This window comes from Fundulus heteroclitus, chromosome 7, assembly GCF_011125445.2.
Source record: "Fundulus heteroclitus isolate FHET01 chromosome 7, MU-UCD_Fhet_4.1, whole genome shotgun sequence".
Classification (NCBI taxonomy): domain Eukaryota; kingdom Metazoa; phylum Chordata; class Actinopteri; order Cyprinodontiformes; family Fundulidae; genus Fundulus; species Fundulus heteroclitus.
This window is the reverse complement of record NC_046367.1, coordinates 20,581,199-20,649,886: the sequence shown is the minus strand read 5'-3', so window position 1 is coordinate 20,649,886 and position 68,688 is coordinate 20,581,199. Positions and strand designations below refer to the sequence as shown.

At 42.1% G+C, this 68,688-nt stretch overlaps 6 protein-coding genes across 13 annotated transcripts in view; 2 read left to right on the top strand and 4 right to left on the bottom strand.

Moving 5' to 3' along the window:
• The window catches only part of LOC105927559 (growth hormone-regulated TBC protein 1-A), a 5,270-nt gene extending 3,171 nt beyond the window's left edge, over nucleotides 1–2,099 (bottom strand). The window contains exons 1-3 of one of the 2 annotated variants that reach the window (XM_012864378.3): nucleotides 1,933–2,099; nucleotides 1,318–1,463; nucleotides 1–8 (exon numbers count right to left, since the gene is read on the bottom strand). The exon at nucleotides 1–8 is cut by the window's left edge and continues 151 nt beyond it. In XM_012864378.3, the coding sequence (XP_012719832.3) occupies nucleotides 1–8; nucleotides 1,318–1,463; nucleotides 1,933–1,994 (216 nt within the window). In that variant the 5' untranslated portion in view covers nucleotides 1,995–2,099. Of the gene's footprint in view, nucleotides 9–1,317; nucleotides 1,486–1,932 lie in introns of both variants that reach the window. The other variant, XM_021317439.2, reaches the window with a different exon arrangement.
• Nucleotides 2,100–8,444: 6,345 nt separating this feature from the next.
• dcun1d2a (DCN1, defective in cullin neddylation 1, domain containing 2a) lies at nucleotides 8,445–19,963 on the bottom strand. Of its 4 annotated transcripts, none has more exons than XM_012864398.3 (7): nucleotides 19,822–19,963; nucleotides 17,830–18,046; nucleotides 16,214–16,382; nucleotides 15,868–15,998; nucleotides 15,686–15,768; nucleotides 9,666–9,762; nucleotides 8,445–9,589 (listed from the first exon to the last, which is right to left on the bottom strand). In XM_012864398.3, the coding sequence occupies exons 1-7, from the start codon at nucleotides 19,822–19,824 to the stop codon at nucleotides 9,510–9,512; spliced, it is 780 nt and encodes a 259-aa protein (XP_012719852.1). In that variant the 5' UTR covers nucleotides 19,825–19,963; the 3' UTR covers nucleotides 8,445–9,509. The 4 variants fall into 4 exon arrangements, with proteins under 4 accessions (XP_012719852.1, XP_012719853.1, XP_021173032.1 ...); XM_012864399.3 differs by lacking the exon at nucleotides 19,822–19,963 and adding an exon at nucleotides 19,665–19,804; XM_021317357.2 differs by lacking the exon at nucleotides 19,822–19,963 and adding an exon at nucleotides 19,484–19,651.
• An 8,385-nt stretch (nucleotides 19,964–28,348) lies between these two features.
• tfdp1a (transcription factor Dp-1, a) lies at nucleotides 28,349–45,131 on the top strand. 2 transcript variants are annotated; one of them, XM_036139143.1, is made up of 13 exons: nucleotides 28,357–28,475; nucleotides 29,653–29,729; nucleotides 30,613–30,704; nucleotides 33,409–33,475; nucleotides 33,655–33,770; nucleotides 34,940–35,061; nucleotides 37,041–37,206; nucleotides 37,304–37,450; nucleotides 37,573–37,641; nucleotides 39,849–40,000; nucleotides 42,679–42,845; nucleotides 43,596–43,671; nucleotides 43,756–45,131. In XM_036139143.1, exons 3-13 carry the CDS (start codon nucleotides 30,693–30,695, stop codon nucleotides 43,892–43,894), a joined length of 1,233 nt encoding a protein of 410 aa, XP_035995036.1. In that variant the 5' UTR covers nucleotides 28,357–28,475; nucleotides 29,653–29,729; nucleotides 30,613–30,692; the 3' UTR covers nucleotides 43,895–45,131. The 2 variants fall into 2 exon arrangements, with proteins under 2 accessions (XP_012719869.1, XP_035995036.1); XM_012864415.3 differs by lacking the exon at nucleotides 29,653–29,729 and having other exon boundaries at nucleotides 28,349–28,475.
• Nucleotides 45,132–49,022: 3,891 nt separating this feature from the next.
• LOC105927605 (rhodopsin kinase GRK1) lies at nucleotides 49,023–54,191 on the top strand. The gene is made up of 7 exons (XM_036139142.1): nucleotides 49,023–49,914; nucleotides 51,280–51,407; nucleotides 52,040–52,197; nucleotides 52,288–52,371; nucleotides 52,737–52,861; nucleotides 52,973–53,174; nucleotides 53,796–54,191. The coding sequence occupies exons 1-7, from the start codon at nucleotides 49,216–49,218 to the stop codon at nucleotides 54,083–54,085; spliced, it is 1,686 nt and encodes a 561-aa protein (XP_035995035.1). The 5' UTR covers nucleotides 49,023–49,215; the 3' UTR covers nucleotides 54,086–54,191.
• An 841-nt stretch (nucleotides 54,192–55,032) lies between these two features.
• Nucleotides 55,033–58,774, bottom strand: zgc:172067 (S-adenosylmethionine-dependent methyltransferase domain-containing protein). 3 transcript variants are annotated; one of them, XM_036139141.1, is made up of 5 exons: nucleotides 58,500–58,774; nucleotides 57,857–57,989; nucleotides 57,434–57,588; nucleotides 56,962–57,079; nucleotides 55,033–55,684 (listed from the first exon to the last, which is right to left on the bottom strand). In XM_036139141.1, exons 2-5 carry the CDS (start codon nucleotides 57,972–57,974, stop codon nucleotides 55,293–55,295), a joined length of 783 nt encoding a protein of 260 aa, XP_035995034.1. In that variant the 5' UTR covers nucleotides 57,975–57,989; nucleotides 58,500–58,774; the 3' UTR covers nucleotides 55,033–55,292. The 3 variants fall into 3 exon arrangements, with proteins under 3 accessions (XP_035995034.1, XP_012719919.3, XP_035995033.1); XM_012864465.3 differs by having other exon boundaries at nucleotides 57,857–57,979; XM_036139140.1 differs by lacking the exon at nucleotides 58,500–58,774 and having other exon boundaries at nucleotides 57,857–58,109.
• A 3,778-nt stretch (nucleotides 58,775–62,552) lies between these two features.
• si:ch211-160b11.4 (C-type lectin domain-containing protein 161) overlaps nucleotides 62,553–68,688 on the bottom strand; it is a 6,933-nt gene continuing 797 nt past the window's right edge. Inside the window, exons 2-6 of the mRNA XM_012864233.3 lie at nucleotides 67,131–68,258; nucleotides 66,452–66,534; nucleotides 66,208–66,342; nucleotides 65,199–65,304; nucleotides 62,553–63,070 (exon numbers count right to left, since the gene is read on the bottom strand). Coding sequence (XP_012719687.2) covers nucleotides 63,000–63,070; nucleotides 65,199–65,304; nucleotides 66,208–66,342; nucleotides 66,452–66,534; nucleotides 67,131–68,258 — 1,523 coding nt within the window. The 3' untranslated portion in view covers nucleotides 62,553–62,999. The remainder of the gene's footprint in view (nucleotides 63,071–65,198; nucleotides 65,305–66,207; nucleotides 66,343–66,451; nucleotides 66,535–67,130; nucleotides 68,259–68,688) is intronic.

The window sequence follows — 68,688 nt, the reverse complement described above, 5'->3', positions numbered from 1 at the left end:
TCTTTTCACTTAAACCAAAAAACAAAAAAACTGCCTTTAAGGGTCACGGTGACTTGCAATGGCATTAGAAACCACAAACGCCAATGTGTGTTTTTGTTTGGATTGTGTTTGACAAGGCAGAAGCAAAGCGGTGCATAATTGTGAAGAGAAATAGAAAATGCTGATTGGACAGAGTGTGGCACGCATATGAGTGTTCAGCCTCCTTTGCTCTGGTACCCGAATTTAAACCCAGAGCAAGGAAGCGCTTTGAAAAGTCCTCTGAGCGGATAAGAGTCCATCAGTGAGTAATTTAAACTCAGCATAAATCTAGCTGTTCTGCTAAAGGCCCAGAACCAAACACGGAGAATCAGCATTTAGTTAATCTGGAACCAACTCCCAGAAAACTGTAAAAGATCAAGATTAAAAAACACATTTGTTTAGGATTGCCTTCGATTGCTCTAGTTAAACCGTTTTACTGAAACACCATTAGTCCAACTTTGTAGTCCAGCTGCTTTTAATATTTGCTTTTAGTTTCTATTCTCCCATGTTTTATCTTGTCTCAACATTTTATTCCAACTTCCTTATATCCTGTTTTATTTTCCTATGTTTTAATAATGTAAAGCACATTTGCGTTGTGTCTGTACTGAAATGTGCTATACAAATAAATTTGCCTCGCCTTGCCTCAGACGGTTGTTGGAGAACATTAGAGAACAAACAGCATCACGAAGACCGAGGAGCACAGCGGACACGTCGGGGAGAAAGCTGCAGTAAAGTTTAAAGCGGGGTAAGTTTATCATGCAATATTCTGAGATTTTAAACGTCTCCACAACTGTAGACCCCCAGCCGAGGTGGGAGGATCTGTAGACAGGACAACAAGCCATGTAGAGGCCATGGCAAACGTAGAGGACGCTCTGGTCGGAGGAGACCCAAGCGGTACTTTTTGAGATGCATTATATGCGTCAAAGAACACAGAATCCCTAATGTGAACCATGGCGGTGGCAGCATCACGCTGTGGAAAGCCAGTCAGATGTTAGCTTAAGCTGAATACCGGTGAGAGAGGTCAGGACAATGACCCTTTACATGCAGCCAGAGCCACAATGGGGTTAATTCATTCAAAGCGTGCTCCTGCGTCAAAGGCCAGCGTTACAAACGATCGAGTCAGGCGAGCTGGATATAAAAAGACATAACGCTCGCTGAAAACCGCCCCACGACTATCCAGCCCCCCCCCCCCCTCCCCCCTTCACAATTACGCACCGCTGGGCTTCGGCTGGCCCGTTAGATCCCGGGTAAAGGCAGCGGAGGATTAGCAGATTAGCGTCTGAACTTGCTCTCTCGCACCCGTCAGATTCTTCTCCACGTTGGGTTTGTCCTGCAGGAGCTTGGACCACCTGGTCGACCTCCTGTCGAGCACGGCCACGTACTCGTTCATCATCTCCTTGTAGGAGTCAAAGTCATGGCGCCGCTCGAAGCCGTAGGAGTCGATCCTGCATGGGGGAGAACACAGTCCTGCTCGGATAAATGCACAAAAAAAACTGACAGGGAAAGTTCAAAAAGAAAGGAACGAAAGCCAAACCCTTAACCCCCCCACCCGCCCCGCCACCCGTCACCCTCCTCCTGCTGTACAGCTGATTCACTGGCTGCCTCCAGCACGGGTTGGGTTGCTGCAGCTAGGTGATCAAATACCCCGGCTGGAAGAATAGTTAAGTGTTAAGTTACACGTGAGTGGAGTCGGAAGCAAAATCCAAGCTTCTGGAAAAAGGCGGCTGTGTTCTTCGTCTAAAACAACAGAGCCCGGCCTGCTTTTAGCAGAGGCCTGATGGATTTAAGCAGGGCGACAGCCACGGTGAGCCGAAGAGGAAGAGGCTGATGCAAATATAAGGTCACCCATGAGGAAGCGACAGGTGTCATGACTTAAAATGATCTTAAAATGAGAATATATGAGGGAAAACTTACTTGGTGCTTTCGTGGTGGGATGCCGGAGGCTGAGCTGCATCTCCGTTCGTGTCTCTGTCCATCGTCAGACCGCCGCCGCCGCTCCAGTCGTCCGAGCGCCCTGCGACCTGAAGGTGACTTACTTCATCCCCAACGCCCAGAGAGCAACAAAGCAGCCGGAGCGTTGGGGCGGCTCGCCTTACAGCGCGCTCTGAGGGGAGGGGCCACCGCACACAGGTAACATCCACAGGTGTGTGCTTTATTTGCACACAAAACAAACGCAGGAAGAGAAGCTCCAAACGGCTGCGCTCACGTCGTCCCGCATCAAGAAGGACGAGTTTCATGAAATGTTGCTTTTATCTGACTGTGTTGCTTTGTACAATTTTACCCTCAGTTAATAAAACAATTTTCTTTTGTAGAAAAATGTACAATTATGACTCAACATATTTGGTATCACAGTATATTTATAAAGCTGACTTAGCATTTTTTTTTAATATAGCTGCAGCTAAAATTATTCAACCACCATTGCATTTCATGTCTATTGTCAAAATACTAATATGTTCAGGTGTTTGCAATAAATAAACTACACAAAAACAGTTTTAATTGGTTACATAATCAGAATCAGCTTTATTTCTCAGGTATGTGCAAACATACAAAGAATTTGACTGTACAATGCTCACAATGTGCTTTCTTATACAATAAACATTAAACAGTCTGCAGTATAAACACATATGAACACAATATAATAAAGCGGACATAAAACTAATATTACAAGGATTTTATCCAGATTCAGCACTGAATGCTACTGATAACGGCTACTGCAGACCCAAAATGACGCGGCACACGTCTGCATGTCCAGTCTGGTCTCAGGTGCATCTGAGGGACTCTATCACCTGCACCAGGTATGCTTGAGACGGTACACCTAAAATACCTGGACCGTCGACGGCAGTGCTTTATTACATGTTACAAACATGGATACGTCAAGAGAACTGTCCCAAAAGGTTCAGAGATCACTGCCTCGTACAACCATATAGAAAGGAAAAGATGCTAAAAGGCCCAAACGCTGTGGTGTTTGGAGAAGTAGGGATGCTAAATATAATCATCCTGCATACAATGAAGCACGGCGGTGACTCGGTAATGCTGTGGGGCTGCTTTACTTCCTCTGGCACGCAAAGATGAGGCTGACTCCATCCCACATCAGGGAAACTGCACAAGATGTTCGCAGCGTGCAAACCCAAGGATATCAAAGAAGTGAAGGCCTTTGCCCATGTGGAGTGACGTAAGATGAATCATGAACGCTGCCAGAAGCTGGTGTCTGGCTGTGAATCCCATTTGCAGCAGATCACAGCAACAAAAATATACTCTACCAGGCACCAATGAACTGGAGAAATTTGAGACTGCAATAATCATTGCACTTATCATTTTGTGTTTCATTTGGAGAAACCACTTGTAATATCAGTTGTGTTGAGTTATTTAAACAATTCTTCTTTGGTTTATTGCTAAGAGCTGCTAATTTGTACCTCTGCCAGTAAAACTCGTGCGGAGAACGGTTTGGACTGTTTTGACTGCCACTGTACACGGATTTAGGCAAAAACAATATAGAATAAACTCTTGCTTAACTTCGTACAAGTTTCCAAAGCCTGTTGAGCAGAAGATTATACCTTTATGCCCTCTGTAGGGTAGAACAAGTACGCGAAGCATGACTGGAAATTTTTCCAAATCACCAGATTAGTCTTTCTAGTACGTTAAAGTGCAGAAGCCAGCTGACTATTAGAGCGCAGCAACAGGTGGGGGAAGGAGCAGCGCTGCATTAGTCTTTGCCAGGGATCGGCTGCCTTATTTTCTGTTTCTAAATAATAATAAAGCAGAGCATCTGCAACCTTGTGAGATTAGGACAGTATCAAGACTGAAAAAAATTACCATCTTGTACTTTTTGTGTCATTTTGTTGTCTAAAAGCTCTGTGGATGTTGGATAAAAAAAAAAAACATTGAAAGAGCAGCTGGAGGTAACCTCTTCTAAGGCCTTTGCATTTAAAACACAGTTTTTGTATAATCTAATAGACTACCATCTAAAGGTTTGGACTCACCTCTGTCATTCAATGTTTTTTTTTCTTATTTTAGGGTTTTCTACATTGCAGATACATAGTGAAGATATCAAAATTATAACTCAAATGTATATATACTTATGTATAACAAAATTGTGAAATAACTCAAGACACATGTCTATTTTAGCTTTTTCTAAACACCCCCAGGTTGCAGACCTCAGCTATATATGTCCTGATGTCATAGGAATTTACTTCCTCATGTTATACCTATGGTGAAAGTGTCCATGCAGGTTTTTTGTTGTTGTTTTTACGTCTTTTTTTCTCCACCATCTGTTTTCAAGTAAAGCATCTTTGATGTTAAATGCCTCCATTAGTTTTCCTGATTGGCTTCTCTTTTATCTGCAGATACCTTTCTCACACATGGACCTAAAATAAAGGTGAACACATTTCTATTTTCCTCAGCTTGATTTCTTGATCAAACTTGTTTCCAAAAGAACGACTCATTTAAGATAAGCCGTGAGTTTGTCCATATTGTGTTCATACATGGCCATTTTATGAAACATCAAGCACTGTTGCTGACGATGTGCCCTCATTGCATGACGTTGTACTCCACATCAATTAATAGTATTCATAATAACATCAGTGGACAGTTTAGCCAGTAAGGCCGTTCATGCTGAGATCAGACATCAATCAGGTCTTTATTGAAGGACGAAGGCAGTAGATGTCATAAATGCTGATTATAGTGAATTTCTCTCTGAATATGTGGGTAAAATGGGATGTTCCAGACATTATGATCAAAAAGTTAATTAGAAAGGGAGGGAGGGGGACTTATAAAGAGGTGCAGGAAATGATGGGTTGTTCAGCCAAAGTAATTTAAAATGTTTTAGAATAGAAAGCAAAACCAGACAGAGGTGGAAGAAACACTACAGGATTCCCAAAGTAGCAAAACTCAGCCGGTTCAAAGAAGAGAGAAGAATTGTAACAATTAGAAGTTAAGCAATTGGCAAGAAGCCCTGCAAAGGAAACATCTACTGAAGACGTTACACTTTGACAATATACAGATCATCTGGCCTAAAGGGGTCCAACATGTGATGGACGGAGCAACATTGATATTCGGAGGTCTAGGGGACACAGTTTGTCAGAAGAACCCTCAACAGGGAATCCAAGCCCCAGCACTCTGTGAGGTACGGTGATCTTTCTTATTAAATGCCTTCTGGTCTTTTTTATTGCATAGCAGAGACCATGGATCAGTTTGAAGACATCAAAATTATCTGAGGAGGCCATGTAGCCTTTTACCAAGATGGAAATATTTTATAAACTGGTGCTTTAACAAGGTGACCTCTTGCACAGGTTTGTGTAGATGGAAATAACAGCTGTGACAAAGATTTTGAGCTTTACTTTTTAAACCCATGGCTGTAAAACACGTAAACTGTGTCTAAACCGGAACAAGAAAAGGGAATTAAATTTAGTGTGCTGGTATGTAAAGACAAGATACATCTCTTTTTTTTGTTCTTCCCCATCAGGTGGAAATTAAAATGCTCTGTACACAGTCCTTGAGCTCCCTCAAGTGGTCAAATGCATATTAGCTGATTTGATCCTGACAGTCGACTCTGCTCCAAGCAATTATAGGCGGAGTGAGGGAACTTTCATAGGTGCAGACGGAGAGTCTGCAGGAGCGTCGCTTATATGTGGAATTGTTTAACATGTCCACAAAAAGCCTGGGTTAGCCGGTGATCACATTACGTATGCAACAGTGTCAGAGATGTAGCAACATGATACTGAGACAATATTTACTTAAAGCAGCACCTCCTCATAAGCAACTGAAGGGCAAGAAGGCAGATATGAGAGTAGTGCGACCGGAGTTCTGTGTAGACAGTAATACCGTTTTGTTTTATGGGTTCAAAATGATTCGTGTAACTTTCTGCAATAACGACTTTGAACTAACTTTAAATGAGCAATAAGTAATATTGACACCTAGCGTTGCGAATCGGAACAACACATACACAACCCCTTCACGGAGAACAGCCACCTCTCAACGGTCTGTTGGTGGTGGTGAAACGCCACATCAATTTTTACTTACACAGGATCGGTATATGATGTTGAACCCTGTTCTATTTCTAGTTCGGTTCTCTTACTGGCCTCCATGTTTGCAGGCTTGAGCTCTTTTTTTGCTAAGATAAAATACCAAATGCTGAGCTCTGTTTTGGGAACCCTGAGAACTCTCATCTGATTGGCTCAGGAACCAGGAAGTAAACACGGGCTACACTCTGAACTGAAGTAGATCTGCACTCTACCTCTAAGGTTTGAATGTTTCTTCCATCCTGGGTGAGAAATGAGAATGATTTAGTTTAATTTTACAGCAAAGAGCTTACTTATAGCTTCTATAGCTTGAATAAACATAAAATAATAAAATATTGCTAAGATTATAATATAGTTTGCATCCAGTTGCTAATTAAAGAAAACTCGTATAATCAGATCTTGTGTTACTACTCAACAGTAGGAATAGTCATATGTAAAATGACCATAAATTTATTTGAGCGTTGTCTCTGATCAGTCTAAAAGACCAATATGAGTTAATTAACAAGTAATGAGTCAAAGAGAGGTGCTTCAGCAAAACAAGGTTAATGTCTGATATCTTAAATTAATTAGCAGAGGGCCTTTGTGTGTAGCAATGATGCTTTGTTTAAAACAAAAAACAACCTGACTCCAGAGAGATTAGTCTGAATCAATTAACCTGTTACATGAATTTACCCGAGCGCTTTCTTTTGGATATCATAGTTTCCCAATGCAGTGCCAATATACATTTTATTTGAGAATAAAATAACGCACCACCCAGCTCTTATAAGAAAAAGACACAAAGAGGACAAGCAGCAACTTCATCAAAACATCAAGAACAAAAAAATGAGCTCTAAGTTTAAGACACACGGTCGTCTTCCACCGCAGATCAGTGGCACAAGGTGTTCCGCGACGTAAGTTCAGCTCGTGAACAAGCTCTTCTGGCTCATGGCAAATCAAAAGAAAGAAAATTAAATACTTTTCACAACTGCGTCGCCATTATTCTGCTTTATACTTTGCTGCACAGCTGTATTCTGGGACATTTCCTTTATCAGTCTCCCCGAACAAATAAAGGTAAATACATCTAGGATTATGGGGGAAAAAAACTCATGCTTTATACTTCTCTCTCAGATGAGCGACATACGTATGCTACTAAAACGATGCATCAACAGCACAGCCTGATGTTCATTATCTGCAGCGACACTGCAACCGATTGGGTGAAACGGGTACAGAAGGGTCAGACATTTACTATTTAAGGCTTACTCTGTTTGTCCTGGAAACTTCTGGGGGGAAAAAAATAAAAAAAAAAGTCTTCTTGCTGCCAAAACACACACCCTTGTGCCATGCAATCCTAAAAGGTTAATCATTTCTTAAATGGAACGTTTAAAAATTACGTTCTAAGGTGAGATAGGGCCATCTAAGAGGTTTACCAGATTAAAAATAATTTTAAAAATACTCTTTTTCTAGACAGGTTTCTGTTTTGTTTTTGTTTTTTTTTCATTAACAGTGGAAAGATTCAACTACATTATATTTACAACTAGGCTGGGGCCGGTATGAGATTCTCGATGTTTTGTTGCATGGAAATGCCAGTTTCACGACATTATCACAGATTTAAAACTAAAATAGGATGATCTACTCACATTTATTTAAAAACAACTTGCCAACCACCTTGATGTTTGCCAATTGTAGTTTATAATAACATCTTTAATCCCGTAGAAGCGATGGCCGGGGCTAGGGCTGCGCGATTTTAGGAAAAGGTGCAATTCGCGATAATATTGGGAATTGTTATGATATAAAGCTTGCGCTAAATACAGAAAGAAATGTAAGTGTTAACGTCTTTCTGCTTCAGGACCGTAAACGTAGACCCCAGAAAATGAGTGGTCTATCCAGCCACTGAAACGAAACAAAAACATTCATCATTTCCGTCTCAAACGTGAGGTTTTAATGAAAAGGTCGCCTCTTTAACTTCTCTAACTTTTTATGTTGCACTAAACAACAAACGTGACCAAACACATTAGGGGCCCTGAGAGCCTGCATGCAGGGTGCTTAAATAATTAGCTATTGCACTCCAGGCGGTTCTTGGCGATATGCACATTGCGATTCATGATACTGCGATAAAGATACAATTGCAATATATATATATATATATATATATATATATATATATATATATATATATATATATATATATATATATATATATATATATATATATTGTGCAGCCCTAGCTGGGGCTCCTGTAGGAGCAATCAAAAATATGGGCAATCTAAAATATTTCCAAAAAGTCAATTTTGGTCATTTTCCTTACGTATGACAAAAACATAGCTGATTTTCATTGCAGCTTCCAGAGAAGCAGTGCCCAGCAATAGGTGGGGGAGGGTCTGAGCTGCGTTTTGTGTTCTATGTTTTAAAAAAAATTGGGAAACATTTATATTTTTTTTAATCAGTGGAATTAGTCTTTCTATGCAACTATTAGAAACATGTAGTAGCCTTTTTTCTATGCCAGCTGACCGGCAGCGCTCACTTGGGTACTCCGTCCAGCACCTTAAATGAGTTTAAACAATATAAACCGCAGGACGTAAAGTTTCAGTAGGTCTGAAACCGAAAGGTTTTTAAACCTCGGTGTGACCGGCCCCTGCCTATCCAGGACTTGAACCACTCGGACCGATGAACCAGCGTTAGTTAACGTCTAAATCAAAGCACTGACTTTACTTTAGTGAAACTTTATTTCTGAAACCAGGCGAGGTGACGTAAAATGATTTTTTTTTTTTTTAGAACATGCTTTCAATGAGCTCACAATTCCTTGACTGGACATCCACCGAACAATTAAACCAACAGCATTATTATCCACGATATCGAGGCATCCCCTGTTCAGAGATCTGAGCATTTTACTGTACATAAAACAATCATCTTTTGCATTTATAAACTGAACATAATTATATTATTCTTCGTATAGCTCTCTGTTATCTGTCCCGTTAGATACAGTATGTACAGTTAAAAACTGCAACAGTTCTGTCGGTGCTGGTGTAGCGAGCACTCTCGTCCCAACGCTGGAGCTAAGACATGGGATGTTTGCACAGTCGCGCAGAGCTTCACATACCAAAACAAAAGATGACTTGGAAGAATCTTAAAACACGCAGCCCTCTCCTGTCCTGTCCATTTAAAGGACGCACAGCGGCCTGAGCCTCGTCCCGGTGCTGCGTCCCCGTTGGCCCAGCGGTGAGGCTGTGGCGCTCCTCCCCGGAGCAGAGCGGCGGGCCCTCCAGGACGCTGAGAGGCTGGCAATGTCCGTACGAGGCCTCCGTCTCGAAGGAGACGCGAGGCGCGGCCAGTTGTTTCATCAACTCAGCTCCCTGAAAGACGGTTTCAAGTGCTTCCGTTTGCTCTCCGAAGTCTACAGTTTTTCCACTTTTTCTCTTTTTTGTACAAGTCTTAAAAAAAACTATGATGTCGCTGTAAAAGAAACAATGTTCTGGCTTTCCAGAGTCGGCGTGGGACTTAGAGAGTCTTGCGTTTGGATCCTGTAACAATCGGTCGGGCGAATTCCACAAAGTCATCTATAAGGACCGGCCACGCACCTGAGAGGAGCAAAGAGTAACACCGTTAGTGGAGCGGGGGCGGAGGAGAGGAGGAGTACCTCGGTGTTGGACTCACCTTCTTCGTCGTAGTTAGACATGTCATCTGCGATCATGTTACCAAAGTCCAACAATAAGTTCCACGTGTCCTTTGGGATGGATCGTTTATGGTGTTCCTGTAAGGGAGAAGAGCTGATGAAAATCCAGCTAACCGGGTCTGCTCGCGGCTCCGTTCCCCCCCCCCCCCGGTCTTTCTAACAAAGCCGTCTTCACATCGCTGCATCTCCGCCGGTCCGGCTGGTCGACTCGAATCCAGCCGGTTCTTAACCTGCTTTACCCCTCTGGTCCCGCGGGTGGGACGTTTAAAGCACGAGGAGATTATTTGGGAGCCTTTATTCCCATTACGTGACACTCAACATCTTTTTGATTTTGTGCACTTATTAAGCATTTGTGGAGCATTTACAGCAAAAGGTTTCCCATGAAGAAAGACGCGCCGCATAAAAACCAGTTAATTATAAAACAAACTTGTTTGCATGCTGGGATGAAACAGGGCTTGGCTTTTTGTCGGAATATTTCAAATAACGATATTCGTGAACAAAGACATATGGGTTCTGCTTTTTTTGTTGTTGTTTCTGCACGATTCAGTTTTACCATCAGAGTTTAAATTAAACATGACCTCAAGTTAAAACATCAGATTACTAGATTTTTAATTAGCTGTTACTTTAAAAATACTTGTAAACTTTTTTTTTTTTTTTTAAACCAGTGGGGGAATCAGGACCCTAATCAAGTATAATTTCCTGTCTAACACCGGCACATTAAGGCCGCCTCTGTCTGACATCCTGCTTCTAGTAAGTAAAGACAGCCATGTCTAATAGTCCACAGCTAATTATTGGGGTTTTAAAACACGCTCAAACATCTAAACAATAATTCTCCGGGAGTCTAAACATTCAAGTTGCTCTTCTTCCTCATCGGCCCGACCTTAAGGTTTTGACACATTTTTTGAAAGAAGAAAAAAAAGAATAAAGGAATTGTAATATGGATTTTTTTTTTATCTTTACATGTTCAGATCTAAAAGTTGTTGGGCCAACTTCCAAAGTGGGCGGAGAACAACAAAGATCTGATGAGGTGAAGACTCCGGCAGTAACCCAATCAGAAGGTTGTGGGTTCGATTCCAGCTTCATTCTGTCACATGTCTGTGGGCAAGATACTTAACCTCGAGTTGCCTACCGATCTGTGTATTAGTGCATTAAAAAGGGACGTATCCTGCTTTTCAGTTCTTCCTTTTCACATTTAAATCATCCAGATGTGGTCTGTATAAAGTGAAAATGCAAAGTTTGGGTCTGAATTCCTTGTTATTATTGCCCCACTGCACCTCTTTTATCCCCGTTCTGAGAGCAACAGATTTTGGTGCCGTCTCTTTAAATCTACGGGAGGCACTTCACACTTCTCCATCGTCCAGGTCGTTCCCCAATCGGCCATTTTTGTAGTATCCTGTGGGACGGTGTAATGAGTAGTGTGGGTTAATACACCCAACTGAACTTTTTTTTACTTATCCACTTGTAGCTTTGGCATCCTTGAGCTTGGACTAGAAAACTGTAGCAAAACAAAAATGAAACATAAAAATGGTAGATCTGCGAGTTTGGTAAGCCGGACGTCCATGACCTTGTTTATCAGCTTTGCAGCAAATACTGACATAATTGTTCAAAAAACATAATAGAGAATGGACTAAACTGAACGGCTTGTAAGAAAATGAGCCAAACCGAATATAAATGGTATCTACGGAGCACCTGGAGAGACAACATTTAACTTCTCTGTCCTCCTAGAGACTCCAAGTACACAACAAAATGGATTTAAAGGAGAAGCCCGGTCAACAAAGAAAAATTAGTGGATCATTAGCTATACCTAAAACTAATACATTCGAGGTGATTTAATGAATTTAGCATTAATCAATAAGAAAATAAAAGCATAAATTGTTGTCTCGATCACTGTGTATGGGTGCGGCCATTGTTGCCCATATTTGGGCAAAAATGGCCGCCTGACATCACATCCTGTGACGTAATGTTGCAGTAAGGCACTGCGCTCTACAAGCTAATTCAATAGGAGCTGTTGTACACAGCAGCGATCAACAATTATTTCGGATTTCCAAAGGATTTCACCGTTGAAATTCACGAGAGCTATTGTTGAAGCAACAATGTCCAAGTGCAAGCTGGATGTTCCAATACATCGAGTAAAAGTGAAAAAAACATTAGTTATTTCACCTTTGCGGCTCATCATCCACCACGGGCTGTTTTGCTGGATTACCAATGTGAAGAGGGAGGATTTGCCCTCGTGCTTCTGGCCAGAGAGAAAACACGTCGTCTGTAGCCAACATTTCAAAGAAGGATGTCTTCAAGACGACATGAGAGCGAGACTTTTTGGTAGGTTTTTCTTTTTTATAATGTAGAATTTGCCGTAACATTTGTTTACCCAATCAGAGCGGCGGAGGGATACGACACACTTGGAAAAAATGCTCACTGTTGTGAAGCCCACTTATTTTATACGACTTTGGTCTTATATTTTGTAAAGTCGCTTGTAAATTTCATGAGTTGTGGGTTGCAGTTTTTTTTGGGCTTGTTTCTGAAAGTGAAGTCAATTGTTTTGGCTCTAAACTAAGTGATATCCCTCCGTCTCATAACGCACTGCAGCTCGTCCTGACAGGAGCAGAGTAAACTCAGAAAGAGCCGATCTGGCCGTATTTTCTGCAGTTCACGGTTGCAATAGCTGCTGAAAGTAGATTAGGCGGTGCAGATCACCATTTTGAGCAGAGATTGGTTCTAAAGATGAGTTTTATACTCATCGTATAACATTGCAGAACCCAACTTATAACATGTCTCTAAAGTGTAAAATTAGTATTACTTTAAATTTAAATGCTTACATGTCTATATTTGTTTAAGAAGCAAAAAAAAAAAAAAATTTCAGCATGAAAACGGGTATTTATTTATAAGGGGACAGATAGAGCATTGGGATTTGCTCAACAGTCGATCCCGTAACCTGACGTCACAAACTGAGAGGTGACAGTACTGTTCTTCACCAAGATGGATGCCTCCATAAAAGGACATTCAAATGAAAATTACTCTTAATTAAAAAATCGTATCATTTATTAAAAAGTATGTAATAACTTTATATTTAAAGTACTTTCAGCAGTTTGAATTGATTTTGCGTAATATGTCCCCTTTAACGTGTGTGGATCAGTGAGTGCGAATGGGAGAATGTGGCTCCAGTACAGTGGTCTCAAACTCAAAAGCTCGAGGGCCGGTGTCCTGCAACTTTCCATTGTGTCCCTTGCCCTACACGCCCGAATCAAATGGCTAAACTGCCTCACCAGTGTGCAGTCCTGCTCTGCTACTGAGCTCGTGTTGGAGTCAGGTGAGTTGAAGCAGAGACGCATCTAAAAGTTGCAGGACACCAGCCGTTGAGGACTGGATTTTGAGACCAGTTAAAGCACATGGATTGGTCAGGATGACTAAAAAAACACTTCATAGATTCTGTGCGTTTACCATTTACGAGCCCAAAGGCACTGGTCTGCATAGGGCTGCACAATACATCCCAGATTTATTGGCATCACCACCGCGCGTAACAGGCACACCTGCCTGGACTGCAGTAGGTGAAAACTAATTATTTAGGTACAATTGATTCAGGTTCCACATGCTTTTAATGTCTTTGACGACGCTTGTTGTTTAACGTGGCATAAAATGTCTTGAAAGGTAAAGCAGCGGTAAGGTGGTCAAGTCATTAAGAAACCAGAAGTTGCCAAAAACAGCAGACATGGGTCAGAATCAATGCTTTCACTTCCTTGTCAGGAAGTAGACAATGATGACTACTCCTTACCTGGGATCCCTGTTTGCTTGACCACTTTACCACCTCGACGTCTCCTAAAACGTTTTACGTTGCAATAGATTGTACATAAATAATTTGCCAACATGTGCATATTATTGTGATAATTTAACAGTCATAATTATGATTTACGATCTATTGTGCAGCCCTAGATTTGAAAACCAATTAGTTTTAACCCCAAACCTTCGGGTTTCTGTTACAGAGCTAACGACGTAGAGGCATCGTCATAATCTGAGAGATTTGGAGAACCTTAGGAAGCAGAACGGGCAAATATCGTCAAACCAAGACTTGCAGATGGACTCCTACCAAAGTACATTAAACAAAATATTAGCTTTAAGCTTGGCTCTCTTATCCCATCAGGACACTGCACCATTTTGATTTTATTTCTCTCGTATATGTTTGTTTTTTTTCCAGCAGAATCGTGCATAAGAACGTAATATAAGGTTTGAAATGATATCTCACGGTCAATTTCTTTAAACTGCTGTGTATACACTTCTAAGAGCCACTGTGTATTATAGCCATGCAGAGTGTCAATCCAAGGCCCTTTAAACAATGAAGCCTTTAAAGCACTGCAACTAAAGCCGGGCGTACACTGTACGAGTTTTTCCCCTTTTCGGGCCGATTCTTCAGTCGTGCGAGCATTTTTTGAATCGGCCGAATTTCAGCTTGATCGTAGAGGGGGGGGAGGAGGGGGGAATGGCTTCTCACGACTACCTCCAGATCAGGAATCGGACGATCGTGAAAATCAAACATGTTTGAAATTCAGTCGGCTGTCGTGAGGTTTTCGTGAGCGCATCCTGCTGTTCAAGCAGAGCTACGAGGGGGCGCCCTCCCCTCCTCTCCGTCCCCACCAGCGGAGGGAGGGAAGCGGGCGTCCCTGAAGCGACCTCCGCCCGGCCCGCTCGCGGGGGCATTGGGGAGGGCGGCAACGCGCTGGCTGCCTCTTTCGGCACTCCTCCGCGGTCCGCCGCCTGTTTCAGCACTTCTGCGGGGTCCGCGCTGGCCGCCTGTTTCGGCACTCCTCCGCTCGCGGGGGGGGGCGGGCGACCTGCCGTGCTGCGCGGCCGCCGATGCCTCTCATCCCTCCTCTCTCCCCTCCTCTCTCCCCTCCTCTCTCCCCTCCGTTCCCCCGACGCCCGGTGCCTCCTGGGCTCGAACCCCTGCTCTGGGTCCCTGTCACCCACCGTCGCTCGCCTGCCTCTGCCACCACAGCGGGCGGTCCCAGAGGGGACACAACGTACAGTGTGAGCAGTACGGTCTCGTCCGAGCGTCGCGCCGCACAGATCGTGAGCGGTGAACTTTTAAACCCCGCGGTTCCCTCGCACAGTTTGAGATGTATATAAGTACCACGACTGAAAAACTCGTACAGTGTACGCCCGGCTTAAGCGGTTGCTTTTAGGTTTGATTTTTCCCACATACTGATAAATAAATGTGGTTCAGCTCTCAACTTTCACAGTAGAAATGATTATACCACATAATAATACGTAATAATTCTACCACTATTAACCAGGGTTTTGAACCAATTTTTCCCCCCAATCGGTTCGTTCCGAACAGAAACAGAATTATAACGTTTCCGGTTATGAGTTCCACCAATAAATTGACGTTCCCGAACTGGTTAGGACAAAAAAATACTGTTCCCGGAACGGTTAATTTCGTTCCTTTCGTTTGACAAATATCGCTATTGATATTGTGTTTGGAATGAGCGTTTTATTTAACGATGGATCGTAATTTACCTCTTATTTAAGATGTGTGGCTCTAGTGGAGACACCGCTCTCTCTCCATTCAGTCAGCGAATGTGTGATGTGATGTCACACAGGAAGTGAACCTCAGCCGTCATGGTAACGTGCGCAGGAAAATAATTATTTTTTTTTTTAGTTAATTAGGCAACGAAAACTTTGAGGAACGAAATAAAACCGGTATTAACCGGTTACCATTATTTTTAAATAAGTCTTCCAGTTCGAGAACATAAAAGATAATAACGTTTCTGGTTTCATTTCTGTTCCCTGTAAAATACAAAAAGTTTTCGTTTTCGTTCCTTGAACCGGTTCAAAGCCCTGCTATTAACGATAAAAAGCTGTGAATATTTCTGTTTTTACCCAAATGTAACCATCACCGCTTTTCAGTGGCATAACATAGACATAACATAGAGATTGCGTTGATCTTTAGATCAGCTTATTATAAGCTGGGAATAAGGGAATATGAATTAGCGGCACCATTAGGACTCACCAAAAGAAACCTATTCCAAAGATCGAGGAACTTAAATCGTCCGGACAGAACCAGGTTCCAGTAGGCTACGGCCATCTCCAGATCTGCACACAGAGAGGAAGAGGAGCAGCTCGTTTTCTTTAGTTTTTTTTACCCGCCCAGGAGGAAACATCGCCTGCTGGCACTCGTGTCAGTCCACCTACCGAGACCTTTCTGTCCGGGGTTTTTGGCAAAGTTAAAAGTGAACTGGTAGAAGTCTTTGAACTTCCCGCTGTCTTTCAACTCCTGCTCTAATCTGGGCAACAGGGCTTTCAGCTTTTCTGGGCTGTCGCACCTGAACAGAACAAACACACACAACAGTTCCAGTGACATCGACATGATTGGCCCTGAAAGGCAAGACGTAGCAACTTTCCCATCGAGTCGCTGCAGGAAAGACACAGAATACCCAGGCTGTGGGTGGATCTATATTTAACCAGCCCTCCCTCCCTCGGCGCTGCAGCCAGAGAAGCAGCCAGAGTTTAGAGCAGCCTAGCTGACGTCGACGCTCACCCCAGCTCGGTCATGCCGTCCAGGAACTCCTTCTTGGTGAACTCGCACTGAGTGGCGGCGTGAAACTTCCACGCCACCACCAGCACGGTGATGCTGGCCGGGTCCAGCGAGAGGTCGTCGCAGAACTGCTGGATCCCGTCGATGCCGATCTTATTCTCGTCCTGGGGATCTGTTGGGACAAACGCACACAGAATTTTGCACTAAGCCTTGCCTGGTTGGCGTTAAAAAAAACAGACCTCTTAGTCTAAACTCTGGAGAACCACCTTTAGCTGCAATAATAGCTGCAACTCTTTTGCTGTATACCTTCAACTAGTAAAAGGAGATTTCTTTCTTTCTTTTTTGCACATTCTTCTTTGCAAAATGTCTCAAGCTCAGTCAGATCAAAGGGACAGCGTCTGCGAGCATCAACGTTCAGGCCTCCCGACGGGCCTGCACTGCTAATAGGCCGATCTAACCCACGGATCTGCTTTGATCTGAATTAGAGCTGCACAGCGTATCACATTTCAACCTCGCTGTCCAATAATACACTCGGCCGGCCGGACGGGGCTTTCGCCGTCGTCTGTGCCTTCAAGCGACGCAGCCCTGGATGCGAAAGGCTGAGGCGTTATGGGGATGGAAAAGAGAAGTGATTGCAATGTTGATGCGTACTATTTGAAAGCCGTGTTTCCCTAATATGGCGAAGGCCGGTGAAGGTTCTCAGTCATCCAGGTCATGGTCATTCCAAAAAAAAAGGTTTTGCGCGTTCCTAAGAATCTCTTCTGCCCTGTGGCCCCTTAATGCTAGAATTCAGTCTTAAGCTGTTGTTTTTTACCTTTTTTTTTTGGAATGGCGAAGGCCCCATTCACTTCAGCCCTGGTGTGTTATGTTTAGGGGATGTTGTCCTCGAGTCTTTTTCAGACTCACCGTCTTTTTTTTTTTTTTTTTTTGTCCCACAAGGGTTTTCCTGCTTTTAGCAACTCTGAGCCACTTCCTTATCCTGCCATCAACATTAGTCGCTGTAAGGATGTTGTGTTCTGGGTGGTGTCCAGTAGCGTTTTTCCTCCTAAATTATACGATCGCATGCAGGCCAAACAAAAGTGGCCTCGTCATCTTTCACACGCTCGCTTTGTCTTACGGTAAACGGCGACTTTTGTGAGTTTTTTCCCCCGGCCCGACGTTCGCTCTGTCGACGGGCTCTCCCACCTGAGCCGCGGCTTTCTGCGGCTCATCCAGAGTCGTCGCGGGAAGCTCGGCACGCTTTATCCCATGGATGGCCGGTTGCCAACCTATCAAGCAGACATGCAGTTGCTGGGCTGGCTTTCATGACCAAACTTTAAACGCCGTTTGCTTCGTAGAGAAACCTCTAAGGCCGTCACGGAACCGCCGGATTTATGCAGAGATCAAAATAAACGACCGACTGGGCGACATCCGTATGTCTGCACCAAACCTTCGTTAAGAGTAAAGAAAGTTGATTACTAACAGGCGCCTCTCTTTTCTGAATTTATTTCTGACAATTACGCCTCCATCCTGAGTTGGCCCATCACATAAACTCCCACCGACGCTGGCGGTGACAGAAAAAGCTCAGTGGCTATAGACGGTTTTTGTAGGACTGCAGAGAGGGGGGCCACTCCGCTCACCTTTGTATCGGTTGTAGAGCTGCTCCAGCCTTTTCCGGTCCACCGAGGTTTTCATGGACTCCTTGCAGTAAAGCTCTGGGTTCTGAAAGTAGTTGTCCGTGGCGACCTCCAGCTTCCAGTCATTCTGCGTGAGGCAGTACACGGCCGTCTTCTCCCCGGCCTGCGTGAAGGACATGAACTGCCGTACCTTGTCCCTCTGCGAAGACTTCAGCTTATGCTGCGCGGGCACGGGACGAGGCGGGGCGGGGGGGCGGACGCCGGGGGCCATCGGACGGGGCAGGGCAGAAAACAGCGCACAGACACAGAGAGACACCAGAATGAAAACACACAGCGGGGCGTAAACGCCAACACACATCCGGCAACGCAGAAATCACCCGCCAACCCGCGCGGGGTTGTGCGAGGCGTCAACGGCTACCGAGGGCACACGCTGTACCCCCCACCCCCGAAGAGGCCCCCTCGGATAACACGACGTAACACGAGCGCGGACATCGAGGTGCGACGGGTCTGGAGTGTAACACAAGCACCGTGCCACAAATACCGAGAAATATAAAAATAAGTAATTCAATCAAAACAGGCCGAAGGTGGCGATTACAGGACGGGGCGAGACGTACAGGAGCGGGGGGTTGGGTGGAGTGGGGTGGGAGGACTTGTTGATCACTTACATAAAAGCGTTATAAAACTAGTTTATAGGCGACTATGAGGGTTGAAAGATGTTATGAAACCTTAAGTAAAGCCAGTCTAGTTTCCCCCAACACTACGGTGACGCTTAGCTCTGGTTTATAACTCTGAAGTTTTTCAGGACCCGTTTCCACAGCTTAAAGCCCCCCCCCCAACGTCCACGTCGTTTCAGCTGTATGGACCACAGAGTTTGAACAGCACTGCTCCTCCACCTGTCGCCCTGCCATGCTCGACAGCTGGCCCACAGAAGGCCTTCCTTACGGCTCGGCTGTCACCTCTCCGTAAGGAAAAGCCGGCCGTCGGGCAGCGTTTCAAATAAAAGTAGCCTTGACGTTTTTGTTTGTGTTCACATCTGGGTGCTGGGGGTATTTTTTTATTTTTTTATTTTTAACATCTCGTCTCAGTCCAGGTTCATGGATTCCACAGGAGGACGGACATTAAATCAGCTACGGTGCTGCTAAAGTGTTTTATCAGAGCAAAGGATCTTAGTTGGGCAGCTAAGATGTGCAGATTAGCTCATTTGTACACATTTCTGAACCCCGGGGGGCTGAATCTGTAGAAACATCCGTAGGGTGCATAAAAATCATACCATGCTTTCTTTTTCTTTTTCAAACATTTCTAACTTCACATCACAGACCAGACAACTGGCTGATGAATCAACAGATCCAGCTGACAGGAGGGGGGAGAGAGAAGAGAAACTCTCCTGCAGCTGCATCATCTGGACACTTCTCTGCAGAGCAGGATTTCCAGGAAGCGAAGGCTAAAGGTTGGGTTCAACAAGCTGCCAACAAAACGACCCGTCCTGACTGCCGGCGTTGATCCCGCCCGGGTTTAAGACGCGTGCCTTGAAGGCGAAGCCGGGGAACACCTGGGGGTTAGCTTTGTCTACATCCCCAGCTAATAACTTACAGCGGCTAACGCTAGCCGAGTTAGCCGGAACCTATTGACAACAACCGCGCAGGGGGGGATCTATTACCCGGAGGAAAGTGTCAGCGCTGCCAGCAGGGAGCCGAGATTTGACCCAAAACGACCCAGTCCGCGTCTGAGGTCCAGCGGTGGAGCTGCTCACAGCCGAAGTTACCAAGACTGCCAAAAAAAAGGGGGACGTGCGGCTAACGCTGCTGCTGCTGCTAGCTGCTCTCAAAATATCAACTGACCTTCCCTGAAACAGCAGCGAAAACTGTTCCCTGAGCGCCGCGAGCCTCACGAACCGCGACGCGTCGCGCGCCTCGACGCCAAGCCGCCGGCCGCCGCGGATCAGCCCTCGTGGCACGAAAGCCAGTGCCCGGCTTGGTGTTTATTTTGGTTACCTACCATTTTTACACCCGCTGTTTGACCAGTTTAGTAGCACGTCTGTCGCCCCATGTGCGCATGCGCGAAGGAAGTAGCCCGTGTCGGTGGCAGAGGTTTGCAGCTTTTGCAGCATCTGCTCGTGTGTCAGTGGGCTTGTTGGAAGGGAGGGACGGAACCTGCGTGGAAAATAAAGCTTCTTCTTCTTTTTCTTCTTCTTTTAGGGTCTATTGGTGGTTGGCAAGCTTGAAAGTGAAGCAGTTTTCATGGCTGTTTATAAAGGATACTCTATGGCTCCCAGTGGATTGTTAGGTTTACAGCTAGCTGTGACACACAACTTTAACACAAAGAAACTACACACTTATCCGGACATATTATTCGTTAAATGGTCAAATGCAAAAGATTAAAAGTTCAATTGCAAAAGTTTGGGGTCCATGCCAAACGCAGCAGTTGATCTTGCAAATGTGAACATGTGAAATGAAAAGGGAAAAAGTTTGCTTTTAATATTTTTTTGTTGTTGTTGTAATTCTCAGTTTCCATTGGTCCATCCATCCATCTATTGTCTGTAATCCGTGCAGGGACGATGGGGAATAGTGCCTATCTCCTGCAGTCATTGGACGAGAAGCAGGGTACATTGCCCCAGTCCATCATAGGACAATGGTTGGTTTTATTGCAAAGATTCAAGCGTCATTAAACTTTTTTTTTTTATCACAGAAGTACCCTGGGTTAAATCTTACCAGGGATGAACAGTTTGACACATTTTTTACCGCTTGCTCTACAAGGGCTCTGTGTTCGGACAGGTACTCTTTATCATTTTTGACCCTGCATTAGAGCTGGACAATATAGAAACAAAAATCATATTGATCGATATCGATAATTATCAACAAATTTAAAACATATGTTTTAAGTGCAGCCCTGGACATGTTTTTTAGATAAAGGACACACAAACACTGAATTCAAACTCAACCCTTTATTCAACCAACTTTTTACCAAAGCTGCAATTATTTAAAAAATGAAAAAGAACATGAACTCTCTGAACTCTTTGAAGGGGGCGGGGCGTTCCTGGGTCTGCGTTTGTGATTGGTTGGGGGAATGTAATATAAACCTACACGATAGGCTAGAATGCAAAATGAAGGAAAACTGTTCTATTTAACTTTTTATTGACCTTTTTTTTCTATCATCGATATACGTCTATCGACCGATATATATATTGTTATCCAATTATCGTCCAGCCCTACCCTGCATGACCTACTCTCGTAAGCCTTCATACTGGCACGTATGAGTGGGCTGCCCGGTGGAACAGATGTTTGCACTATTACGATATGGTTGAGTCTTATCCTCTGCTAATTTCCCTCATCATTAATGAACACTACAGCAGAAATCAACCTAATTTCTACTTCTTTATAAAATGAGCGTTTTGCTGATAGGTTCAGAGCTTCTTTGTGCATAGCACAAGACAACGTAGCCCCCATGAAAATGAAGATCATCCATCTGAGGTGATGGACTCCTCTGACCTTCACAGTAGAGCGCTGAGAAAACAAGAAAGATGCTTTTCAGATTCCCACTTGATTCATAAAAACTGTTAATTTGTGTTTAAGAACACTTTGCAAAGCTACATATTATTTGTATGGACATACTAAGACAAAGTCAGCGCTGATGAGCCATCCATTAGCTCAACTTTATGTAGAGTTGACTTGATCCTGGCTTTCTTCTAAACACAGTAACCGGGTCATCAGTAAGTGCGAGGTAACTTTAGATGAAAAAGTAAAACCTAACTTTTGTTTAGACTCTTCTCTGGTTGAGCTCTCAGAGTAATATGGAAATATTAGCTTTGTCTAAACTTCCAACTTGCTTGTACAGTGTGCATGTTATAAAGACACACATTTCATTGAGATTTTTGTTTGACAGACCAACATGAATTAGTACTTTTCTTTTTAATGAAAGGGTAATGATGGAATTGTTTTAATCATTTCTTAAAAATAAAATTCAGGAAAGGTAAGTGTGTGGATTCAGCCCCTTCACACCTTTACCTCCTAAATAATGCTGCATTGTAGTGGTAGTCGGGATTTCTGACCTAAGAGTCGGAAATTTCAACTGGAACGCCCTCAGATTTTGGAATCATGAGTCGGGTAGTTGGAGCAACACATCCATAACCAACTTCAGGATTCAAAATGGCTGCTACATTGAATAAAACTTCATACTCTAACTGTTTTTTTTAGCAGTTCCCTGTTATTTATGTAACATTTAGTCAGTTGTACACTTACTTCTTCTCGGTGTTCAGAAGATGTGACATTTTGCTACCGTTTATATGCACAATGTTGAGTAGAACAGTGTCACTGTCATTGTTTAAACAGTGGCCACAGCTAAATGAAGAATCGCCACCTATTGTTGTTTAATGTTTAAAAGCAGTTGAACAGTACAGCATGGCATTAAAAATAAGTAAATGATTTTACAATAAAATGTGACTTGAAAAAGCATGCTGCGACTGGTTGGCTGTTTTTGTACATTTGAAAATGGCGGCAAACTGGAGCGCAATAACTAAAAGATGACGTCGCTCCGATTTACCAGTTTCGAGTTCTGAGGAAAATGGAATGAAGAATAAAATCCAGCATAACCCGCCGTCTCCAGGAGTCACTCAGTAAGTAAACACAGTCCACTTGTGTAATTAATTATCTATGTAAATTCAGCTGTTCTGTTATTGCCTCAGAGGTTTGCTAGAGAACGTCAGTAAACAAACACAGCGGAAGAATAAGAATTTTCTTTACTGTCCGTCCAACAATGTGGAAATTAGGACGTGACAGTGGCAAAGACACACACAGTTACACAAAAAGTTTAGAAATGAAAAAACAAGCTAATCTCACTTTAAGTTAGTTCTAAAGCAACAGAGAATGAGTTTATCGGAAGGGCCAAAATAAAGGTAAGACAAATCATAGAGTAGGTATTGCACAATTATTGATGATACGGCATACTCGGGTACAAAAGTTGAAATATTCAAATTAAATTGGAAAAACGGTGTAGAAACACCAGCCTGTTTACAGCACGATATGAGATGATATGTAATTTGCAGCGTCTCGGAGTAGCTAAGGCGTGTGCCAATGTACCTTAGCATCTGAGAGACTATACGATACAATACAACTTTATTTATAAAGCTCTTTAAAAACTACACCGTTGATCAATGTGCTGTACATTGATACAAATTAATAAAACGCAGAAATATCCTTGCAAGCTCTAGCTAGCAGAATTACAATAAAAGGATGACCAATTAATGTCATAGTTTTAATTAATATAACAGTGTAAACGATTCATGATCAGATCAGAACCCATGGAACCACCCGCATGTCGTGAAAACTTATTAAACCTGTTGTGAGAGTGAGAGATTATAAAGTCTAACAGCTCCTGGGAGGAACGACCAGTGGAAGCGCTCCTTTGAGCATCTGGGGTGCAGCAATCTGTCGCTGAAAGGACTCTCCATCTCTGCAACAGCTCCATGCATGGGGTGGGTTGCATGGTCAGGGATAAAGTTGTGGGGACGTTTCAAGCAGAGTTAGGTTGTACAACAATATCCCAAAGCAAGCTTGGATTATCTCATGGAGTAGTGTTCAATTCATTATCTGATAATGGAAAGAGTACGGCTCAACCGCAAACCTACCAAGACACGTTCGAGCACATAACGTTACAGGTAGGGCCAGGGGAGCATAGAAGCTGCAGAGATCCACAGCTCAGGTGGGAGAATATTGATAGCACAACTATGAACGGTGTTCTCTACAAACCTGGCCTTGACAACAAGCAAGTACATTTTTTGAAAGAAAACTGAAACATACCACATTTACTGTTTGCGACAAGCCATGCGGGGACACAGAAAACATAACGAGGTGCTCTGCTCAAGAATCTTATTTCTGATACTGAATGATAGAGCAATCTCTTAAAAGATAATAAAAAATGTAAACTGTTCATGTAGGAAAACAAATATCTGTTTTGTTTACGTATTATTAAGTGGAAACTTCTTATTGACATTATAGCAATAAACACTTCTGTGGCTCATCTGAGATAACATACAGTTATAGAGTCATTTAAAGTAAAGCATATTTCTGTATATTTAAAGGGCCCACTCAAAGTCCATAACTAAAACAAGTGAAAATCTGGGGCAAGGACTGAAAATTCCAATCTGACAGAGCCTGGCTAGTTTTGGAGACAAGAATAGGCACATGCCGGTGTGCAAAGCTGTTAGAGGCATGCGCCAAACTCTTTGATGCAAAAATGCTGACTCATCGGGGCTGCTTACAGAGCAAACTTTTGAATTTTTCTCTTTTTTTGTTTTTCTTATACTGCAAAATTGCTACTGTGAAAACCACAAGTATGTAAACATTTATTTTGAACATCTCAAAAATACATTAAGATTAATGGTTTAAATAAAAAAATAAATAAAAGAGGTATGAATACATTAACAAGCCAGTATTTTACATGTAGAGATGAATGCTGGAGTTTATTCAGTTTTTCTTTAAGGTTTTGGTCATTTCTTTAACTGCATCTTAAATATCAGCTATCAACTATTAAGTCACCAACCAATTGGATGGGATATTCAGATGTAGCCGGAGGTTATTATGATTCATTCAGCACATATAAGACACCTGTGCAAAGTACTGTCGAAATTGAAACACATCCCCACCCTTCAACCATCACACATTGTTCTTGGAACTTCAGGGAACTAATAAAGGCCTCTTTATTAGTTCCCTGAAAACATGAATGTAAAAACTATACAGATCATACAAATTGAACACAGTTCATGTGTGTAAATATAATTTGAATTACAAGGCTGACTGGTTGGCTTACACAACATGTGATAAAAATATATTGTTTGATAAATTCTGATAGAGATGCACTGCACTAAAGAATGGCTTATAGTCATTTAAAAGCTGTGATATTTCTACTTTTTGAACCATAATTATTACTCTAATAATTTGACAGAAATGGAACAGAAAGAGTTCATGTGATAAAAAAAAAAAGATCTTGAAACCAAATAATAACCCATAGAAGCTTGTGCTTCTATGTGTTGCTTTTGGTTTCTTATGAATGCCTAAAATATATGTAAAAGGGGGTAAACATACAATTTCTTTTAGTGAAAAACAACTAAATAACTTTAAGTAAATTCTGAAATTTTGTAAATTTAGGGTTAACTGCGATATAATAACATTAATCTTGAGGAAAGAAAATTCACATTTAATTGTGTGGAACTCTAAAATTTACTCAACAATAACAAAGTTATTATGGGCAAAAAGTTACAGAGTAAAACTCAATTTTCGAGCTGTTCTACAATATCATATTGGGCAGAGCTGACAGAAGGCGCAGCTCGGTTTTATCTCTTGTAAAAATGAATCCACCCTTCGACAAGTGTTATTCACACACGACACAGTAGTGTCACCGATACTGTATCTGTGGACATCAGCTTCCTTTTTTGTCATCACTGTCATTTTACAGTGAAAGTAATGTAAAATAAAGAAATTACGTGGTGCAGTGGTGTTTTTGCAGCTCTTAAATGCTCTGTACAAACTTAGTAGCTTTTAAAGTTCACGTATTTACTCCTGAATTCTGATATATATTAAATAAATATATCGGGGGGAAATATATAAATATTTTCCCCCCGAGTATATTTTTTTCTCTCTCCAGCATGTTATTGATTTTGAGCTTATGAAACCAGAATTTACTTGCAGAACTCACAAACAACAACCCCCAAGGGTCCAAGTGCAGATCCCAAAAGACATGCTTCATTAAACAAAAACAAGTTACTTTGAAATGCTATAGGCCACACAAAAGCCACAAAGAAATTAGGTAATTCAAATAACGTACCAAAATATGAGATAACCCATGCGGTTGCAGTAACCAATGCAAAAATTATACTTGTTTTAAATAGTTTGTAAAAATATATTAGCGTATAATATAAGTTAAAAAGAACACCAATATCAGAAAAATAATAGTATATTACTTGTTTAATTTTAATAAGCAAAATATAGATTTTGACTAATCTAATGACAGCTAAAAAAAATGCAACACGAAAATACATTAAATAAAAAAAAACACTGTTTAACAACTAATGTTAAAAAAGTAAGCTATGTATATTGTTGAATGCTGGATCGGCGTCATTCATCTAATATCTGATCCAGCCAAATAGTCAATATGTATCGTATTGGTGGATCTCTCAAAGAAACTTTTAAAATTACAATCTTTAAACGGGTATTAAACATACGTTTCATTAAATTCACATTTCTATATTAAAAAAGTATTCTTTATTGATCTGATGCAATATTCTAATCTTAAATGTTCCATTAGCTGTAAGCGGATAATCATCACAATTAACAGAAAAAAGGCTTGAAAACATCAGTCTGTGTGCAGTCAACCTATATGTACTATGGCTGGATTATATTAAAAATGTAATTTTTAAATAAAGAACACTATGCTCTTCATTCAACCAACATTTTACCAAAACTAAGTCTTAAAAATAAAAAAAAGAACTCTTTGAAGCTTGTTGAAGGAGCTTTCCTGGGTCTGTGTTTGTGATTGGTTGGAAGGATGTAATGACTGTAGTATTACCCTACATGACAGACCAGAATGCAAAAGGTAGCAAAACTGTTCTTCTATTGAACTTTTTATTTAATTTTTTTTTCTATTGAGCCACACATGCATCAATCGATATGTATTGTTATTGAATTATTGTCCAGCCCTAATATATACTATGTTCCACTAAAGTAATGGAGTTACTGAAATAAATGGACTTTTCAATAATATTCTAATTTGGTGAATGGGTTCGTAGATCGCGGACATGCGGCTCCAGAACTACCTGTGGTTCTTTAGCCACTCAAGTGTGGCTCCACATAAATTTATCTAATAATGTCATAAAATGAGCTTTGATTTTATACATAGTACAAAGATAAATGGGATGAATTTATATACAACTTTTTTTAAGCCACAGCCACCCATAAATATGGATTGTGGACAGAAAGTCCATAGGAAAGACTAGTTTTCAGAGATCTTCCATTTGAATATCCATGATAGAATGACGCTAATGGTAAAAATGTCACCATACATATTAAGGGCATCAAGAGCCTAAATGCAGGGTGCTTAAATAATTAGCTAACACTTATTGCATGGCAGGCGATTCTTTGCGATATGCATATTGCGATCCATGATATTGCGATGACGATAAATATGTGATTTATTATGTGGCCCTTTTTCATAGGTACATGTACATGAATCTATGCAATTAAGTTAACCTTTGTGACTCTAAAAAGACATTCAATAGGAGCCAAACTGGAAATGGCGTATTGGATTAAACATGTTGCGAACTCCAGTTTTAGGAGATATTCCGTAACTTCATAGAAGACCCTAAAGAACTTTGAATGTAAGAATGATGACCTCCAAAGTAACAGCAGCCAAATGGACAGAAAGTTAATGGAGTTGTGTGGCTGTCAGCCAGGTCTGGACAGGTCTGCCTGTCCAAGCAAGTTTTGCACTAAAAGCAGATTACAAGATGCTGAAAGTCTCCAAAAACACTGAAATGCCCTAATGGGACCTACTGCATTTTCTTGCCAACGTCTCCACATCATTGCATTCTCTATTACTTCTACCATAAATCAGAGGGTGCTTGAGGAAAATGTGAGACTATCTGTAAACACATTAAAACTGAAGCAGAACTGCATCCTGTGACATGACAGTGACGCAAAGCATACCTTGTAAACCAACCAAAGACTGACTAAGAATTAAGGAATGTAAAGTCCGGGGCTGAGTCAAAGCCCGGATCTTGATCACATTAAGATACTGTGTGACTTGACACGGGCTGCTGAACATGCAAGAAACCCTGCAAACATGGGGAGTAGGGCAAACGTTCCACAGACCAATTGGATGTTTGTTCATATCTTCGGTTTGTATCTTTTTTTTTTTTTTGCTTTCTTTTTTTGCTTTTGTGCCATTAATTTCATTTCCTTTCCAGAAGGGGGAAAAATGGGTCAGTAATATGCCAACATTTTTTTCATAAAAGACTGGATTTTGTTTTGATGGGTTGTCCCATATTTATAACATAAGTGGAGGGGAGCAAAACATGAGAAATAAGTTTTGTTCCCTCTGCAGCATCTCTCAGTCTGCATGTTGTAACACGTCAAACTATAGCCTACTATGTAGCACCACTTGAATATATGCAGACAATCAAAACTGATTGTCTGCATACATAAAATCAGTCAATATATATATATATATATATATATATATATATATATATATATATATATATATATATATATATATATATATGTGTGTGTGTGTGTGTGTGTACTTGATAACTCGATTCAAGGGGACGCTTGCTTGCACCCAAAGCGAGCAGTGCATTCAGCTGAAGCTTTCCTTTAGCAGCAGAGTAGCATAACAGGCAAAGTGCGGGAAAATGTACACAGTAGTTCTCCTCCGGTGCTGTAGGGGGCGGTACAAGCACCTCTAACGCTGCCTGCACGCCACCAATCCCACGAGTTGCAGTGGTGGGCACGGACTCCTTTACTGTTTTGCTTTCGTCTCCTCCGCGCAGACCAATCAGAGCGCGCCGAGGAGAGACACCGCCAAGATCAGATTGTGAGAGGCGCTGCTGCGAGCTGGGCTAGTAGTAACGCAGAGCATTCGCTAACTTGGGAAGTGCACCGGTAAGATGCGTTTACTGACTTGTTGGTCGATCCTCTCCTGCTGCGGTTCAAAGCTGACGTGTTTACTCATTTGCCGCCTGAGTGTTTTGCATTCGCATGAAAACACGGGCTTGACGGAGCTAACGAGGTGAACTTTGAGCTAACTGTAGCGCAGATCCTGATGACAGCTGGGAGTTAGCTTGTCCGCTAGCAGCCGGGCTAACAAAGCAGCGGAAACTGCAGTTTCTCAACCGAGTTAGCTGCTAGCTAAACATAACCAGCTGGTAACTAGCAGATAACTAGTTGTTAATCGACTTTATGAGTTTCGGTTAATGTTTTCTTCTTTTAAAGAAGACGGTATTCGGCTTTTATAGCAACAATATTCACCAGCTACTTGTTTAACAGTAAAAAAAATATATGAAATGTGGGGCATTAGTGTTATATTCCCAAGGCTGTGAAAGGCTTATTTATAAACGTATACAAAGTTGAGACCTTCGCGTTATTTCTAGCTAATCGAATCACTACAAAGTCTGCAACATAATTTCTTAATTCAAAACCAAGAAGGTGTTTTTTGAATAAATTGTTTTTAAAAATGCTCTGCAAGGCCAGTCCAATATTATCGATCAGTTTTGTTGTTTTCGTGCGGCTGGGAGGTGACGCTCACGCGTTTAAAAACAGATTAAACTAAAAAATAAAACATGTAGTTAGAAATAATGTGCATTTCGCAAGTCTGTTGATCTGCAATAGCCGCTCGTTTCAGTTTTGATCCGTAATAGTTTTCGTTTTGCTTTAACCTCGATGAGTTTCCTTCAGACTGGGGCCGCTGAATGCAGCAGCACCTCCTGCCCCTCCTTATGAACTAGGATGGTTTACTCCTTTACTAACATAGCAGCAGTCCGGGGGCAAAAAAGATTAGCTCAGCCGAACACTGTTTTGTCCCTTAATGAGTAATAAAAACCGAGTCGTCGGAAGTTAGCACCGATCGCAAACTACCAGCTGCCATACTTGACCAACAGGCAAATCCTGGCATCACTTGCTGAATTAGCGCCCCCTCCTCCACTAACAAAAAAAACCCTGTAATGTACAAATAAACCCTTCGATTAAATACTTTAATAATAGTAAAACACATCCCCTTTGTGTATTTTTTATTTTTTTGTAATTAAGAGTATCGACATTGCCTAGTTTGTTTCCTGTTCAGATGGGATTTAGACCTCCTCTTCCTCCATTCTCAAAAAGCCCAACAACAAGCCGTCGAAGAGACAAGAGAGTGCACTCGTAAGTGCACAGATTTACCACTTTTAACCCAGTTTATCGTGTATGTGAGGGGGGGGGAAATGCCCATTTAGTATCCTTCCCCCATACAGGAGGGGTGGCAGCTCTTGCCCAGGCGAGGCTGCTGCGGGGGATCTCTGAATTTGTTGTGAATCGGCTGAAAGCGTGCAGGAGCTAGCTGGTAGCAGGCTAGCCCTGAACCTGACGCTCGCTGCTGCTGCTGCTCCTCCTGCTGCTTGCTGCTAGCTGGGGACGCTTTAGCTAGCTGCAGTCAACAAAAGATTTCTGCCTTGCTGTCAACATATGATTTGACGGCCGCTTGTTTCGCGTCCGTGGAGCAGCGCCGTCCGCAGCCACGCAGCCTTCCCCGGCGGAGCCGCGGCAAGTAGTTTGGCGCTGTTGCGGTAAAAAAAAGAAAAGAAAAAAGTTAGCGTGTTTTCGTGACCTGTAGCAGAAGTTGGACGATGCCTCTCCTCCGGACGTGCTCGGTACCTTGAAAGCAAAGGCCTTGCGCTCTCTTAGCGGTTAGTCAAAAGTTCAGAGCATCCAGCGACGGCCTAGTGGGGCTTTTCTGCATGCGAGACGCACCCGGAGGCGTCTCTCCGGGCTAAAAGTTAAACGGATCGATCACATCTTCCGTGTGTTTGGTCGGCTTTAAATTAGATGTTTGGGGGCTAACCATAGGGATGGAGTTAGCTTTCTATGGTGTGCTTCCCAGTCAGCAATTGAACTGGGCCTTAGTTCACAAATAAGTTCAGATGATCCCGTGGAAACATGCTAATGCTCATCTAGCGTGGGGAGGCTTTATTATCGCAGAAATGATAATCCTGAGTAAAACTAGAAATGTTCCAGTCATTGCATTAATTTTTTTTCTCTTTTCTTGCAGGGGGTCTGAATACTGAGTGACATAAAATATATATTTTTTTATTAATCCTGACACAGAGCTCCTTTCGGTCCTGTGGGATCATGGCTAAAGATGTAAGTGTTTATCATAAAGGTATATATGTATGTAATGCCGCCTTGTTGCATGAAGAGCCGCAGTTTTAAACCCACTCAAATTATGTTGCTTGTTTCAGTTTAATTTTCACAAAGGGGGGCCAATCCGGTCCAATATTGGCATCAGACCTGATTCTGATGTAATTCATTGGGTCCTCATTGGATATTAATTGCATTAGATACCAGGCTCAGGGTACCGATGTAGACCGGCATGGTCCTGTGCTGTTGTGGGTCACGCTTTGACTGATTTTGCTCTAAAAGTTGAAGCCTACAGACCAGAAGATTTCTCAAACTTAAATCATTAAATAAACGTAGTAATCTCATAAATTTCCAAGGATTTATCGATATATCGATGGAGATCTTTTGATGATGCCTAAAATGTAAACCTGTGCGGAGCTTCTTTTGGAAGACTCTCTTATTCATACTCAGAGCATCGCTTGTTTTATTTATGTGGTGCCAAATTATAATGCACGTACTCTCATTTCGTATCCAGGTTTAATTTGTAATCAGTTCAGACCAATCAAGGTCATTCCAATATAATCTATTCCAATGATCACATTCAGATCCAGTTACAGTCCAATTTGATCCTAATTATACGCGGCCAGTTGATCATATAATGGTATAAAGTTTTACTCTTTAAGGATTATTCAAATCGTTTAGTGATGCAGGGATCTTTTGCCTTGAGGCATCACTTCAGATGATGTCTTAATATATGTATTTTATGTTGGATTTGAAAACTACGTCTTTTATCAATGTTTTCTGTTAAACAACCCGTCACAGGTGGGGCTTCAAGCATGGCGCCCAGCGATCCTTTTCCTGCCCTTTCTGTACAGAAGTGTTGAAACCTTTGACTAACCGTCTCATCGTTGAGGACAAATAACCGGTTCTGTCTCAGCTGACTTTAGGATAAAGCTATTAAAAGGCGACAGTGTGATGCTGCTCTGTTGGCTAGAAGCAACTCTTCCAATTTTCATTCCTGTTAGGTGTCGGATTTTAAACAATATAGTTTTCTGAAAATAACACAGGCCCACCTAGAAATTGCTGTTAATTAAAACATTGTGCGGTGTGTTAGGAGGAGGAAAGATGCTTAACTTTTTATCCTTAGTGACGGACATTAAATCAGCCTAAACGTTTCCTCATGTAAGTTAGGATAAATGGAAATATTTCTATTTAATAAATGCCAGAATTTCGGCAATTCAAAAGTTTATTTGCACTAAAATGTCCAAGTCTTTAAATAATTCATAAACAAATAGATTAGGATGTGATCGGATTGCTGGGTTCAGATGGGTTAATCTACAACATTTGAGGAAACCCTTGACTCGCCTCCAAAGTCCGTTAAAGGCAACACTTCAACCTTATTGTTTTGTTGTGTGACATCATGGAAACTTCAAAAGAAACCAGAAGAGAGAATGGTGGACCTCCGCAGGTCTGCTTCATCTTAGGGTACGATAACTTCCAGATGCACGAAGGTGACCCGTTCATCTCTTCAGACTGTAAAAACACCAGGGGGTGTCCACACATCTTACCGTTCAGAAAGGAGATGGGTTCCTAGTCCCAGACCTGGATGTTTGGTGTGAAATGTTCTCATTAACTTCAGAACCAAAGCAAGAGAGCCTGTAAAGCTGCAGGGTGACACTGGGTGAGGAAGTGTCCTTATCCAGGCATGGGCTCAAAGGTCATTCGGGGACAAATGATTACCCTGAATCTGAAAGCAAAATAAAAGCCAGTTTCAAAATGCATGTTTGGACAAAGTTCAATTTTTGAGGACACATTTTGTGTTCCCATGAAGCAAAAATTGAATTTTTACCATAATTTGGATTTGAAATCTGAATTTTGTTCTCTCAGTTCAATGACAAGAAAGGCTTTCAGTTCAGAATCATCATCGTTTCATTTGGAGGAAACACAGGGCAGGTCGGCACGTCTGGGAACACCGTCCCACCTGCGAAGTACGAGTGTGGCAGCATCGTGCTATATGGAGGTTTTGCTGCAGGAGGAACTGGTGCGCTTTACAAAATAGACGCCGTCTTCAGGACAGAACGGCAAACCTTGAAGCAAGATCTCCAAGGCATCAGGCAGGGAAGCTGAAGCTTGGCCACATATGGGTCTGGAAAGTGGACGGTGGTCCTGAAAACTGGTTAGAAAGCGTCTTCAAGACAACCTCAATGTCGCAAAGCCCCGATCTCAGTCACGTAGGACATTTTTGGTCCAACAGTGTGTCAGGCGGCCCAAAAACCTGACTCAGTGACATCGGTTCTGTCAGCGGGAACGGTCCAGAATACCAGCAAAGTATGATGGATGATGAAAATGTTTGATACGATACTTAATGTAAAATTTCAAATTTGAAGAACAAGAAAGGAGAACCTCTTATTTGACTAAGAGAAACGACTTCATTTGTCCAAATTGACCTAAAATAGGAACGAAATATTTTGATTTTAATCTCAATGAGACGAAAGGTTGTCCCTTTTTATACAGCGTCTGTGTATAACTGTAGACACTAAGTTTGATCATTGGCACAGGTTTGTGGCTAAACAAATATCGAGGCCCACTTAAAGGAATCATGAGTTGGTTGTTAGTATAAATCTGATCTAAGGTTAGTCTCTGCAGGATTTACTTCACTGCTTCTCAGATGTTTTTTGTTTCCTCCCTAATGCTTGTTTTTTTTTTTTCCTGTGCTGTCTCTCAACAGGCTGGTCTGATTGAAACGAACGGAGAGCTGAAAGTTTTCATCGATCAGAATCTGAGCCCAAGCAAAGGTACACCCCCAAAGCGGCATATTTTTTTAAACCAGTCCGCCTAATCTGCTCCCATATCGTACGTGTGCGCAGACACGCGTGCGTTTCTGTCCCGGTGTATGGCCTGTTGTGTGGAAGCGAACAACAGGGGGCAATGGAGTCTCATCCAGGAGCCGTCCTCACTGCTCGTCTCGTTTCAGGTGTCCTGTCCTTGGTCACGGTCCAGCCTACAGCTGCTCCCAAACAGCTTTTACCCAAAACCCTCGGGCCATCTAACGTCAACGTTGCTGCACACATGCAACATGTGCCACACATGGTGAGTGCGGCTCTGTAGGCCACCGCGACGAAGGACTCACTACGGATTTTTATATATATAAAATTAGTTTTGCTTGCTGCTCCTCATTTAATGTTGTGTAAGCCCCCCTATTATCATTGTGAGGTGACCGGGCAGAGGGTAGCCTCAGGCCCTTGATCCTAAGCTCATCACTTCTATAGTCAGCAGGATTACACCCATCATCTCGTTATGCTGCAGCAATGTATACACAACGGAAATCAGCTTACATATCACCTTAGCGAAGGAAAGGAATAGATCACCTATCCTCTGGAGGCTTCTTCTTATTAATATTAGTAGGGAGGTTATGCACATAAAGGGGAAACAAAGTTTTCCTAAAAAGCAGAAATTGGATCGGTTTGATTCAGTGCGTCTACGATTAAAAAAACAAACAAAAGAAACGACAGACGTCTGCCCAGTAGAGTCCAGCGTCCGTCCTCCTAACCGCTGACCCCGAGGCGTAGCTTCTCCTCAGCCCGACACCAACCTGCAGCACGGTGATTCAGAGCGCATCGGCTCGTAATGATTCACCCGCCGTGCCATCACAGTTGAAGCTGCCGTGCCCAGCGACGTAGGCTGGGAAATATTACTGGCCTTATCCGCGCTTATGCTTCTAACGCCGACGTTAAGTAACCTTTAACAAAACGCTGCCATTGTTAAAACTTTCTTTCTCTGTTTATCAGTTAAATTTTATTTATAAAGCGCTAATTCATGAAGCATGTCATCTTGAGGAACTTTACAAAGTTAAATCAATCATATTATACAGATTGGTCAAAAGTTTCCTATATAAGGGAACCAGTTGATTGTTTCAAAATCCCGACAAGCAGCATTCACTCCTATTTATCTGAGCCTTCACAGGTTTTTTTTTTTTTGTCCTGTGTCGTTATCCTTTTTCTACTGCAATAATAACAAAAAGCGTATCTATACGAGTTCATGATGTGTTCGTGTAGCCCGAGGCCGTTTTTATCTTCAGATCCGGTTGATGTCAACTGTTTAGGAAAGCCTGATTTAACGATTTAAACTCGTTAGCGTTTTGTTTTCCTTTTTAAAGAATGTCCTCGTTTTGAAGAAGATTGATGAATCCTATGTTTACCGCCTCACCGCTGGCCGTTCTGATGCTCATCAGCACTTCCTCTGCCCTCTCTCCCACGCAGGTGATCGGAACGCCGCAGCGGCCGACGGTATCGAACACCATTTTGGTAAACAGCCCACACACGCCCAGCTCCCAGTTCCTCGCTCAGAGTCAGCCCGCCGATGCCTCGCCCTGGTCGTCGGGGTAAGTTCCCACAAGGTCCGGCTAAAAGCCCGGGGGGGGTGTTGTGAAGCTTGAATTTAGTTACTTCAATGCCTTCCCAAAGTATTCACACCCTTTCCATCATGTTACATTGATTGCATGGTGTTAAGAGTTTTCCCTACAGAGCAGCACTTTCTATTGTGTACCTGTGAAGTGGAGGGAAAAGCATGCATGGTTTTCAGAACGCATCCTGCATAAAATGGAACGTATTCGTGTCGAGCCCCTCCCCCGAGGTAATTCCTCGCTGCACCTTGTTTGCTGGAATAACGGCGTCACATCTTTTGGGCTGCGTCCGCACATGAAATTGTCGCTCATTCATCCTATCTCGGTAGCTCAAGCCTAGTCTGGTTGGATGGAGAGCCGCTCTAAACAGCCGTTTTCAAGCCTTGGTGCAGCTTCTTTGATTTGATTTGGATCTGGAAGCGTGCTTTGATGGGAATTATTTCATTTTAGCTCAGGCTGTTTTTAGCGCCATTACCCACTCTCCCGCAGGATTTTGGCAGCTTCTAAAAGCCTTTCTTATCATAATTACCCTCCATCTAGCTCCATCCCTTTCCAGTCAACGCTGTCCCTGTACAGTTTGTCCACATTCGTTTCTTGTTGCTTGGTGCCGCTCCTCCGTAAAGGCCGGTTTTGTGCCGCGCAGGACCGATGGGTGCCTCGTCGACAGGTTATCCCACCTGAGCGGGGGATCTTTGCAGCTCCTCTGGGGTAACCCTGGGTTTCGTTGCTGATTTTTCTCATTAGCTCAGGTGGAGAGCCAGTGTGTCGGTAAGTTTGCGGTTGTGGCGAACTCTTCCTGTTTTTGGGTCAGCGCGAGCTCCGGGAGACGTTCAGAGGTTGGGACGTTGATGCTTTCCCTCGCCAGGCTAGCGGAGGTCCGCCATTCTCTCTTCTGGAGATCCCGACTGGTTTCCTTTGAAGTTTCCATGATGTCGCACAACAAAGCAGTGTGGTTGAAGTGTTGCCTTTGATCAAAATGTTCCTAAAATGCTTTAAACGTCTCCATCAGTTTACCCCTGACCTGTCTACTGTGTTCCTCGGTCACTGTGCCGCCGGTTAGTTCACTTATCTGTGACCGGATTTATTCTGGACTCTTATTTACTATTTATTTATAGAAGAAAAACATAATTTTCATTCTACGCGGCATAGGGCTGAACAATTAATCGCATTTTCAATATAATCGCAATTTTAAAAAACGCAATTTCCAAATCACAGAGGTCTGCAATTTTTGGCTATTTAACAATTAGTGAGTCAGACACGTCCTTTAGGTGTCAGTAAAATGTTTAAAGTGGGTTTGCCTCCACATGGAAGGGAAGACAGTTGCAGCAGTGAGATAATCTAATTTTGTTACATGTTTTAGAGTTTATATAATCATACATAGCATTTATTTCTGGTCAATCAGTTTAATACATAGACTTGCTTGTTGGTTGCACTTTATGTTCAACAAGGATTGATGTCCTAATCAATTAAAAGCTGTTCTCTTGAACATTATTCTGATATATAAAAAAGTGTTCTTGTTTTTAATTAGTCCTTGTTTACAAACATCTTTATTTAGAGGCCATTTTTGTTGCTTGTGGTTAATGCAGAAAAAAGTCAAAATTGCAATTTTGGTTAAAATATATTGTAGGCACAACGCAATTATTTCTGCTCTGAGTTTAGATGCTGTGGGTCATTTAGCAGCTAATCCGCACGGCGAGGAAACAAATTGATTTGTTGTTTTATATATGTTTAAAAAGACATGATAAATTAACTGGGGGGGAAAAAATCGCGTTAAATCGCGATATTATGATAAAAAATCGCAATTAGATTATTTTCCAAAATCGTTCAGCCCTAATGCGGCAGTCTTTTTTTTTTTTTTTTTTTTTGGGAGTTTCTCAAAGCGTTTGGTCATTTTTTTCCCCTCACTGTGTGGCAATGTTTGAATCTGTGGTGACGCGGGGGATGGGTTCTGTCCACAGAAAGCGGGGCAAGAAAGGGGAAAAGAACGGAAAGGGCCTGAGGCATTTCTCCATGAAAGTGTGCGAGAAGGTGCAGAAGAAAGGAGTCACCACCTACAACGAAGTGGCGGATGAACTGGTGGCGGAGTTCAGCTCTGCGGACAACCACGTGTCCCCCAACGACTCGGTGAGTCCCGGCGCCGCGGCCGTTCTCTTCCCGGTGTGATGCAGGTGGGCAGTGTGTGTGCTAGACGAACAAGTTGTCATTTCTCTTTCATCCGCAGCACGTGTACGACCAGAAGAACATCCGGCGGCGCGTTTACGACGCGCTCAACGTGCTCATGGCCATGAACATAATCTCCAAAGAGAAGAAGGAAATCAAGTGGATCGGCTTGCCCACCAACTCGGCGCAGGAGTGCCAGAACCTAGAGGTGCGGCCGCAGGGGAGAGCCGACCCGCCTCAACGGGCGCCGCCGTCGTTTTTATTTATTTTATATTTTTTTTTGCCACAGTGGCGCGTGGTGACCGTTTTATTCTTTGGTTTGCTCTTCAGGTGGAGCGACAAAGACGACTGGAGAGAATTAAGCAGAAACAGTCGCAGCTTCAGGAGCTCATACTGCAGGTGAGTCGAGTGCTAGAGCCAAATCCTGGAGTGGGTCATGCAGATGAAACCTGTTTACTGCACTGCAAAAACGGAACTAAAAATGAGTAAAGTTTTCTTAAAATGAGTGTATCTGTCCTTGATTTGAGTGGGTAAATAAGTTTATCTGTCAATGGAATGTGATTTTTGCACTTAAAATAGGAACAACTCATCTCCATCATCTTATTTCAAGTGCAGCATGTCTAATTATCTTATTTTAGGGGTCAAAATACTCACTCCATTGGCAAAACATCTTATTTACCTGCTCAAATCAAGGACAGATACACTAATTTTAAGAAAACTACTTATTTTTAGGTCAGTTTTTGCAGTGTGATGCTACGGTGGAAAGCAATACATTTCCTCTATTTGTTTTAGACTCAGACTTAGACAACTGTTTTTGTCATCCTGCATGCACAGAGTGCGTAAAGATTGGAAAATCACGGTAAAATGCCGTAAATTACAGTGTCCATTTTGTGTCTTCAGAAATTCAGAGTCCAGCTTGCAGAAAGCTGGACTCTGAACTTCTGAAGACATCAAATGGACACTGTAATTTAATGAAATTAACTGCTCTTTACTTACTCTTAAATAAGCAGTGTAAATACAAAAAGCAGCACGGTTGCTGCCTAACCTGTTGAAGCACCACATCACATGACTGTAAGCTAAAAGATTTAAAGAAAGGCAACACATCTTGCCCCGATCTTAAGAAAAATAAGACGGATGAAACCTGGGATGGCTTGCGAAGCTCTAGGACAGGGGTGTCAAACATACGGCCCGCGGGCCGGATCCGGCCCGACGAACAATTTAGTCCGGCCCTGTGGCTAAATGCATTATCATTATTAAAAAAAATCCAGTGTCCTGTCTGGCAATGTGGCAATAAGAATTGTTGTCTTAATGCCAAAAAGATCTCATCAGATTTGACTTTCACAAGTGGAGCAGAACGGCTTTTGCCATAGTGCTCCGCTTGATTTATGAATGTGAATAGTTTTATTATGATTCATGCGGGGAATATCTGAAATGATATGGACACTACAATGGGAAAGTAGGAGAGGAAAGGAAGAACAAGAAGAAAAAAAACAAAAGGTGAAAGAAAGAGGAGATAAAAGGAAAAGAATGATAAAACAATTATTGAAAAAAACATGTACTTCGTTTAATTGAAAATATGCAGTTCCTATATTGTCCGCTGTGTTTTAATCAGCAGATTAAGCTTCAGGTGTGGAAAAATTTAAATCATTTCTTAATTTTTATCTGTTTGATGTATTTTGTCATGCAGGACAGTGTTTTTAAGTTCCCAAAAAAGTGAATAAATGTTTTTCAACATTGTACAATCACTGTGATCAGTTCTTATGCATAATGCAAAAGTAAATGAGTAAAAGTATTGTTGAAATTGCACATACTTTTCTTAAAAATGCTGAGGTTATTCATAATATATTGTGTAAAAGTGAAATTAATTTAATATAAAAACCAACAAGTCCACTTTTATTAGTTCTATTTAATCTTGCAATGAGTTTACTCGTGTGGCCCTCTTGAGATCAGATTAAGCTGTATGCGGCCCCTAAACAGAAATGAGTTTGACACCCGTGCTCTAGGACTCCAGTTGAATACAGTGAGATTCCTTATCCACAAATGGAGAAAACGTGGAACACCGAGGAACCCGCCCAGGAGTCCACTGACATTAGAGAGAGCCTTTATGACCGATCCAAGATGGCAGAACAAGAACTCGCAGCATCTAAAGCCTCATTTCATTACTTGGATGAGTTGCTATAAGGAGTGGATGATTAGTGGATACCAGAAAATCCTGATGGAGGAGGTCTGGTCATCAGCTCAGTTTTATTAAGGTTGGGGTGGTCTAGTCCAAGACTGGACTAAAACCCACTGAGATTTGTTACAGTAAACAAGCCAATCCTCTGTCTGCCTCCTCCAGACTCGTTACCAGAATCAGTCAGTTTCCAATCTCTCCAGAAGCGTTTAGTGAACTATCTGCAGAACAGAGAGGCTTATTTTGGGGAAAAGAGGAAATGGATTTCTGTAGTGTGTGACTAAAAGGTGGTACAAGCATGTTTTACAATGGTGTGAAATGAAACAAAGCTCTTCTACGCAGAGCTTTGTTTGCCTCCCTGATAAAAATCAAACCCCATAATAACGAGAAACACGGCGGGCGCTTAACGGTTGGTGTTTTTGTGTCTTTACAGCAAATAGCCTTTAAGAACCTCGTTAAGAGGAACAAAGAGACAGAGCAGCAAGCGAACAGACCCCCGCCTCCAAACTCCATCATCCACCTTCCGTTCATCATCGTCAACACCAGCAAGAAGACCGTCATCGACTGCAGCATCTCCAACGACAAGTACGTGACCTTCAGCTTCAGCTAGGAGAGAAAAACGTTGCAGTAAGGCGACTCTGGTGCGGGCCGCCCACGTTCACAGGCAGAGGGGGGGGGGGGGGGGTTTCAGCGAATCCTCTGGTTCGCTGAAACCGAAACAAGACTTTCTGGCCTTAATTTCAACCATCGTGTCTGGAAAAAGAGGGCCAGTGCACCTCACCTGGCTAACGCTATCCATGCTGTGTAAAGCATGGTGGTGGCAGCGGCACCTGCGGGGATGTTCCTCTGCAGCAGGGGCCGTGCATGAGTTTAGATGACAGCAGCCAAGTTTTTGGAAGTTCTTCCAAGAAACCAGCTAAATCCATTAGAACATGGCAGGAAAGATCTCATCAATATCCGGACCTAACCTGACCGTTTATGAGGAAAAATGCTAGAAAAAGACAGAACAGATCCAAGAGGAGCTGAGACTGTGATTGCTGCCAAAGGTGCTTAAATAAAGGATTAAGCCACGGGTGGGAAGATTTACCTAATTATGTTTACATTTTTACATTTTTTTTATAGATGTGCTGCAATAACACGAAAAAGAAGTTAAGGCAAGGTGCGGCGTAGCTTCTTCTGCACAGCTGGAGATGTAATTTTCACCGTTGTAGTTCCTATAACAAGTCAAAATATAAAACAACTATATCCAACTTTATATTTGAGGGGAATAAGTTCTTATTTATAGTTGTTGGATTGAGAAATAATTTATTTCAGCTGTAACCGAGCCTCAAGAAGCCTTTCTGTCCTGATTGATAACGACGTTGTGATGGATCAGAAAAGGCGTCGCCTTGTATGAGAGAAATGTTATCGTCTTAAAGGCATTTTATATCAGGCATTAATGTGCTTATTGCTAACAGCTGTTTCCTGATAATGCGCGTTTCATCACAGATGGAAATACATTTTAATATTTTGAGCTTCTTGTTATGACTCTCTATAATATTCAGCGTCTGTTATATAAGCTTCTTAATTTTGAGTCTCTGCTTTTGTGTTTTCTCTGACTTTAACACCTCGGCTACACTGAGTATTGGTCAGTCTTGTCAAACAGTAACAGCTTCTACTAAGGTCTCTAAAAAGTTATTTGTGACATCAGCTTCATTTGCTGGAGAAGATTCGTTACAGAAAGCAGAAGGTTGCTGAATTAAGGCGTTGCTCAGTTATTAGGGATTTTAGCCAGTGTTAAAAAAAACTGTTTTTTTTTTTTGTTCATGAGTTACAACTTTTTCCTGTTTTAATAATTCGTTTCATTAATTAAAATCCTTCTGAATTTGCTAATTGTTTTTACCCTCTTGTTTTTTGTGTTTAAATGTTAACTTTTAATAGAGATTCACTGAGAAAGTAGCTGTAATTGGGCAATTTTTTTTTTTTATTCTGAGTTGCCCCAATGGGCCGGAAACTAAAAGATCCATTCTTCCATCAGTGATTGCACCGTGTACAAGTGTTACCAGGCTTGTCAACACTCTTCAGTGTGGAAGTTGCTGCTGTAGGAGTTGGCTTATTTAAGCAATTTTTAAAGGAGCATAGCGCGTGTTCCAGAGTTTTTGCAGAAGTCTGCCCCCTCTGGCGACAGGTTGAAATGACATCCGGTGTTGTGCAGGACTAGAGGAAAAGCAGATGCCGCTGCGACTGCACAGGTCTTTCGTTTAGAGGCGTGATGTCATCTGTGGTAGTTCGCCCGTGTTCTCTGGCTAATGCGTGAGAACTAGTGTTGCACCGATACCAGTATGGGACAGGGCTCCGATCCAGCACTAAAATGGTGGTATCGGTATCGGCGAGTACCAACAAATAGGGCACCGATACCATTTTGATGTTTGTATGTCACTTGAACGCAGCCTTCTCTCTCCTGACTAGTATTATACATGTTATATAAGTTCATGAAAGTTGCACTATTTTGGCCTTTGAGAGCCAAAAGTTTATTCAACTATTGTCACCCATTCCAGGTAGGCAATAATAAGTTCTACTACCCTAAGTAGTATGCAGTTCTTCATATATACACACACATCAATATCAAACAGATGGTATCGGTATCGGCCAATACTGCACAGCCTGGTATCGATATCGGGGCCAAAAAATGGTGCATTGGTGCAACACTAATGAAAAAGATAACGAAATGTTACTACTACTAATGGGATTACACAATGAGCTAAGAACAGATTTCACTTGTGACTTCAAACTAACTTAAAAAAAAGTAAATGAATAAATTAAAGTGTCTCATCTTATGGTTACAAAAAAGTTTCCTCTTTATAATATCTTGACAATATATGTTCCTAAAGGTATATCCAGCATTGCATGCTTGTCATTTCATGGAACCCCAGTGAGTGCATTGGCCAAAAGAAATTTTGATTTATTTATCCCCCCCCAAAAAAAAAAAAATGAAATCTCCAAAAAGTTTTAAATGATATTAAATAGATTTTTCCACCCAGCCGTACTTTGAACCTTTGGCAGCTTAGGCACCAGCTGGATTTGTCGATGTTGGCAGCTCGTCTTTGGTGGAAAACTCACATTTGAAACAAGCTAAAAAAGCATCATATAGGCTGAGCTTCCATTTAATTTCAATTCCACCCCTTTGCTTTTTTTTTTTTTTTTTTTTACATCAGCGCCCTTTAACTCCAAAGTGGGAAAACTCAAGGTTTTACCACGTCTCCCGTTCTTCTCCTCCTCTCCAGGTTCGAGTATTTGTTCAACTTTGACAGCATGTTTGAGATCCACGACGACATCGAGGTGCTAAAACGGATGGGCATGGCCTGCGGTTTGGAGGTGGGGAAGTGTTCTCCCGAGAATCTGAAAATCGCACGGAGCCTGGTGCCAAAAGCCCTGGAACCCTACGTTATAGGTAACTCCATCATGATCCTTCTGAGAGGAACGTTTGTCGGACTTCTGCTAGGGCTGGGCAATATGAATTATAAAATAAATGTCCGATTTTATCATACCAAATCCGATTAATCAATTTTTTTTTATTTCCGCCTTTTTGTTTCATAAAAAGAAATTAAAGAAATTATTTTAAAACCTTGCTTTTATGTCAAGCATTTCGTCAGGGAGTTAACCTGAATTCAAAGTGCAACTAAAAACAAGCTGTGAAACAAGATGGCAGCCGCGCCATTATAAACAATGAAAATATAACAAAACATTTGCTGCTAGTGGTATTACACATTGAGCTAAGAACAGGCTTCACTGCACTTGTGAACTTCAAACTAAGTTAAAAAAGTAAATAAGTAAATGAAGTACCTCGTATTATGGTAAAAAAAAGTTTCCACTTAACAATATTTTGACAATACATTTGCCTAAACATATATTCAGCATCACATGCTGTTCTCTTCATGGAAACCCAATGAGTGTATTGGCAAAATAAAATCCAGATTTTCCAAAAATGAAACCTTAAAGAATTGTAAATTCGAATTAATCGATTAAATCGATTTATCGCCCAGCTCTAAGTTGTGCCACGTACAAATGTCAGAACCGCCGTTTAGAGGAAAATGAAACAAAAAGGATTTCTTTGGGGAAATGTTTTCTTTGACGGCAAGTTGTATAAAGAATCTTTCAGAAGTCGTCATTTATTTACTGTGTTCTTCTCATCATCTTAAAGAGATGGCAAAGGGCCCCATCAGTAACGTCTACATCACCGGAGGCTCTGCGGCCAACGGCGCCCGTTACACTGCAAGGTGAGAGGTGAAGCTGCTGAAGCAGGTAGCAGATCTTATGTGCGTGGACTTTTATATAAAACTGTCATCCTTGCCGCCTCGCAGTGACGGCTGCACCGACGGCACCATGGCGTCCAGCTCCAACGACTCTCACTACAGCGGGTCTCGCGTCGAGACCCCGGTTTCTTACATGGGCGACGACGACGATGAGGATGAGTACGAGGAGAACGACGACGAAGACTAACCCCCTCCCCGAGCTCGCCACTCCAACGAGCACAGTCCTTCAAACCACGGTCACCATGGGAACTGAATCTCCCTTTTTGTGTGTGCTTCTTGAACCCCCCCACCCTCCACCCCCTCCCTGTCCTATGCCTGTGTTTCTGTCTGGCTTTCTCAGGGCTGTAGATGAATTCTGAAGAAGCAGAGGCGGCGTTTGCATCCGTATCGCTCTGCGCCCGAATCACGCGCGACCGCACCACAGCTCTGGGGAGGTGCGATCCAAGGGAACTGTAGTTTTTTTTATTTTTTTTTTATTGTTTTTTTTTTTTTTTTGTTTGACTCGGCCACCTTAAGTCTTCGTACGTCTAATCCTCTTTTTCAATAAGCCATCCCAATACAAAAACACACTGCTGTTGGAGAATGTAAAATGTACCTGTTGAAATAGTTACTCCTTATTATTTTTTTGCTATTAACCTTTAGCAGACAGACATTATGATCAAAATGTTCCTAAGATGTCTGCGTTAACATGTTAACATGTGTTAGTACGCCAGCGCGGGTCTGGAGCGGCGTCCCAGGTCGGGACTCCGTCCGACCCGTCAGTACGGTGTATTTTTTATTTTATTTTTTTGTTTGTTTTTGGTTTTGTTTTGTGTTCTTCGCAATGATTTGAACTAGTTTCCCGTTGAGTTGGGTTGCCTTTCCTCCTGTTCAGTAGGCAGCTGCTTTCCGATCCTGTTTGCTAGTTTTCGTTTTGTATCTGTTTTTGTATTCTGGAGTTGAGGAACTTTTCACCAATGCCCTGTTGACGCCTCGGTAGTGTTTACAAACATGGCAGCAGCGAGGTAACGACGCATAACCCAGGCTCCTGATAGGTAAATAAGCTTCGTTTGTTAATTAAGTATATAAATCCTACGGAGGTTGTAGCTTATAGTATCCTTTTAGAGGCCAGTGGTTAAGATAGACCTTTCAAAAATGATTAATGTAACACGATGTGTGGTTGTATAGATCTTTGCGTATTCCCTTCAAAGATCTCCCTTTTAAAACTGAGCAACACGTGTACTGACTCTTCCAAATACCTTTTTCTGTAATCTAATATAAGTTTGCAAATTAAAATATAGATTGTTTTAATAAGTCTGCATCAACCGTCTTTGTTGGAAGCGGAGACGCTGAGGTTGAGTTGCTGGATCCTGCATCCCGGTTTCACATCTTAAAGGACTAAGCGACGTTTCTGAATAAATTTTCAACAAGTTGCACAATTTTAATCAACTCGTGTCAAGGACAGTTGTCATTTTAGAAATGTGGTTATTACATCGCTATTTACCCATTTCCACTTCATACCTGTACAGTTTTTTTTCTGTCTGTGCATTTAAACTACGGTGTTGGAGTTTTTTCTTTTTTTTTAGTCAAATGTTTTCATGGAACATGGAGGTAAAGTGTCATAAAATCCAAAGATCTGTCTAATTCAGTTAGTTTAATATTAACTTTACACTTTGCTACACACACAGCATTTATTTTGGTTTTAGCACTTGCTGAAGCCAATTGGCTCTTATGAGAAATTTACTCCTTAATGAGTCTTAATATTTAAGTAAGGTATGTGGTTAAAATTTTATTATAGCTCACTGAGTAAAATATAGGGAATTGCTTCGAGTTGTCAGGTGTCAAAGCAACTATAGTGGTGTGAAAAAGGGGTTGCCCCCCCTTCCTGTTTTATTTTTGGGGGGATTTTTCACATTGGTCTTGTTTCAGACAACACAAGTAAACACAAAATCCAGTTTTCAAATGAAGGTTTTTAAGAGGAAAACCCTCTTAAAACTAATATATGATAAACTAATATAATTAGTTTATCATATCTGGGATCATCATGTCTAGCCGCACCCAGCCCTGATTACTGCCACAACTGGTTTCAGTAACGACATCGCTTAAATCAGACCTGCCCGACAAGGTGAAGTGCACCAAAAGGTTCTCGATAACTAAACAGGGTTCCAAAGAAATTCAGGAACAAACGAGAAACAAAGTAATTGACGTTCATCCGTCTGTAAAAGGTTACAAAGCCATTTCTAAAGCTTTGGGACTCCAGAGAACCACAGTGAGACCTTACAGATTTCTTGAGTTTATACTTTTTTTTTTCATCACATTTGCAGGTTTCCTTTTAACAAAAAAAAAAAAATTCTAATGTCAATGGCCTGAATAAATACAAAGAGTTATTTCTGTTACTCTGGGGGAAAAATGACATTCAAACCCAGCTGGCCTGCATGTTTCTTAGAAATCTGAGCTCAAAATGACCTTGCCTACCGAAGCTTGATAACAGGAATATCTAGAATTGAGAAATCATTTAAGCGGAATCTGACATGAAGTAGTTGCTAAAATCGTATCATTACTGATTTTAAGAAAATGAATGCATCAATGGAAAGTTGTTGGAAAGGATTGCGAAGCGATTGCTAAAGTTTTGAGGCTACAGCAGTGAGAGCCGTGATCCATAATTGGAGAAAACATGAAACTGTTATGAAGCTTCCCAAGTATGACCAGCGTACTAAAGTTACTCCATGGGATTATCGCCGACTCGTCCAGGAGGCCACAAACAAACCCAGAATTAAACATCCCAAGCACTGCGGGTCCCAGTTGCTCAATGTTAAGGTTAGTGTTTCAGTCAACAAAGAGTGAGCAAACATCTCCCCAAATGGAGGTGCTATGGTCAGATGAGACTAAAACTGACCCTTTCTGCCACTGAGAAAAATGCATCTGGAGCAAACCCAGCACATCCCATAACACTGCCCACTGTGAAATATGGTCTCAGCATGGTTGTCTCAGCATCATGATGTGGGGATAGATTATAATCTAAAACTCCTCAGTGAAGAAAGGATGGGCTGATGAGGTCTGGTAACTTTTTTTGATCAGCCCTTGTGTTGCACAAATATCTTCTCACCTTTCCACAGAAGTCTGGGTGTTAATCAGAACGACCGGCAGTATAGACAGTTTCACATTTTGTCACATTACAGCCACAAACTTCCCCGAAGTTTGTAAGTATTTTTATTTTTATGTGCTTGACCTGCATCCCTGCAGAATAACATGTCAACCGCCATGTTATACTATATATACTGCTAAAAAAAATAAAGGGAACTAGATTTGAATGAATGAAATATTCTTATTAAATACTTTGTTATTTACATAGTTGAATGTGCTGACAACAAAATTGCACAAAAAATTATCAATGAAAATCAAATGTATTAATCCATGGATGTCTGGATTAGGAGCCACACTCAAAATCAAAGTGTATAAAATGCATTACAAGCAGATTCAACTTTGATGTAATGTCCTTAAAACAAGTCAAACTGAGTAGTATGTGTGGCCTCCATGTGCCTGAATGACCTTCCTACAACAGCTGGCCATGCTCCTGATGAGGTGGAGGATGGTCTCCTGAGGGATCTCCTCCCAGACCTGGACTAACACATCTGCCAACTTCTGGACAGTCTGTGGTGCAATGTGGCGTTGGTGGATGGAGCGAGAGATGATGTCCCAGATGTGCTCAATTGGATCGAGGCTTGGGGAATGGTTGGGCCAGTCCATAGCATCAATTCCTTCATCTTGCAGGAACTGCTGACACTCCAGCCACATGAGGTCTAGCATCGTCTAGCATTAGGAGGAACCAGCATACATCTCACAATGACTCTGAGGATCTCATCTCTGTACCTAATGGCAGTCAGATTACCTCTGGTGACCACATGGAGGGCTGTGCAGCCCCCCAAAGAAATGTCTCCCCCCCACACACACCATGACTGACCCACTGCCAAACCGGTCCTGATGGAGGATGTTGCAGGCAGCAGAACGTTCTCCACGGCGTCTCCAGACTCTGTCACATGTGTTCAGTGTGAACCTGCTTTCATCTGTGAAGAGCTCAGGGAGCCAGTGGTGAATTTGCCCATCTTGGTTTTCCCTGGCAAACGGCAAACGTCCTGCATGGTGTTGGGCTGTAAGCATGACCCCCACCTGTGGACGTAAGGCCCTCATACCTCCCTCATGGAGTCTGTTTCTGATCGTTTGAGCAGACACATGAACATCTGTGGCTGATGGAGGTCATTCTGCAGGGATCTGGCAGTGCTCCTGTTCCTCCTTGCTCAAAGGTGGAGGTAGTGGTCCTGCTGCAGGGTGGTTGCCCTCCTACAGCCTCCTCCACATCTCCAGATGTACTGGCCTGTCTCCTGGTAGCACCTCCGTGCTCTGGACACTACGCTGACAGACACAGCAAACCTTCTTGCCACAGCTTGCATTGATGTGCCATCCTGGATGAGCCGCACTACCTGAGCCACTTGTGTGGGTTGTAGACTCCGTCTCATGCTACCACTAGACTGAAAGCACCGCCAGCATTCAAAAGTGACCAAAACATCAGGCAGAAAGCAGAGGAACTGAGAAGTGGTCTGTGGTCACCACCTGCAGAACCACTGCTTTATGGGGCGGGCGGGGGGGGGGGGGGGGGGGGGGTCTTGTTTATTGCCTCTAGTTTCCACCTGTTGTCTATTCCATTTGCACAACAGCAGGAGAAATTGATTGTCAATCAGTGATGCTTCTTAAGTGAACAGCTTGATTTCACAGAAATGTGACTGACTTGGAGTTACATTGTGTTGTTTAAGTGTTCCCTTTTATTGTTCTGAGCAGTATATATATCAATACTAAGTAAATTACAGACAAATGGACTATATTTTTTAATTTACCAATTGGGCGAGGACAATCAGAGTGAAGGTGGGCTAAAAACGAATGCACACCACCTTTTAAAAACTGATTTGTAAAAACATCTGAAACCCATTTAACATTTTCCCACAGTGTCACCAAGTTATGGACTACATTCACTTGTTTTATGACACATAATCTCCATACACTTGCCCCTCTGGCAACCTTCTTTGAAACCCTAGGACAAACGCATGTGAGAAACTCATTTTATTGTATTAATAGTCAGGGCTCAGTTAGTTTTAGACATTTTCTCTGTCAAACCACAGCAACACAAGTCGTGTCTGCTGGTAAAGAGCCAGTTTACTCCTGCGCACGGTTGTGGAGTCGTACTGTTCCAGCAGGTGCTCGCACACTTTGTCTGGGGCATTGGGGTGTTAATGGATTACTGAAAGGTGTTGACTCAGGTGTGTGTGTTCCTGTGTGTGTGTGGTGCAGTCCTCAAAGTGTGCTGCAGTCCTCTTGAGTTGCATTCTCCCCCCCACATGCTCCCTCTATCACTCCTCTGCCTCCTGTCTCCTCGCTCCTTTTTCCCCCTTTCCCTCCTCGTTTCTGGAGAGTGATTAGCAGGTTCTCTGTTCGCCATGTCTCCCCTCGCCCTCGCCTAACGCCTTCCCTGCTCTCGACATGGATATCGGAGGACTGACCACCGTGGTGGCAAACTCCGCGTACATCAACGCACGCGGAAGCATCGATGGCTCCAACCCCGCGACCGCCCGGGACAAGAAGTACCACGCCCGCCTCAAGCTGCCCCACATCACCGTTTGCGAGGGCCTGAGGGACACCCTAGATTTGGCCTTCGACTCGGTCTGTGTTGAGCAGCCCATCGGCAAACGCCTCTTTAGGGAGTTCCTGGAAGCGAACAAAGAGTATCTCGGCGCTTCTCGCTTGTGGAAAGACATCGAGGACTACGACATGGCGGAGGACTCCGACAGGGCAAAGAAGGCCTCCAAGATCGTCCAGAGGTACATGGACCCGTCTGCCAAACACTTCTGCCCGTACCTTCCCGAGGAGATCATAGCCAAGGTGAAGGAGAACCTGGAGGCCGTAGGGGATGATTTGTTCGCCGAGTCGCTGGCCAAGACGCTGGAATACCTGCGAGAGGCCCCGTACACGTTCTTTCTGGAGAGCATGTACCTGAAGAGGTTCCTGCAGTGGAAGTGGCTGGAGATGCAGCCCATGGATGCGGACTGGTTCCTGGACTTCCGCGTGCTGGGGAAGGGAGGATTCGGGGAGGTGTCTGCCTGTCAGATGAAGGCCACCGGGAAACTTTACGCGTGTAAGAAACTCAACAAGAAGAGGCTGAAGAAGAGGAAAGGCTATGAGGTAAAAGCCCTAAACCCTTTTTTTTTTTTTAAAATCTCCTATAAGGCTATTGCTCGGGTGGCCCTGCGACGGCGTTGAAAAACAAACCAATGTCGATAGAGTTGGACTGGGGGGGGGGGGAAAGCACAATATACTTTTTGTTGATGGCAATCTATAATAATAGGTCTGCAAAAAAACCCACAAAAAAACAAGCTTCTAGCATCAGTAAAGAACCAGTTTAGTCTGATATTAAGACAAGATAATTTTGCGAAATCAATGTTGAAAACTGATGATCATGATGTTGATTTTGATAAAGTACAATTTTGCAAACAGACTATTTTCATTCCCATCGTCAGGTAGTCTGCACCTCTCTAAAGACATCGCTCAGCTTTGGTCATAAAGGAGACTGAATGTCCATCCAAGTCACAAAATATATAATATAAGCACAGTTTGAATGCATGGCAGCTGAAATGTTGCAGCCTGCGAGTTTTTTGCTTCTAAAAAGTCTCTAGTAGCTGATGGTACACTGCAAAAACAGATTTAAAAATAAGCAAAAATGTTCTTAAACATAGTGTTTTTGTCCTTGATTTGAGCAGGTAAACAAGATCATCTGCCAACGGAATGAGTATTTTGACCCCTAAATTAAGATAATTAGACATTTAGCACTTGAAATAAGATGATGGAGATGAATTGTTCCTATTTTAAGTGCAAAAATCTCATTCTGTTGGCAGATCATCTTATTTACCTGCTCAAAAATCAAGGACAGATACACAAATTTTGAGAAAATGTTACTTATTTTTAGTTCTGTTTTTGCAGTGTAGATACTAGTACTAGTAGATACTGTGCTGACGACATAGTGCGACGGGTTTACCAGTGCATATCAAACCTCAGACTTCTTTATTGAAATTAGATGTGAAAAAGGCGCTGCTTGTTGCCCACACTGCTGTATCCGTGCCAGTTTCAATGTGTAAAATGTTCAGTTGCTAAATCTAGCGCTGGTTTCCTTACTTTGTTCGACATTTTTTACCAGCTGTGTTAGTAAAAGTGCTCCGCGCCGGGCCAGGCTGCACCAGCGCTAATCATCTTTGTCCCTGCCTCTGTCTCGTTTGGCTTTAGCCTGCAGAATTAAACACTGAGACAGGGGATAGAGTGATTACTGGGGGCTTTACTGAAAAGCTCCTCTGAAGGGAACTCCTTGCACAGTTATATCTTGCCCTTGACTTGTCCGAGGTCATCTTGTGAAATGTACGTCCCCACTTCCTCCCAAAAAAATGACACGGACCCTCGCTCAGATGCACAAAGCTCTCTTGTAGCTTCTGTTTGGGACTTATGTCAGTTTTTTTTTTTTTTTTAAAAACCCTTCTCATTAATTTTTTTTCCCTGTAGGGGGCAATGGTGGAGAAGAGGATTCTGGAGAAGGTCCACAGTCGCTTCATTGTCTCGTTGGCTTACGCCTTCCAGACAAAGGAGGAGCTTTGTCTGGTCATGACCATCATGAATGGAGGAGACCTCAAGTAAATCCACATCACAAACCACAGAGAAACTGTTTTTTTTTTTTAATTCATCTTAGCGTTCATCTTATTCATTTTGAACATGAAGATAACTGATGTAGGAGACGTGGTTTAAAGTTCAGTGAGTTGAGACGTCTGATGGAGCTTCAGCAACTGCGCCAAAGTCTCTCATTTATCTTTAGGTTCTGCGAATGCGTTTAATTGGGATATTTTGCACATTGGCCCTTTGAGGCGGACATAACTTTGTCATTCAAATGGAGGGTCGTTCATGAACAGCAGAGTCGCTGAAGCCCAGAATCGGTTCATGCAAATATGACCGTGCAGGAATGCTTTATGAATGAGTCCATTTAAAGGGGAAAGCATAAGCTTGCTGAGGGCTCTCCTACAGCACTGACCTCTTATCGTCATTAAAAGTTGAAAACGAGTTCAAATTGAGTTTTTACAGAAAACGTGACTTTCTTGATGGTTTTCAGGTTTATTTCCTTGCTTAAAACCAGGCAACGTAAGCAAATTAAAACCCATGAAAACTAAGAATGAGAATTACAGTACCCGTGTCTCTCATCTGTGCACGTTACTACCGTTCGGCGACGTTCTTGGCGTTAGGAAGACTCGAACCCTCCGTTTTCTCTGCCCAGGTACCACGTCTACCTGGTGGATGAGAACAACCCCGGCTTTGAAGAGCCCCGGGCCTGTTTTTACATTGCTCAGATCATCCAGGGTCTGGAGCACCTCCACCAGAAACGAATCATCTACCGTGATCTCAAACCAGAAAATGTGCTCCTGGACAACGACGGTAAATGCTTTTGGTGAAAACCCGAATGCTCGTGCGAAATTTGCATGTTTTTCACTTCATTTGACGATATAACCTGATTCGTTTAAACAGGTAATGTTCGTATATCTGACTTGGGTCTTGCTGTGGAGCTGAAAGAAGGGAAAACAATGACTAAAGGCTATGCTGGAACACCAGGTAGGCCTTATTTTACCCTAAAAATCACCAAAGCTTTGCTGAATGCTCCCTATTCTCTCCTTTTGTGACCACCTTTGTTTTTTTTCTGTGTATTTCTCCCAATCGTCATGACATCTGTCCTCCCACCTTTACTTCTTTTCTCTCTCCCCTTTGCCACATTTGTCTTTTCATAACTGGCCTTTCCTCCTTGCTGTCTAATCCAGAAGCCACAAATATGCCTTTAGATGAATAAAATCAAGTGTGCAGCAGGGATTTATCCCTTATTTCCCCTGTTATGTGCCAAATCAGGACACGCACGGGCAAAAAAGAGTCAGTAAAGTTTAATTTTGCAAGATTTATTTCACATATTTGTCTTCCTCTTGCAGGTTACATGGCTCCAGAGATGCTGAAAGGAGATAAATACGACACCTCGGTGGACTACTTCACCTTGGGGGTGACTCTGTATGAGTTCATTGCAGCTAAGAATCCGTTCAGAAACCGAGGAGAAAAGGTGTGTGTTTTTTTTTTTTTTTTTTTTGTCATTTTGGAGCTGCAGGTGTTGATTTGTGCAGAAATAATGATGATAAAAGCGCTGATGAGAGGGTGTTTGTCGTCTGGCCAGGTGGAACGTGAGGAGATGAAGGAGCGCATGCTGAACCGCGTGGTCACCTATCCAGATAACTTCAGCGAACACGCAAAGTCTCTGTGTGACGGGCTGCTGGCCAAGGAGGTCGACCAGAGGATGGGGTTCAAGAACGGATGCTGCGATGAAATCCGAGCGCACCCTTTTTTCAAAGAGATTAACTGGAGGAAACTCAACGCAGGTACAGAGCGTTGAACCTTTTTCCATTATTTCTTCTATAAGAACCACAACATTCATTTAACTTTTTTTTTTTAGAGGATTCTCAGTGAAAGACCGAGAGTTTATTAACTAATTATGAAGCAGAAAGAAATGACGCACGATTTACATGTGTTGTTTTTGCCGGTACAAATCTGAGATGCTTTGCTGATGTCCCTAATTAGCATTTAGAACAGCCAAACGCCTTCAGAAGTCAATAACCAGGAAATACCCTCCCCACCATGAAACATAGTGGTGGCAGAATCATGCTGCAGGGATGCCAGCTGTGGGGGAGGTTTACCCTTTCAGCACAAAAAAAGACCCAAAACATACAGACTGAGCTACAGGGGGCAGAATACAAATGCATGCCACACTTTTCAGTGTTATATATCTTTTTGCAAAAACAAAAACATAATATCCTTCCGCTTCACAATTTTGTACTCCTTTGAGTCGGTCTATCACATCAAATCTCAATGAAATTCATGTAGTTGGTGGTTAAAACGTGATAAAGTATTAAAAGGTTGAACGGGTATTGATTTCCTTTTTCCAACTTTATTATTCAAGGTCTCTGAAGCGGTAATACGTGTCTGATTTCTGTACCCCTCAGGTATTCTGCCGCCTCCTTTTGTCCCTGACCCTAAGGTAGTCTACGCTAAGGACCTGGACGACGTTGGGGCGTTCTCCTCGGTGCGGGGGGTCGCCTTGGAGGAGCCCGATAAGACATTTTTCGACGAGTTTTCCACGGGCAACATCTCGATCCCCTGGCAGGAGGAGATGATTGACATGGGCATTTACGGAGAGCTGAACCTCTGGGGGCCTGAAGGCACCATCCCAAATGATCTCCGCAGAGAGTCCATCCTAGAGCAGCCAAAGTCCTCGACCTGCTGCATATCGTAAAATAAAGGAACGATACAGTTTATCGACTTGTTTTTCTTTAGAAGATGCATCAATTAAACCTCCAGGAAGGACAAATGTGTCTTCTGAACTTTCTGACTGCAGATGGGAAAAAGTCTCGAACCGGTTTCCCTACCTGGAAATGTGAAGGACAGAATAAAGGCGAAGCTTTAATTTGGAAAGGACTTCACTTAGTTAAAGACACGTAATTCAAAACGATATAATTTTATGTGTTCATGTGCTGAATTAATATAACGCTTTTCCATCACCGCAAAAACGGAACTAGAAATAAGTAAGATGTTCTTAAAATTAGTGTATTTGTCCTTGATTTGAGCAGGTAAATAAGATGTTTTGCCAATGGAATAAGATTTTTGCACTTAAAATAGGAACAATTCATCTCAATCATCTTATTTCAAGTGCAGGATGTCTAATTATCTTATTTTAGGGGTACTCATTCCATTGGCAGATAATCTTATTTACCTACTCAAATCAAGGATAAATACACTAACTTTAAGAACATTTTACTTATTTTTAGATCCGTTTTTGCAGTGATCTAACATACTTTAAAATCCCCGTTAATGGCTAGAGGTTTAGGTGATTCGGCATCTGGTGCTGTCAGGAATGATCTGAACATTTAAAATGTTTATTTGTCCGCACTGCATCTCTGCTGCTATAGATTGTATGCCATTTATGTGAAAGTGTTTGTTTTTTTTCCTTCATAAGTGATAAAAAAAAATGGTTTTACTGCATGCTATGATGTCCAAAAGCTCAAACTTGTTTTTAAATATTTCTGAAACCTTTATTCAATGATTTTCACTTCTTATGAATAACTTTGAGTGAAAGACTTTTGTTGGGTCAGTAAATAACAATAGGAGACTAATTAAGAGCAAAGCGATTTATTTCTAAAAAAAATATATATATATATATATATTGTTTAAAAGTAGGAAATGTTTAAAAAGATTCCAATAAAATAGTTTATTCATGTAAAACATGTGTCAGGAACTTTGCTTTTGTCTGTACCCCAGTCAAGGAATGTCACGCAGTTCTAAACTGGATCGGCGTTTGGAAAGTATTTGCTTTCTTTCATTGTTTGATTTTACGTGACCTTACTTGGCAAATGCAAACCAACCTTTTTTCTTTCACTGATTTAGGTCATCAAAAGAAAACATAGCTTAAACACAGGAATCTTGTAACGTAGAATCTCACGGGTTCACTCCTTCGCTGTGGCCTTGTATATCCACACGTTCTCCTGCGGCACCTCGGCGAGCAGCGTCGTGTTAAAAGTGCTCTTAAAGCGCTCTGTGAAGCTCAGGTCCGACTGGAATCGAACTTTGTTGGCCCAAAGCAGGGTGGTCCCTCTGCCCGGTCTGCAGAAGTGAAGCATGGTGTTCAGCAGCTCCTCCAGGAAGTCGTGGTGATACACCACATCAGCCGCAAGCACGTAGTCGTAGGACGGGAAGGGGAAGTCTCGTTCCAGGCCTTGACCCCAGGAGAGGGCGGCCGCCTGGGGGATGTAGCGGGAACGGCCCTTGGTGTTCCGCCGGAGGTTGAAGGACAGATTAGACAGTATGTCTGGTAGATCAGTAGCCGTCACCCAAGCACCTGTTAAAGACAGGAGACGGTTGTCTTTAGGTGACATCTTTTTAAACCAATAAAATGGCAATTTGTCCAACATCCAATTTAAAAAAACATCCATCCATCCATCCATCCATCCATCCATCCATCCATCCATCCATCCATTCATTCCTAGGACAGACTGTGAGTCTTCCACAGGGTTTCCTCCCAATGACACTAGGAAAAGGTGCCCAGAACACGTCCTTGTTCTTTCGGCCATTGTGCAGATCTCAAGTGGACATCGCCTCACCAAAAAAGCTCTGGTTGCAACTTAGATGGATCATTAAATCACTTTTTTGGAGCATGAACAGCCCTCCTGTCTCTGTCTACCTCAAGAGGCTACCTTGATGCTTCCAAACCAGACAGTGTCTACAACGACAGCTACATGATTGAAGACGACGGACGGCCCTGGTGGAGTCCAAATCACACAGAGCGGCACAGGTGCCCTGCTCTCCCACAGCAAACCCCATAAAACACCACAAAGAAAACACCACTGTGAGCCTCCTCCAGATCCACAAACTATATTCACCAGACAACCAAACTCCCCCTGACCGTCTTAGCACGTCTACATTTTACATAGATTTATTGTCTTCTAAAAGATTCTTGTCTCAGTTCTTATCACAAACAAACTTGTCAGTTTTAATAAAAGTAAATAAAATCAAAATTTGCTGGGGGTTTGAATGATTTCGGTGACTGTACCTTTTAAAGATTTCCTAGAAATGGGTCACTAGGCTCATTTCTATTGGTTATTATTAGTGTTGCACCGATACCAATACCAATATCGGACGGGGCCCAGATCCAGCACTAAAATGGAGGTGTCGGTATCGGCGAGTACCAACAAATAGGGCACCGATACCATTTTGATGTTTGTATGTCACTTGAACGCAGCCTTCTCTCTCCCGACTACTATTATACATGTTATAATTTCACGAATGTTGCACTATTTTGGCCTTTGAGTGCCAAAAGTTTAATCAACTATTGTCACCCATTCCAGGTAGGCAATAAAAAGTTATACTACCCTAAGTAGTATGCAGTTCTTCATATATACACACACACACACATCAATTTCAGACAGATGGTATCGGTATGGTATGGGCGTCGGCCAATACTGCACAGCCAGGTATCGGGTATCGGTATCCAGGACAAAAAATGGCATTGGCACAACACTAGTTATTATAAAACTAACCTATCAATCTATTTTTTCAGCCATTTAAACACACAGTAACAGCATTATGATTTTACAAACCATCTAAACACATACTCACCTAACAAACTTGCCACTATGGAGAGCAAACCAGTTCCAGCTCCGAGCTCCAGCACGGCTTTGTCCATCAGGTTCATCTGTTGCTGGTTGTTCTCTAAGAACTGACTCAGTGCTATGGCCTGTAAAGAGACACATTTCTTACCGTCGTTTTTACATTGACCCACAGTGGCCGTGTTGATGTGGGCCACATGGGCAGTTGCCCAGGGTGGCAATACAAAGGGGGGAGGGGGCGGCACACATGTATGAAAAGTAACATAAATGATTTCTCCTTGTTTCTATACATGTTTAGTCATTGGTTGCTTAGCTAAGGGGAAAATTTCACTTGCTTTGTGCAGGTCTGCACCAAAATGTAGACGATTCCTTACATTTTGATTGGTTGGGGTGCAGAAGGCATGCTTTGCTCAGGGGAATATTCACTCAAGAACCACCACTTGTGTCCAGTGAATCTGCAGACCGGTGGTGGAGGGACTCACCCCAGGCCAAATCAGAGCTCCGTATGAGTCCGTTGACTCTCGGATGTTGATTTCCTGTCCAACAAAATAAAACGACTCCTTTCCCAGGGCGTAGTAAACACTCGGCTCCCAGACGTTCCTTCTGTCCAGACCCTCTCTCGTCATTGTATCTTGGTCTGGGAAAGCCAGAAACATATTACAGGTTACAGCACTGATCAGATTTATAAGTTTTATTTAAATGAGAAGAATACGATAAGAAATACCTTTATTGTTCCACAATGGGGAAATTGGGGTGGGAGAGTGGCAAAAATACATCGACAGAGTTATGAAATGTGTGTGTGTCCCTACATGCATAAAAATTATCTGTTTTTCAGATGCAAACACGAGCGTGAATACAGAAGACGTCATTTGATCAGATCCTTGAAAAGTAGAAAAATGGTTTACCCTGATCGGTGGTTTCTTCCTCGCTCTGTAGTGTCTCATCATGATTCATCTCATCTTTCCTTCTGGTTGCTGAATGCTTTGGTAGGAAAGGTTGGCTGTCTGATAGCAATCCTTCCATGACTTCTGAATAGTGCTGAGAGTCGGGAACATCTTAGAATAATAAACATCTTCCTAAAAATGCTGAAAAATCACCTGCACATTTTCAGACAAACAGATCACGCCAACGTCTTTCAAAACCCTCTGCTTTATTGGTTACCAGGTTGAGAGTTTTTTAAGTACAATAAACTGAAATGCAGTTAAAATTAAAATTAATGTCATGATGATAAAAATCTTTGGCTATTTAGATTACTAACACAAACTGGATCTTTGCTTATTAGCAGTTTATGGGCTCTCTATTGTTCTGTCTAAACTGAATCATTTATTTTATTTGGCCTAGTAAAATATGTCCTTCAGGTTTCTTTCCCTCATTTTTTTTGAGGTGGCCTCTAAAGCTAATTCAGAGGTTTGTAAAGTGACAGAAATGACACTTTACAAACCTTGGGGTTCGATACAAGCATTGCAAGTAGTTTCAAACACATATTTTGTTCTTCAAGCATTCAAATCATTAATCAAAAATTATAATGTCCGACAGCAGGAGACATACCTGCAGGAGGCCGTCTCCTCTCTTTTCTGTTCCTTTTCTGGTCACTCAGTGCGCACCTTTGTGGTCTGTGTTCATGTTTTTATGAAGACGCCATCGTCCAGCGTCCGCGGCCCGCCTCTGGGAGAAGCGGGGGTCTTATGCCAGTCAGAGAGCAGAGACCCCTCCCAACTCTTTGACAGTCATTTCTGCTGTATGATGCTGTAGCCTCACTATGCCATACATGTAGAGTAGGATTAAGCACTTATTATAAAATGCCTAAAACTTACTCTCGCTTCACCTTTCATTCTTCTTCTAATGTCTCCTACCGTTTTTTTTTGTTTATAGCCTGGATCTGCCCTCTTGATTGGCTTAATGATGTGGGTTATCACACCATTAAACTCAATAAAGCCTGTTATTCTTAATCTTTTCATGTTGCCGCATTTCCTCTGGCTTGATGTGATATAAATGTTCTTTTTTTTTTTTGGAATGGTCCAGCCAGAGTCCTGACTTGAGTGTGACCGAGAATCTGTGGAGGAAACAAAAGATTAGGGTGTTGACAAGGAGGCCCTTCATCCTCCGTGCACAAAGCTTTGCAGAAATGAGGTCTGATTACTGAGACGGATAAAGATCTTTTTTTTTTTGATGCAATATTTGTTCAGATGTGACTGAAAACTGACAAATAACAACAATGATACTAATGTAATGACGATGATAGATTTAATTTTACCCTTGTAATTTTACGCCTTGTAATTTTCAAATACCAACAGAAACAAACTTTTTGGTTGAATTAAAGAAGGTTCAAATTTAATCCCCCATTCCCCTTTGTTTTTCTGTGGAAAAACAAATGTGCCACGCTTCTTATTTTATTTCTCCATCCCTAAATGCATCTGAAGCAATTCTTATATTAATGTTTAACTTATTAAACTTTACCAACACGTCTCGGTCAGTTTTGGTCAGTCCTTGGTCTTTAGGACCTGGTAGCCGGCATGTTTTAGGTGTTTCCCCTCTGCCGTACGTCTGACCTACTGCACGCGTGATTAAGGGGCTTCTGCAGGACTTGGTGGCATGCGGAGGAGGCAATGCAGATATTTTAATGAGGTGTGCTGGAGCAGAGACGTTTCTAAAACACCACGAACAGCGGGGCCCTGAGGACCTGGACTGGACTGCAGTATAACCGTGTTGAATTAGACTGCGTGCGGCTGGATCTAAACCAGAACACAATTGTATGATTACGTTGTATTTTATTAAACACTACTGGAGCTGTTGCTGGAAGAGTGTCCTTTGGCTCGGATTCATTATCGCTGTCTGATGAGTTAAGCATAGAGATAAGCCACTGCCCAAAAGGGAACTAAAAGGAAGTAAAGTTTTCTTGAAATGAGCGTATTTGTCCTTGATTTGAGCAGGCAAGTTTAAATGATCTGCCAATGGAATAGGATTTTCACACTTAAAATAGGAACTACTCATCTCCATCATCTTATTTCAAGTGCAGCATGTCTAATTATCTTATTTTAGAGGTCAAATCACTCATTCCATTGGCAGATAATCTCATTTACCTGCTCAAATCAAGGACAAATGCACTCGTTTCAAGAAAATTTTTACTTCCTTTTAGTTCCCTTTTTGCAGTGTGTTGGTACACTGCGAAAACAGACTTAACTAAACTCAAAATAAGTTAAAACTTTCTTGAAATTTGTGTATTTGTCCTTTATTTGAGCAGGTAAATAAGATGTTTTGCCAGTGGAATAAGATTTTTGCGCTCAAAATAGGAGCAATTCATCTCAATCATCTTATTTCAAGTGCAAAATAACTCATTATCTTATTTTAGGGGTCAAAATACTCATTCCATTGGCAGATAATCTCATTTACCTGCTCAAATCAAGGACAAATACACTCGTTTCAAGAAAATGTTACTTATTTTTAGTTCCCTTTTTGCAGCGTGTTGGTAAATAAAACATGCTAAGAGACTATTCCCTGAATGTTTCTTTGGGCGTGATGTTGCTAGCAGCAGAGTCCGGCCTTCGCGACCACTCTGCCGGCTGGGAGGGGGGAACGCGGTGGGTTGTTCGCGCGCCAGTCTGTTTGGGTTTAGGTGGGAGGATTCGCAGCTTTGGTGACTGAGCGCACAAACACACAGAGTGGAGCCGGCAAACAGGTGGCGGTGCTGCATGGAGCTGGAAAATGGCTCGGACTGACAGATGGTGGGCCCAAACAGTGAGTCACTTTCATCTAAACAGCAACACTAATAATCAGTGAAGGTATGAGGGGAAGGATTTCCATGAGCCTAACGAGAGGAATCCGCAGTCCTCTGTTCTGCACGTTAATCTCTGCTTCTCTGCTCTTAAATTCAACGTATTTTCCTGTCTCAGGTCGATGACAAGTCCTATCTGATGATATATAGAGGCTATAAATTGATCGGCGGCTATTTAAATACTCGATGTACACCAAAGCTATAGGAGCTATTCGTGTGTGTAGCAGAGCACAGATGGCCATTTACGCATGATCTCTTAATTCCAGCAGCAGTAACTTTTCCTGGTAAGAGCACAGCGGGCAACCCGAGAGAACAATACTACCTGCCATCTGAATATTGAGAATGGTGGATAAGCATGTGTGTGTGTGTGTGTGTGTGTGTGTGTGTGTGTGGCAGTAACTCATGCATCCATAGGTGGAGCGGTCAGCAAATATAACAGCAGGATAAAGACCTTAGAGTTTGTAATCCTCATCTCTGTGTGCAAAGGTCAGGAAAAGATAGAGTATGGGACAGTGGAAAATGAGTCACACAGCAGCATGTAAGTCGCAGCAGGCTTATAGTAGCTCTATTTGCAGCCGGAGGGTGTAAATATATCAGCAAATGGGTGTTAATCCCCAGTCATTTTAAAAGGTGGATGAGGGCGTGTATTCAGCGGACCAAGATGAGAGCTATTACCAGATAAGTGTGATCAGTTGTCATCGGTTTTGCAAAAAGACTCGTAGCTTTAAGCTGGCTGTTAAAACCTGCACAGTAACACAGATACGACACTGCCGGCTCGTCTCTGGAGCTGCTAAATGCGCTAAAGTGTCTGGACGCCTTCAGCTAAGCCCACCTCTGCCCCACGGACTCCCCTGTGATGTTTTACTGTGGCAAAATGTGCATTCTGGGTTTAACACAACAGTTTTTTTTGTTTTTTTTGGTAGATGTGCCAAATTGACAATTTCACGGATTGTGTTTGGGTTGGCAGTCAAGTCAGTCACCTCATGGTATTTTCTAACTACACAACCTTTAAAATTGTCATTTTAAACGCACTTTTTGAGTTAAGACTATAGCATAAGGTAGTTGACGTAGGATAAAATGATCAGACAGCGACATTTCTAAATTCAGTGATGGATAAAAGGTTCTTGGATAGACTATGATGTTCATCAAGGTATTTTTGAAGGTCCTGGAAGGAAGTACTTAGATGTGAAAGAAAGTTCAGATCTGAGATGGTGGTGGTCAAATTAGCTCTTAGAACTCTAATTTAGATCAATTTTAAGATATGAAGATTTTATTGGTACAAATAGTACATTTGCCAGTTCTTCATATAAAATCTGCAAAGTTTAAGCATACCTTGGGACAGCCCTGCCATCTCTATTTTCTAATAAACAACGTAGGTTTAATTAATCAGGGATATCAGAAACAGCAGTTAAACCCAAAACATTGTGTTTGGCCAAAAAACATTTTTTTCGGGAAGGCATTCTCAATTTACATGAATTGAAACTATTATAAAATTATGTAGGTTATTAAAGTAGCTTATGACGAAATCCACAACTGTAGTCGAATCATTTTTACCCCCCGAATAATAACTGCTCATAATAGTTTGTATTTAAAAGTGATTTTGATTTGTCTAAACGTACAATTGTGCTCTCATTTCTACATAATTGACAATAATTACTGTTAATGGTTCATTAATATGACTTATGCTATCCTGACAGTGAATATTATAGTTTTGTTATGCCTAATGTTAATCTTTTCATACGTAACAATAGTGCAATAGCATTTTTGCTTCATTATACCAGTATTCACAACCAAATCATCAAATGTTAAGACATTTTTCTTTTATTAAAGGTTTTTCTTTATTAGATAAAACAAAAATACAAAAACTACCGTACTTTATGTTTTCCATTTCTTCAACTTTGGGCACATGAGGTTTGATCAGATTTTACGGACAACGGCAAAACAACCCAACCAGCTGCTCCCATTAAATCGTATGTTGCTAAAATTTGATTGGAGCGTGGCAAGCATGTGACATGACCCCGTTATTAGTGAGCTCCACCCATTTAAGCTGGCAGAGGACGCAGAAAACAAACCCAACATATTTTCTGAGTTAAAACAAATACTGACTGAGAGAAACTAACAACCTTGTATACGGAAAACAGTTACAGTTCACACTGATTGGCGGATATTTCTTTTCTTTTCTTCTTTTTAGATTCATTATTTGACAAATACAGAACAAACTATGAATTAAACATCCAATCAAGCAACGATGCCAGTTTGTAGATCTTCCTCTGAAGCTACTGAGAAGGGTAGGAGCAGACGAAAGCTTGAGGTTCCCAACATGTGAAGTCATTAAACTTTCCATTTCCTGTAAAAAATAAAAAATAAACATATCTGTAAACAAATATATTTACAAGATTTCTTTTTCTTTTTTTACTGCAACTTAAGATATTTTAATAAACAATGTAAAAAGCAATTGCGTGGACCATCATGTACAGTGCTGGGAAAAGCGATTTGCCTCCTTGGAGATTTTTTCTGTTTCTGATGTGTTGTCAAATTTTAAATGTCTCAGTTCATCAAGCTACATTTTAAGGTCACATAACCAGAGTAAATGCAAAAGGAAATTTATAAATAAAGATTTCACTTAGCTATACAAACCAACGTACAACCAAGAATGATAATTCTGCTTTGTTTTTGGCTATTCAAAGATGGACTCTGGGGTTTGGATCATTGTCCGACTGCATAACGTAAGTTTGCTTAAGCTTAATGTCATGAACTGATGGGTGGCCTTTCCTTTCAGGATTTTCTGAAACACAGTTAGTTTTATGGCAGCTGTAGCAGCAGCAGTAATGTCTAATATCAAGCACTCTTCCATGGCGCTGTATGCTATGAAGACTAAAGCACAACATATCAACCCGACAGTAAGCCAGTCAAGCATGAGTCGACCAACCGTGGAGACAGAAATTCAGCGTTGGGTGGAAAAGTTTACTGTTGCTGATAGGATCCAAACATTTGGTCAGCTAAACCCTGAAAAACACCAACGGGATGTCGCCTGCGGCTGAAAAATCTGAGGAATCTAAATGTGCAGAGTCAATGAAACGCAGTCCACATTGTGATGCCAGAGGGAAACCTTGGGGAAAATCCATTTATATGCTCATTATATCCTTTCATACATGTTACTAGCTCACATCCTTCCCACGAATGTGTCTGCTCTGCCTGCTGACGCCCACATCGATATGTGAAAAACGTGTTTACTCGAAGAAGAAGCATAGCTTGTGATAAATGGAACAATAAACCACATCAGAACATCACTTCCTCCATTTTCTTTACACTAAACTCACTATTTAGCTCCACAGCTTCAATGTTACTTTGCTACAGTAACATAGAAACACTGTCAGATAGCTTTAAGCTCAGAAACGGTTCGACAACATTTGCTGTCATGATTTTAGACCACTGCTGTGAGAGTTGCACTATATTTCTGCATAAAGGTCAAAGCGCTTTTCAAACATTAAGGGAGTTTTTGTTTTCCTCTTTTACAGTTGCTGTTCACACATGTTAGTCGCAGCAGGAGATTCAACAGGAGCCTGCCTCCCTGTGAACTGTGCTGGACGTGGAGCGGGTTGTTCAGGGACGGCACGCAGGAGGCAGAAAGGGATGCAAATGCGTTAGGAAAATAAGTAAGGGTTGAGTTCAGGGTTTTCACTGAATCCCTCCTGAGGCTTTACAAGCTACATCCAACAAGCTAAAATATCTGGAGCTTTTCTCCACTGTTGTTTTTAATTTTATTTTGGCAATCATAATGAGGCCCTAATAGGAGTCAGAAGAAAAAAACAAACCTTGTAATGAAATTAGGCTGCACTTTACCTCCCCGCTGACCCTGAAACCCCATGGGGTGTTTTTAAGACACTTTTAAAATTTAATGTTTTCTTCTAATGACATAAATCCAAACTCAGCTCCAACTGTTAATGGTTTGGTTTAGGGTTAAAACTTGTCACTTCACTTCTCGTTGCTGCTTTCACAGTTTAAAAGTTCCACATGCAGCCTACACATAGCTCCTTTTTCTCAAATTATTTATTTTAATTTTAGATAAACTTATTTACTTATCCACTAGTCAGCAGAAGAGCTAATGTAGGGGTGTGTATAGAGTCACTCTGTGGGGGCATTATAGAATAGCATTAAAAATATGAGCCTTAAAAGTGAAAACATTTTTAGTTTTAATAACTCTCACAGCACTTTTTCTGCAGGAACCAATTTGGTCCGAAGTATCCTAAGTGTGAGGTTTTTCTGGCAGGACCGTGGAAAGTTTGAGTCCAACATGATTCTACAACAATTAAAGAGTTTAAATAAAAACATGGAGAGAAAAAAAGCCTATTTTCAAGCTCACAGGCCTGGATGGTTACGCTTAATAAAGATGCTAACTTTTAGAAAGACACACAGAGATTCACATAACATCTAATAAAAAAAATGAAAGTTGACCACATCACAACATCTCTCACCCAGAACTTCTAGACAATTCTCCATATTTGCTGTGTGGTTTGGCTCCCCTGGCAGCCAGTCATCGTAGCTCCAGCGGGATCCATCCAGCCAGATGAAGAGATGGCTCTGAAAGGTAGCAAAGTCAACGTGATCAGATTATATCGACTGTGTGTCATTATTTCCTGGATGAATGAACCATTCTGACTGTGCGTTGCCGGCCCAAAGATTAAGCAAACTTTGTGGCAGTTTAGGGCCTCCTGTTGTCAGGAATAATTTCTGCTGCTTATGTCTTGTGCGTGTCGCCTTGCAGAAACCCTCCAAGCAAGGCAACACTTGCATCTAATTTTCTTTGTTTAATTTTAAATAATGAAAATGAAATAAAGGGGCCATATTAAAAAAAAAATTAAATACTGAACAAAGAGAATGCTTTTAACTTTATCCTAAAGTGTAACTCATTCCGTATCAGAGCCCTTTGACTGTTCTAGTTAAACTGTTTTACTGTTTTTAATGTTCTTTTTTTGTTTCTACATTTTATTCCTACTTGCTTTTATTCTGTTTTTTCCCCTATATTTTAATCATGTAAAGCACTTTGCGTTGTCTCTGTACTGAATTGTGCTATATAAATAAATTTGCCTTGCCCTGCCTTACCCTTTAATTGTTATTTATACAAAATTTTGAATGGACTGAAGTGATTGTCGTACATTCTGTCATATAGTTTATTTAATTGCTGACTTAATACCTACTTTATAAGAAGTTGTATTAAATACAGAATGCAATAACAACAACAATAACATCAATAACAATGATAATAATAATAATAAAAATAATAATAATAATAGAAAAAGCATAAACAAGAAAGCAAGCATGGACAATGTAATGGGAAGTTCCTCTGTGTTGGGTGGCAGGCTTCACTGGAAGTGGCCCCCCTCTCTCTGTAAAACAATGCTTAGGGCCTCAGTCACCCTTGTGCCGGCTCTGTAACTGTGATAAGATAAGCAAGTACTAGACCCTGATAGGGGGAATACGCACATCTAGTCGCCGTCCTCCAACCCAGGTGCGTGTATATCCTCCTCTCTGCTGGATGAGCCGCACCAGCTCTTGGTGGACGCGCTGACTTGTGATGGAGGCCAGGTGACCTCCTGAGAAATGTTCCTGGCAAAATAGCTGCAGGGAAACAAAAACAGAGGAATGATGGAGGAATCAGCGTCATGATTTGTCAAAGAAATCCTAAAATGAAAAATGCTTTCAACGTAAAGCAATGATGCATTAATACCTCGGCCTCCTCATATTTCTTTGGCCCTCGGAAGAACTGGTAACACTTCCCACCGGTAATCATGCCAGGACAATAGTGCCCCCCTGTGGTGAAACAGAAGAAACGCTAAATTCTCCGAATGAATTATTGAGGGTGATTTCACACGAATGTTTCATTCTAAACATTCATATAAGCAGATTTCTGTGGTTACTAACACCCTTATGCAGATATACCCTCTCTAATAATCTGATATCTGGTAGTCTACTGTATGAAATTACAAAGTTATTATTTTGTTTTACTTCAAACCTTATCCAAGGCACTCAAACATGTAGAGGAGTCTTTTTAAATGTACTTTTTAGAGCTGATTTTGTTTTTCAAACAAAGCCTCCTCTTCAGGTTTGAGTAAATTAAAAGAAATAACTTTAGTCTCAAGAGTGATGGTCAAATTTTTTCTATTTTTTTTGGATCTGTGAATAATTTCTTTTTTTTTTTTTAAAAAAACTTATTTTTCAACAGACATTGAAAGAAAATTGCTTTCATCCTCATCCGTCACCCAAGAACTGTATCGCGACCTTCAGAGATATAAAGTTGATCTTTAAAATTATAGAATGTACCACTGCAAGCATGCTGTTTCAGGGCAGGTCATCATTTAAACTAAAGCTTTAAATGATAGTCTGAATAATGTTTTATCTTTACTTGCCTTGGCTGTATGTATCATCTTCCATCATCATTGGAAGACCTTCCTCTTGCATTGCAGGCTCCTCTGAGAACTGCTCCGGTGCGCCTTCATCTCTTAAATACGGCTCCATCCCGGTCTCTTCCTCTGGGACATAGTTTTCTGACAGAGGCATTGCCTGCTGCTGCTGCTGCGCTGGGTCCAGTGGCTCCTCGTCCAGAACTGCAGCATCTGGTACATCTTCTGGATTTTGCTCTCCTGTCAACTCAGGCTCCACTTCCATGATCTCTTGCTCATCTGAAGCACCGTTCTCCATTTTCTCCCCGAAATCTTCCTCCCCATCAACCTCCTCCTCCTCCTCCTCCTCCTCTTCTTCCCCTGGCAAACGCTCAGCAGCAGCATCCTGTTGCTGAGACGCATCTCCAAAAGCCATTTCTTCCGCTGACAGCTCCGTGTGGCTCACTTCCTCTGCGAGCGCGTCGTCGTCCAGCGGCTCTGACTCCACGCTAGGCTGCAGTTTCCCCTCCATGTCTATATGTCTTTCTTCAACTTCCATCCCTGGATCTACTTCTCGATCGACGTCCACCTGTGCCTGAAACTTCTCTGGAGCTTCATGTAGCACGTGTGCCTCTTCTGGATCTGCCTCCATTTCAACATCAGCATCCACCCTAACCTCTGACTGCACCTTAAAATCGGGGTCCAACAAATCTTCTTCTTCTTCTTCTTCCTCCAGCTCATCTTGAGGTTGTCCTTCAACTTCGACCTTAACCTCAGATTCCACCTTAAAGTCAGGCTCCTCCATAAGGTCTAGCTCTGCGCCCAGCTCAACTTCAGCTTCTTCATCCACCAGTGCCGGTTCCTGCTCTGCTTTCAACTCTTCCTCCACCTCAGCCTCAGGATCTGCTTCCAGGTCCTTAACCTCTGGCTTCTCCTCGTCCTCGAGCTCGGCCTCATCGTCCTTCTGGCTGTGCTGTGCTGCAGCCGTCTGCTGCCGCTGCTCTTTGGGGCTCAGTAAAAGCTGCGGTGCAGGGTGCTCCACCACCACATGGCCCTGGACGGGCACCCAGTCCCCGGTTACTGGAGGTCCGTTTTGCTCTGCTGCGACTGGCTTTTGTTCCCCGTCAGATGGGAATGCTGGCATCCCCAGCGCCACTGCAAAAAAGAAAAGAAAAAAAACAACAACCAGGAGTGATTAATTGGATACATTTTCTTTGGAAACAGGGCTGTAAACCTTTGTATTCACAGTCACCTTACAAACAAGGAAGGTACAATTGTGTTTATTCTTTTTTCACAAATCCCAAAGGAATAGGCCCATTTCTAACAAGCTAATTTTTTTTTACCTTTTTCCTTAAAACCAAAGTCCATTTGCAACAAATTGTTTTAAAGTTACCTAACTAGTAAATAGAGTCCACTTGTGTATCATTTTAATCTCACAGGGTTTCCAGATAGAGGTAAGGAGCTCCAAAGATTCACTGCTTAGGTTGCAGATTGGACAGAAAGGGCAGCTGCTAGTGTCACGTTTTAATTAAAAATGATTGAAAGAAAGCTATAAGAAGTCCCGTTTAAGGTTTGCCACAAGCCA

What these genes read in the sequence shown, in the direction of transcription:
- tfdp1a (XM_012864415.3), top strand. An exon ending in CCTGGAACCCTACGTTATAG is followed by an intron (nt 42,846 to 43,595) that starts GTAACTCCATCA and finishes ATCATCTTAAAG; the next exon opens with AGATGGCAAAGGGCCCCATC. An exon ending in GGCGCCCGTTACACTGCAAG is followed by an intron (nt 43,672 to 43,755) that starts GTGAGAGGTGAA and finishes GCCGCCTCGCAG; the next exon opens with TGACGGCTGCACCGACGGCA.
- LOC105927605 (XM_036139142.1), top strand. Translation starts at nt 49,216, where the DNA reads ATGGATATCGGAGGACTGACCACCGTGGTGGCAAACTCCGCGTACATC. An exon ending in AGGCTATGCTGGAACACCAG is followed by an intron (nt 52,372 to 52,736) that starts GTAGGCCTTATT and finishes TTCCTCTTGCAG; the next exon opens with GTTACATGGCTCCAGAGATG. An exon ending in TCAGAAACCGAGGAGAAAAG is followed by an intron (nt 52,862 to 52,972) that starts GTGTGTGTTTTT and finishes TCGTCTGGCCAG; the next exon opens with GTGGAACGTGAGGAGATGAA.
- zgc:172067 (XM_036139141.1), bottom strand. Translation starts at nt 57,974, where the DNA reads ATGGAAGGATTGCTATCAGACAGCCAACCTTTCCTACCAAAGCATTCA. An exon ending in GAGCTCTGATTTGGCCTGGG is followed by an intron (nt 57,080 to 57,433) that starts GTGAGTCCCTCC and finishes GTCTCTTTACAG; the next exon opens with GCCATAGCACTGAGTCAGTT. An exon ending in CATAGTGGCAAGTTTGTTAG is followed by an intron (nt 55,685 to 56,961) that starts GTGAGTATGTGT and finishes TGTCTTTAACAG; the next exon opens with GTGCTTGGGTGACGGCTACT.
- dcun1d2a (XM_021317356.2), bottom strand. Translation starts at nt 18,184, where the DNA reads ATGTGTGTTGGCGTTTACGCCCCGCTGTGTGTTTTCATTCTGGTGTCT. An exon ending in GCTCTACAACCGATACAAAG is followed by an intron (nt 16,383 to 17,829) that starts GTGAGCGGAGTG and finishes TTGTCCCAACAG; the next exon opens with ATCCCCAGGACGAGAATAAG. An exon ending in CCCCGGACAGAAAGGTCTCG is followed by an intron (nt 15,769 to 15,867) that starts GTAGGTGGACTG and finishes CTCTGTGTGCAG; the next exon opens with ATCTGGAGATGGCCGTAGCC.